At 36.4% G+C, this 72,089-nt stretch overlaps 1 protein-coding gene across 3 annotated transcripts; it reads left to right on the forward strand.

The window, feature by feature from the left end:
- Positions 1 to 35,754: 35,754 nt before the first annotated feature.
- ZFP42 (ZFP42 zinc finger protein) lies at positions 35,755 to 42,416 on the forward strand. 3 transcript variants are annotated; one of them, XM_047857307.1, is made up of 3 exons: positions 35,755 to 35,840; positions 37,634 to 37,709; positions 40,622 to 42,416. In XM_047857307.1, the coding sequence occupies exon 3, from the start codon at positions 40,719 to 40,721 to the stop codon at positions 41,628 to 41,630; it is 912 nt and encodes a 303-aa protein (XP_047713263.1). In that variant the 5' UTR covers positions 35,755 to 35,840; positions 37,634 to 37,709; positions 40,622 to 40,718; the 3' UTR covers positions 41,631 to 42,416. The 3 variants fall into 3 exon arrangements, with proteins under 3 accessions (XP_047713263.1, XP_047713262.1, XP_047713264.1); XM_047857306.1 differs by having other exon boundaries at positions 40,625 to 42,416; XM_047857308.1 differs by lacking the exon at positions 37,634 to 37,709 and having other exon boundaries at positions 35,765 to 35,840; positions 40,625 to 42,416.
- The last annotated feature ends 29,673 nt before the right edge of the window (positions 42,417 to 72,089 follow it).

Here is a 72,089-nt window from a genome sequence, read left to right on the forward strand (position 1 = left end):
TGAACACACAATAAACAAAAGCAACAAACAAAAAGCCCACAAAATTCCATTTCAATAGCCTGCCTTTCATAGACTTTATGGATCTAAGTTTTCAGCTGTCTTCATTGCTCATAACCTTTAATCCTAACATCAATTTCAGTGTTCTATTCAGCTACAGCTTCTGCCTATTGAGAAGCAGCAAAGGTTTTGGAGAGTTTGTGGGAACACAGAAGCTGCCCCATTCATTTTCATTAGTAAACTCAGGAGACACAAATTTCACTAAAATTGCCGAGAGTGCTCCTGCTGTGTCTAGATGATTTATTGTTAGACATCATATTTCTTTTCAAAATATGGTTAAAAGAACTCAAGAAAATCAAGTGATTGTTTTACCTGAAATGTTCTGTAATTTCATCACCTGTGCCCAAAAGCTGCTGACTAGAATCTTGATAGAATAACATTAAGGGGTTTTGCATGGCTGGAGAGAAAGGAAACAAATAGCAAGACCCTTAAGTAGCACAGAGTATAATACAGTTTCTATGAAGGTGACGATGGAGGAGAAAGTGTGCATTTTAAAAGGACAATGTGCCATACCTAAAAAAAACTGGTAATATGGTTGTTACTAAAAACCAAGTTGTAAAATGTTGAAGCAATCTATCACTACTAAGGGGCAAGCATTGTAACTTATAAAAAGCTGTTAAAAATACTGTTAGGTGATGGTGCTAGGCTAAATGGCCCGTCCCTGCCCTTGAGGAGCCTTGAGTAGCTAATTTCCTAGGAACAATATTCAAGACCTTCCACACCTGGCCCAACTTGCCTTTCACGGCTCATAACCTACAATGCCAGACCAGGCAGCCTGTGCCAGCCCATGATCCACACTTGAGGAACAAGGTGTTAGCTCGGTTCCCCCCACCCCGTCCCAGCTGTACTTTAGGATCACCTGGGGAGCCTTCAAAAATTACACCCAGGACTGAGCTCAGACTGATGAAATCAGGATTTCTGAGAGTGAGATTTCCAGGTGATTCTAATGTGTAGGCTGTACTGAGAACCACTCTCTCACATCGAATTATTTACCTTCCCCCAATTAGATATCTTTTCCCCCTTTATTCATATTCTCTCGATCTGCTTTGATAAAGTTTCTACTTTGATTTTGTAGGCTCAATTCAAATTCCACTTTCACGAAACAATTTTTATATTCTTCCAGCTCTCCCTAAAGTCTGGTTAGATTAAGCTAGATCATCTGGGAACTGGAAAACTAAACTGAACTGTACTAGCCTTCTGCAGAACTATCTGTGACACGTCACCATCAGCCTTATTCTTTTTTTTTTCCCACTGAGGTATAATCAACATACAATATTATCAGTCTAAATTGTTCTTAGAAGAAATAACCCTGTCACATTCACCCCTTTTTTAAAAATGTTTATTTGAGAGAGAGAAAGAGAACACATGAGTGGAGGATGGGCAGAGAGAGAGAGAGAGAGAGAGAGAGAGAGAGAACTGAAGCAGGCTCCACTCAGTCAGTGCAGGGCCCGATGAGGGACTTAATCTCACCAACGTGAGATCATGACCTGAGCAGAAGTCAAGAGCAGGATGTTTAACTGACTGAGCCACCCAGGTTCCCCTTTTGATTGCCCTCCTTTTGATTGCCCTCTTACAAACTCTGAAGGTGTTTTCAACGATGTAGAACATATCGTATCACAATTTCCTCTTCGTGGAAAACTTCCAGGAGTAAACTCTCCTAATTCTTGATTATAAATGGAGGGACACTTGTCATGAGCAACAGGGATTCTTTGTATCTTGTGGACACTAGGAAGCACATAAGTGATCAATTTCCCCTTTACAAGTTTGCAACTAGAAAATTTAAAGCCAACTTGTGACCCTCTCATGGAAGATGTGGTCATTATTACTGTACGTGTTTTCATATTATTTCTGGCTTTGTTTTATATTTCCAGTCCATATTTTTTAATTATCTATTTACCTCAAGTTTAATCTATGTTATCTTGTATTTCCTCTACTGATGTATTTTACACCACTTATATAACAATATGGTGAAGAAGTTCAATAAAAAGCAAACTTCCTTTAAGCTGTTCCCAATTATTTGTATCAAAATTAGCCCCTAATCTGTCCCTCCATAGTCCTTTCTTTTTCCCAAGATTGTAACCTTAATTTTATTCTGCTTTGCATCATACAGTTAGTTGCATTTCTTCTAGATTCCAAATATCTTGAGGACGAAGAACATATCTTTTGAGTAAAATCCACGAAATTCATAAACAGAAATTGGTCAATGATTATTTGTCACTGTTATATAACATATAATATGTAATTTAATATATATGAATTATAGATATATATCTACACACACAGACACACACACACACACACACATATGCATTGAGAGAGCCCAAGACCCAAGACCCTTGGACAATGCTTTAGGCCATGTTTGAAGAGGTAGACAGAAATGATGTCATTTTAAGTATTTATAGCAAAGACAAAAGCCACTGGATCATAATCCAAGAACAGCAGTGTAGCACTGAAGGATTTTAAGCAGGGATATAGTAAAATCATATTTGAGAATTTAAAATTGGACTCTGGCTGTTGTGTTAAATAAAAAAGCAAAATAAAGCTTATACTCATTCCGTTATGAGGGAAAGGACAATGGAAGAAGCAAGAGAGCTAAGAAGTTATTGTAACAGTGAGCAGGAAAGCAATACTGGCTTAAGGCAATTTTATATAATGGTACAGCTACACTGAGATACAAAGCTATTTTCATTCATATGCTATATTTATTATATACATGGCTCCATTGTCTCTTGGAAGCACCTTCTCTATGTAAGTAATTAAAATATTTTCAAGTAAAATATTTATCCTTTCACAGTATTGACTATGTTAGCAGTCTTAGAAACTGAAAATGTTTTTTAAAGCTGAACTTCAACTCTTTAAGAAGAAAATATGCTTAACTTCTAAAGCTCCAGGTCTAAAATTAAGGATTAAAATATCCTCAAAATCTCCATCAAAGAGCCCATCTCTAATTGGCCCTCAACTTCTCCTTGCAGCAGTAAAATTCTGCGTCAACACAAATTATGTGCTCTGAGGCAACACGGGACACTGGAGGATATGGGTTCAAGAGTTGAAGGGGTGCAGATGTATGTAAACTGTCTAGCACACATTATATGTAAACTGTCTAAAACACATTGATTATAGATATCAACACAGATTAAAATCATTCAGTGATATCCCTCTGTTATTGGAATATGCTCTAGTAGCTTTTGTCAAGAACTCTGTTTAGAAGCTGATATACATCACCTCAAAACTGTATTACAAATTTATTCTGTAAATTCTATTATTTCCTAACTGCATCCTAAATTACGGTCATGGTTTCTTTGAGGACTATCTGTGGGCATACAGTAACTCTGTGGCAACATAGATAATTAAAGAATACCTAAATAGCTTAAAGAGTCAGAGAGACAGAGAGAGATTGGGGTGCCTAAAGCATCCAGAGGGCATCTCAAATGTTGATTGAGATTTCCCTGCTTCTCTTTTGGCTTGCAGCTTATGGGTTGGGCCCTCAGTGATGTTCAGATATTAAGAGAAATACAGGGAAGTTAACCCTTTTTGGCATAGAGTTGTATGAATTTTGACAGAAGCATTCAGTTGTGCACCCACCACTATATTCAAGACCCAGGGCATTTTATCACCACCAAGATTTCTTCCCCCTACTCCCAGATTCTGGCAACTATGGCCCACCCTTTATTACTTCATCCAGGTTTTACAAAATACTTTTTAGATGACCAACTTTGTAAATATTGCCACCCAGGCCTTTCTAACACCAAAGCTTCGCTCATTCCATTAACACACCTGTCACATTCAACTCTTGACAAATATTGTTCAAATCTTTTGCTGTTGTATATGTTTGTCAGTAGATTTGTTAACAAAGCAGCATTGAGAACTTTTATTCTATGTATGTGTCCTCTTTGCCTACTGAATACTTCTTCAAAGAATTAGCTGCTCCTCTATTAAAATGCTCCTAAAATCTTGTCACTTTTATACAGAAATCTGCTTAGTTTTATGAATCTCAAGCATGACTATTTCAAGCTCCTCTAGCCGTTTGAGCTATAGTTCTTAGGTTCCACACCCAGTATCTACATTCATACCACAAGTACAGAAGAATCATTAGGACATATTGATGCGAAACTCCATGTGAATCAACAAAGAAACAAGCTAACTAAAAACTATCTAAGTTTAAATTCTTATCTGTCTCCTTAAAGAATCTCCCTTATGCAAAGATTAAATTTTGTTTTGTTTTGTTTTGTTTTCAAAATATCCCAGTAAAACAATATAATTGCTTTAGCAATAAGGAGAGAGAGAGAAAAGAGAGAGAGAGAAAAAATGTTTATGTCAGATCAAGGGAGAAGACCACCCACCAAAGTGCTGCCCCCCAGAGGTCCGTGAGTGACATATTCTATATACACAGACAATGAGGCCAATACCTCCTACATGCAGTGAGCACCTTCCCCAGCCAAACATAGGGATTCCCTACTCTACCTCCCTTCTCCTTTCCCATGAGCCACAGCTGGGTTTCTGCTAGGCCTTCTCAGAGGATAGGGGATGAGCAACTAAGCAGGAGCATGTCTAGGTTTTTCTTATGACATCACACAGAGGAAGTTCAAAAGACAGAAAAGAAGAGGAAATAAGAGATATTCCAAAGCAGGGAGCCCTACAAACAAAAACAAAATCCTTTACCATCTTGATTGGTTACACTGAAAGTTCCATCACAGCTCCAACAGAAATTGTTGTTCAGATCCCATATCCATCTCATTCCTCCTCAAGACAGGGAGGACCTTCAAGCTTTGCATGGGAGCCTCTCAGAAACCTCTTCCTTGACTCACTATTCAGTGTGGTGTAAAGAGAGCTTTGAATTGGCTTGATAGAAAAATTACATGTTTGCCCTAAAAAATGAATAATAACTTTTGTTATCTTGGCTTTTATTCTTACTGTATTTCTCACTATGAAAACAAATTTTGTTAGTCATATCCTATTTCGTGAAACCTCAACATCTAATGCATTAGAAGAGGAATCAGGCTGGATAAACAAATGTGTGATAGATATCTAAGAAGTATGTGTCAGAATTCATAAAGAAAAATAAGTGAAAGATATGTCTAGCTAAAAATTTTTAAGTCTCTCTATTCTTTATGAATTCTGGGCCTTATGTTAGCATATGGAGAATTTTTTTCCAATGTTGAGATTAGAAATATTTTCTAGGGGCACCTGGATGGCTCAGTAGGTTAAGCATCCAACTCTTGATTTCAGCTCAGGTCATGATCTCATGGTTCGTGAGACTGAAGCTGTGTCAGGCTCCATGCTGACAGTGTGGAGCCTGCTTTGAATTCTCTCTATCCCTCTATCTCTGCCCACCCCCCTCTCCTGCACATGCACGATTTCTCTCTCACAAAAATAAACTTAACTTTAAAAAAAAGAAAACAATATTTTCTATTCTCATAATTTCCTTTGATATTATTAAGGCTTTGTGATCTATTCATCTCTATAATTCATCTCTAGATTTTATTTTTTTTAATGTTTATTTAAAGAGAGAGTGCATGAGCATGGGAGAGGCAGAGACAGAGAGAGAGCGAATCTCAAGCAGGCTCCATGGTCAGCACAGAGCCTGACATGAGGCTCAATCTCACAACTGTGAGATCATTACCTGACTCAAAATCAAGAGTTGGACACTTAACCGACTGAGACACCCAGGCATCCCTAGATTTTCTTTTTTATGATGAGATATAGGAATCTGTTTTCAATTTTTTGCTTGTTTCAAACAGATATTCAATTGTCCCAATTATAATCTTTCCTTATGGACTGGAAATATAATGTATAAAATTGCCAAAAAAATTATATGAATATGTTTTATTTTGGATTCATTATTGTCTTCTGAAAAGACAATTCTATTTATTAATTCTTACACCAGAGTTACAATATTTTAAAGTATTTTTCTTTGATAGTACATTCTAATGTCAGGTAGAACAATCCCCTTATTCTTTAATGCTTTCTCTTTTTTTTCCTTTAATTTCCATGTTTTCTTTCACACAATTTTAAAATCAACAGGTCAAGTTTGATAATGATTCTGTTTGGTTTTGATTAGTACTTCATTGAATTTAAAAATCAATTCATTGAGTCTTGCCATTCTTGATCACGAATGTATCAATTTATTCACATCTTTTTGTACGTCCTTAAGTCTTGTTTTCTATATTTCTTCATATATTCTCCAACATGTGTGCTAGAGTCGCTCAGATATGTTTGGTAGATTTTTTGCTATTGAGAATGAGATTTTTTTAATGAAAATTCTTAACTGGCCATCACTCATGTAAGACATTGAAGTTGTTCTTTAATCTAGTCAATATACAGCTCTTTTATTAGTTCAATTTGTCAGTTGGTTCCCTAGTTTTCTGTGTAGGCAATCAGATCATATGTAAATTATAAAGACTTTATTTTTCTGTATTTATACTTATTTTATATTCTTTTGGATCACATTACTTTGCTGGATGAATGTAATATTGATTAATAGCATGGTAGAAAGTCTTATTACCTGTAATAAAAAATCTCTAATTTCTAAAAATCAAGTCTTATATTTCCATTAGGTTTCTGCTAGATCTAGTTTTTCAAGTTAAAAAAAAAAGTTCATATGTTTGTCACTTCCAGAAATGGGTATTGATTTTTTTTTTCAAAACAAGCTTTGGTACCTATTGAGATAACCACATGATGTTCTTCCTTTTATATGATAATGGAGTAATATACATTGATAGAATCCTAAATCAGAACCATTCTTGCATTCCTTGGAAAATAATAACTATTATTTCCTAGATAATCTGTATATATCAGGGACCATATAAGCCTTTTTACATGCCTTATTTTATTTAATCCTTATAGCAGCCCTCTGAGAAGGTACAATGGGTAGAACAGTGACCCCCAAAAAGATGTGTCCATGTTCTAACTTCTAGAACATATGAATGTGACCTCTGTTGGGAAAAGAGCTTTTGAGGATGTAAGTAAGTGAAGAATCTCAAAACTGGATCATCTTGGATTGTCCAATGACAGATATCTTTATAAGCAAAAGGCAAAAAGATATTTGACACATAGAGGAGTAGACTGTAAGAAGATGGAGGCAGAGACTGGAATGACGTAGCAACAAGAAACAAATGAAGCCGTGCAGAAGCTAGAGGATGTAGAGAATAGATTCTTCCACAGAGCTCCTGGAAGGCGTGTAGCCTCCAAAACAGGGAGACAGGAAATTTCTGTTGTTTTAAGTCACCCAGTGTATGGAAATTTGTTACAGGATACTAATACAGGTCCTGTAATTGTTACAGGACCACTAATACAGGTTACAAGATACAAGATAGTATCTCCAAAAATATAAGATTTTGGAGTCTGGCTCAAATTAAGGTAAATTAAAGTCAGGGAACTTACTGAAATTAGAAAATTTTTATAACATACTTTAAGACTGGTAGAGAAAGCAAGACAATGGTCTTTAGGTGAGTATTGATGAACAACACGTTTTGATGAGAATCAAGCTGTTTGTCTTAATGAGCAAAGTATTCTACCATAAAAAACTTATTTTTTTAAGTCCAGATAAATTGGTTTAAAGAATTTCCTTAGGCAAACAGTGAAGTTATTTATTGGTTTGCAGATTTATCTTCTTGGGGCAAGAATTTCCTGGAGAAAAGAGTTCACTGATATTGATACATGAAAACCGTTTGGTCTCATATCACATTTAAAATAATAGATATCTAGGGGCACCTGAGTGGTTCAGTTGGTTAAGTGTCCAACTTTGGCTCAGGTCACAATCTCACATTTGGTGAGATTGAGCCCCGCATCAGGTTCTGCTCTGACAGCATCAAGTCTGCTTGAGATTCTCTTTCTCCTTCCCTTTCTGCCCCTCCCCTACTAGTTCTCCCTCTCTCTCTCCCAAAATAAATAAATAGACTTTAAAAAATAAATAAAATACCACATATCTAAACTTGTGAGATGCAGCTAAAAGAACATTTAAAGGCAAACCTATAGACTCAAATATACATATTAGAAAAGAGGGGAAAACTGAAAATAAATTACTTAATTGTCCAAATTAAGAAGTTAAGAACAAGAAAACAATCTAAAGAAAACAAAAGACAAACAATAATATTAAAATCAGAAGTTAATGAAAGAGAAAGTAAAGATATAATTGACAGGAATAATATAGCATACATACATTGGTTCCTTGAGAAGACTAATAAAATAAAACTAAAAAAAATAATCCAGTAAGACTGATTATGGAAGAGAAGCAGAATTACAACAAAAAGTAACAAAAAGCCTAGGACATCACATCAAAATTATTATTTTAGAGGCACCTGGGTGGTTCAGTTGGTTGAGCATAGGATCCTTGATTTTGGCTCATGTCATAATCCCAGGTTCATGGGATCATTCCTGACACCAGGCTCCATGATGAGCACGGAGCCTGCTTGAGATATTCTATCTCTCTCCCTCTAACCTTCTCCTCTACTTGCACTCTCTAAAAAAAATAAAAAATAAAAATAAATTAATTAAAAATTATTATTTTAACCATTTTTTTGAGAGAGGAGAGAGTGTGCACTGGTGCACATGAGTGGGAGAGGGGAAAAGGGAGAGATCATCTTAATCAGGCTCTATGCCTAGTGCAGAGCCAGAAGTGGGTTCCATCTCACCACCATGAGATCAACACCTGAGCCAAAATCAAGAGTGGGATGCTTAACCAACTCAACAACCCAAGCACCCCTAACCATTTTTAAGTGTACAGTCCTGTGGCACTGAGTCTACTCACACTGTTGTACAATCATCACCACCACCCATTTCCAGAACTCTTTCATTTTCCCAAGATGAAACTCTACACAAATTAAACACCAATTCACCATCCCCTGCCCAACTTCTGTCAAACCTCATTCTTTCTGTCCCCATGAACTTGACTAATCTAGGAACCTCCTTTAAGTGGAATTATGCCCACATGTCCCTTTGTATATGGCTTATTACTCTTAACATAATGTCTTCAAGAAACATTCATACTGCAGTATATGTCAAAATGCCCTTCCTTTTTAGGGCTGAATAATATTCCAGTGTGTGTGTGTGTGTGTGTGTGTGTGTGTGTGTGTGTATGTGTGTGTGTGTGTGTGTGTGTGTGTATGTAGACATATACCCTTGTTTATCCATTCATCCCTGTGGACCATTTGAGCTGCTCTTTTGGGCATATACCCAGAAGCAGAACTGCTGAAGCATATAATTCTATATTTAATCTTTTGATGAATCATCATATTATTTTCCACATTAGCTATGCCATTTTCTCACTAACAGTGCACAAGTGTTCCAATTTCTCCACATCCTTGCCAACATTTATTTTTGGTTTTTGTTTTTGGAGTTTTTGTGTTTTTTTTTTAATAGTAGCCATCTTCATGGTGTGAAGTGATATCTCATCACGATTTTGATTTTCATTTTCCTGATCACTACTGATGTTGAGCATCTTTTCATGTGATTTTTGTCCATTTGTATATCTTCTTTGAAGAAATGTCTGTTCAAGTCCTTTTCCTATTTTTTAGTTAGGCAGTTTATTTTTTCACTGTTGAGTTGTAGGAGTTCTTTATATATTCTGGATATCAGTATCAGTTGCAAGGTTTGCAAGGCCTAAAGAGTTTTAAAAGCAAGTTCTATCAACTTTTACATAACAGAACATCCCAATTTTATACAAATTATTTCATAGAATAGAAAAAAAGTTACTCTGAAACTCATTAATAAAAGTTCTATCAGTCAGGGTTCAACCAGAGAAACAGAACTAGTAGGAGATACATATTTAGAAATTTATCGCAAGCAATTGATTTAGGTGACTGTGGGGACTGATAAGGCATGTCTGAAATTCAAAGTCCAAGACATCAGAAAGAAGTGGGTGGAATTCAGGGGCAAGAGCTGAAATTGCCATCTACAGTTGGATTGATACTTTCTGAGGGAAGCCTCAACTCTGCTTTCAAGACCTTGCAATTGACTGAATCAGACTTATGCATGATAATCTAAGATAATTATTCAATAAATATTTTAGGATAATTTGCCTTAGTTAAAGTCAACTGATTATGGATTTTAATTACATCTATAAAATGCCTTCACAGTAACACCATAGTGTTTGATTAAATAACTGGGGACTATCGGCTGGCCAAATTGGTACATAAAACAAACTATCACATAGTTAATATAATCTATACCAAAGCCAGAAAAGAAAAATTCAAAAAATTAATGGACTATTTCAGTCATAAATTGGGATTAAAATCCCCCCAACCACAAAAGAAAACAATATGTGGCAAATCAAATCCAGCAATATGTAAAATGGAAGTATAAACATTTACCTTTATATGATATTTTAAAACTACAAAACATTTGACTCCATATCTCTAAATTTTACTGAATAGAATAATATAATAAGCACCCTTATTGAAGAACAGTATGCTAATTATATTTCTTTTAAAGATATTCCATACTCTTGACAATCCCTTGTTTCATAGCTGAGATCAGTGAAGTATAACACTGTAGGCAGAAAAATGGTAAATATAATATGTTCCCTCTCCATTATCCCTACTTCTTCAAGGTGAGCCCTACAATTATCCAGCACCGGAATAGCTTTACTGCTTCAATTTACTAAATTATACTTTGTTCCCTAATTTACTATGAATTACTAGTTTAATTTATGTAGTAACAATTCTGAAAGAAGAAGTGTTGTGGGGTTTTTTTCCCTAGAATTTAAATGAAACTAGTGCTTTTATGTTACCATTTCTATTAATTTTTTTCCATCATCGCAGTACAAATCCATTTATCCTCTGTAATAATACTCATAAACATAAATATCTGAACTAAAACATTCACCTATAAAATCAGACAAATGGAGAAAATGCTCTAAAAGCAATAATACTTAAAGAGATATTGAATTCAAATAGGGTTTGTCTTTTCAATAGCTAAGTTCATTACTGCCAAAGTGGTATTTCAGTTGAAGAATTAGAGTAAGAAAAATTTAAGCTAAAAAGGTGCAACAATGTCTTAGAAGAGTGCTGAAAAGGAAAATATTCATCCAACAAATATTTAGTGAATGATTTTTTTTTAGGCTTGTATTGAGTACTGGATGTAATAGACAAATAAGGTACAATTTTCTTTTTAAGATTCTCACAAGTCTGGTGGTAAGCTGAAGACCAACATATAAAAACATAAATACACATCTGTGTAATAAATGGTATGAAATAAATTACACAGGATACAATGAGAAGATATAATGATGTGAGAAGAGGAATCCATTAAAAACTTGGAGGAAATTATGTTAAATCTACATTTTGAGGCGGAATACCAGTTACCTCAACCCTTAAGCCAATTACCAAGGTCTGTAGGATGCAATACTGTAACTGATAAGAAGACTATTTTGTTGTCTGGGGGGGTAGGACTGGGCAGAAATACATACTGTATAGGCAAATCAGAAGTAGTTAACATCAGAGTAGCTACCATCTTGGCCCTATAATATTTCCTCAAAATGTAATCTTTGTGTACAGAGTTATGATCCATTGGCTTTTGTGGAAACTTTCCTCCAATACATTCGTTAACATTGTGCCCACCATTGGTTTTAGATTACTGCAATTCTCTAAGAAATGAATGCTGGTCATCTGCATTCTTCCCATAGAAAGAATGAAAATCTCTGGAAACTTGAAATGGTGCATAAGGGATATTACAACTCATTGTCACTTTATGGTATTAACTGGAACTGAAAATGCCCTTTTCATGCAGCCATGATGTGTATAGCATATATTCTTTCAGCAACAGTAACTCAAGATGTAAGTGCTTAAATACCACATGCCCAATATCTTACGAGTTATACTGAGATTTAGTGTTAAATCCCTTTTGAGGCTATTTCCTTGGTATTTTCAACTTCTCTCCTCAATACTGTGACACAAAGTGCAATTTTCTGATGTGATGGTCCCTCCTCTAAATTCATGAACAATATGCTTATCTTTTGTGCTAGAGTTAATGATTTCCCCTTCCAACTATAACATTCTGCATTGTTTATTCTATCGAGAAATGCTTGCAATGACCTCTTCCAGGGCCTCCCTCCATCCTTCCCTGCTCCACAGATTCTGATATTCTGCTGCCTTACAAGAGACTTGACCTGCAATGCCTCATTAGCATCTTGAGTCTCTAGTCCACTACCAGCATCTGGTCCCCGATAGTTTATCTTTGCCATTCTACGACCTGGTAGCTGAACTTCCCCACTGTAGCTTCCCTTAACAGAGCTAAGCTCCTGACAAACCCATAAAGCAATTGATTTTTTTGTTTGTTTTTGTTGCTTAGTCATTCTCTGCTTGAAATAAAGAGATCAAAGATATGCATCTTCCCTTTTCCAAAGCCTAGCAATATCCACCTCAAGAAACTCATTTTAAACACACTTATTACAACATATTTTTACATTTTGTGGTTTTTCACTTCTTTTGTTGCCTTCTGCTAATTAAAAAATTCTAAGTATTGAGATCAAAATCCTTAGAGAAGGAGAAATAAATCAACAGCTGTTTACTTATAAGTCTATATTCGCCAAATGGAGAATAATAGTAATCTCTTTAAGGACCTGGAAGAATAAGGCAATAATTATATTTGTTTTAATTTGGCATGCAAAACAAAATGAAAATGTTGTTTTCATCAAAAATAAAAGAACAATGTTTTAATTAACAAGGGGATATCAATTATTCTAAAAATAAAACATTATTTTCCCATAATTTGTGTTAATAGTTTTTAATAACTTGCTTAGCATAGAAAGTAGGAGAATTATGTGATGGATGCTTTATGGGTACAGCTTTATAATGTCATGATTTTTTGCAGCACTGTAAACCTACAAAAAAACCCACAGTAAATTGTATTGACAAGGTTTTCATGCTTAAGCCTACATTTTATTGTACCATTATCCCCAAACAAATTGAGGCACAATATTTCATTAGACTGGACAGACACATTATTGAACACATAAAAGAATATCAAAGGCCATTCAATAGTTTTAGCAAAGAGGATCAATATTAGGTTTTGTAGGTTTGTGCAAAAAAAAAAGTACTTTTTATATTATAGCTATGTCTTTTATAATGATTTATTTTTTAAATACCCAAAATGAATAGATAATTTATTTTTAGGAGATGCATTTTAAATGTGTCTTTTCATAGGGCTTTAGTATTCGGAGTCATTATGTTTAGTTAGAGGACAGAGGTTCACATTCAATCTTAAGGAATATATCTAAGAACTGGATTCTGAAACAGCTCTGACAACAGTTCTGTTACATCATCTGTTACATGCAGTTCAGTCACAATAAAGCATTCGAGATTGAAATTCCTCCCCAACACTCCCCATTTTCTACCATTAGAGACATTTGTCACAGGAAATCTAAAGGTTTATAGTGCTCTTACAAGAATTAAAAAAGGATAACCCATGTAAACGTTACTCATAACAAAGTATAGAGTAGCTACAATAATGTGAGAACAAGTAATATCACTGGGGATAAAAAGACATTACATAATGTTAAAAGGGCCAATTCATCAAAATGAGGTAACAACACTAAATGTGTGCTGACTAATTATAGAGCTCCAAAATACACAAAGCAAAAGCTTATAGACATGAAAGGAGAATAGACAGACGCACAGGTGCTGCATCAACACTCATCTCAGTAACTGACAGAGCAGATGGAAAATCAGTGAAGATATAGAAGACTTGAACAGCAGCATCTACTAGTTTGTCCTAACTGACCCTTATCAAAGACTCCATCCAACCACAAAATACACATTCTTTTCAAATATACATGGAACATTCACCAAGACAGGCCAATAGATCCTCTCCAAGTTTGGTTGCATATTTAAGCCTGAAATGTTTGATACTAATGTAAAAAGTATTAGTTCACTGAACAATTGTCAGCATCTGATGATGAAAATCATTGAACTCCAATTGGCTCTATGCATCTTGTCCCTTACTACCTAGTTTCCAAGTAGTACATTACAGGAAAGCAAGTCCCAAACATAATTCTGTCAATCCTAAAAATATCTCATACCAAGTAGGTAGAAAAACAGCCATATAGCCTCTTGCCATTCTCAGCTCTTGGGTGCTCTAATAATAACCACACAGAACAAAAGGTTCATTTCAAAATAGATGCAATATTTTACTAACTGGATAAGCAGACTTTGTTGTTTATCAATTTACATAATGGTTACCTGTGAGGGTAGGGTCAAAGGATCAAAGTAAGCCCTAGACCTAAGGGACCACTCTGACAAGATTAGGATGCAGGTCTTATGAGATACTTCTTTATTCAAGGGCACAGATCCTGTTACAATCTTTCTTGCCTACTATACATTTTGAACATTGCTCATGTCACCAATTAAGTATTTTTTTCCTAGATTATGCGGGCTAATTAACAATCTCTCTGGTTTAGATTTACATATAAATATTGAAAACTTAACTGTGTCCATCTCTCAAGCTGATGGAGGCAGTTCAGAGGCTGATCAACCAATCCTAAGGTGTAGATTAATGTTAATTTACAAATATATATATCACTCCACACTAATTATAAATATATTTTGTCATATGATCCAACAGTATATTATAAATCAATATACTAAAAATAGGCTAAAATATTTTAAGTAAAATTACCAAAAAAAAAAATCCCACAATATAACTGGGTGTGGGAGAATGATAACATGAATTTATGATACCAAAAGGAAATCGTGGGATTTTACTTAAACCAACTATGGGGGAAAAAACTAACTGCTTTTTGACAATTTTTTCTATCATCTTTTAATAACTGCTCTTTAACTACCACTCTAGTTTCCCTGAGAACAAAGAACAAATTGTCTGTCTGTAGGTAATAGGACTTACCTTCTTTAGCGTCTATTAAAATGCTGTTTAATAAAGGTAATAATGATTTTTAAATCAACACTTATTTGACAGTAGAATTCAATTATCTGACTTTTAGGATGTAGGAAAAATACTCAGATTGTACCACATATATTTTTTAAAAAGCCTCCTATTAACATAGGACATATTCTTAGCTGCTGTTGGGTTCTATCACTATTTTCTTATTTCAATCATGGACAGTTACATCATTAAATCGCGTTCATTTGACTAAGCTACTGAAAAACTGTTCACCTCCCACATTCCAATTTTAACACCCACTCTTTGCTCTTCATTCTGTATATGCCAGCATTAGTTCATCATTCAACTTCCACAGAGTTTTATGTATTTATAATGTCTGCCAAATTTTTCCAAGAATTTCCCTTAGTGGTAGAGAAAAAACATGGTACCACAGGCTTAATTTCTCTTTGAAGACTATTTTATCTTAAAACTTCATGTGAATTTTGTGTTAAAATATACAATATATCCATGTTAATTTTTTACATAAATGTTAATAATTTAAACTCTGATTGCTTAAATCACATTTATCATATAGCTACACAAAATTCATCTAGATTCTCTATGAGTACCCAACCTAATTTGGAATCAGAAACTTAGCAGTCACAACTAAATCCAAATTTAGGGAACACTGTGAAGAGTGAGAAATGTTTCATGAACTATTTTTTTACTAATAACCTTAAGGGACAATATAGAGGCAGTTACCATATCCATGAGCTCCATTTTTTCCTAATTCTGTTTCAGAATGCCTATCTCATTAGGAATCAGAGGAATATTAGAAGTGAATATTTGCTGCATCAATACAGGCAGTGTAATTCTATATGGAAGCAACCAATGCACTCAGGGATCTTTGAAGTTTTCTTTATTCCTAAATAGCCAAATTGCAGAATCATTTTCCAGGTTTATACCTGGGGAGCCCATGAAGACTGCCTTTGTATTAAATACCGATTGTGAAAAAGTAACCATTTAATGTAGCTTGTTGCCCTTGCAGGACAAATTGCCTTCTTGGAAGACAAAGCAAGACATATCTGGGTGAAGGGAAACAAAGCCTCAGAAGACAACCTAACAGTTGTCCTGGGGGCAGGAACTGGGTGACTAGTGGTCAAGGAGTAGGAAAGACTTCCTTTCCTGACCTTCCTTGTTTTACTGTTTGTATCGTGTATATGTATTATCCTTTTTAGAAAAAAAATTAATAATAATTTTTAATAATTTCAAGGTATCAAAAAATAAGCAAGTGATTTTTCATCATAATTTTAGCCTTGGGGAAAAGCCTTGGAGCTCTGGAGAAGCTCAAAGTCATGCTAAATAAAGCTTGACGACACCTCATAATTGAGCAGCTACATGGTTAGTCCTTACAGTTGCAATAAGAGAGAAGGTGTGCAAATGTGAAGGATATGCTAAAGCATATTGCATATGCTCCCATTTACTGAAAGGGGAAGAAAAAGAATATATGTGTATTTATTCATTTATACATAAAACGACCTTTTGCAACTATGAATGCTTAAGACCTAAAATGGCCCACATTGTATTTATTGCATTGGGTTGTATCCAATAAGTGGAACTAAATTTTGCCTTTCAATTTATTTATATTTATTATAGGATTAATCAAATTTACAAAAAAGGCATCCAATGCTAAATGAATGAATCTAAACTGAGTCTTTCTATGAACACATATCACAATACGTACATATTTGTTTGGGGTAGAAGAAAGGCTGTGGTACCCTAACTTCTAGGGGGTGTCCCACCGTGATCTTTTTTCCCCCTTGTAGAAATGGATTGGATATTATATGAGAATTCTCATCAGAGTGAGTTCTAGAGCCTCCAAACAGAAACTCAACCTTTCAGTATTATCCACCTTTAAACATTAGAAGTAAAGTAAGACAGTGTCCCCTCTTCACACACACACACACACACACACACACACACACACACACACACACCATCAAGTGAGCAAGAACAATCAGTGGGACAGTTTCCCTGTAGTGGTATACTTTACAGGACTAGTTTGTCTATTCTATTCTTTCAGTTGGTGGTAGGGTTGCTATTCCCACAGTTGCTTAGATTAACTGTATGCAACAAAGCCGGTGAAACCAATTATAATGATCTTAAATATAAATAACATACTTGCTGGATCTGTTAACTCCACCTATGTGGCTGTGGGCTTTATGGATTTCAGGCAACCCTAAGACAAGGATGCTAATAAGATAAGGTTGAATTTAGGCTGCCTTCCTGCATTGGTGTTGAGAAAGTGCTATAGCTGAGACTCAGATTCAAAATGTTTACACCTACGCATCTACAACAGCTGTCATTTTTTTATGTGTACAAGGATCGCCTGGATTTTGTTAAAATGCAGTTCTGATCCTATAGGTCAGAAGTAGGATCGGAGATTCTACATTTCTCACAAAGTGATGCTGCTGACTCATGGACCACACTTTAAGTAGCAAGTCTCTGCCTCTCTGAAGACAGAGAATGGCACAGTTTTTTCATATGTTTCAAATTTTGAACATAAGATTTAGAAATTTTGAATATATTGTGTCTTCAGTATCTATTTAAAAAAATGAATAAAAATTATAAAGCAAGCAAAATAATCCCAGTATTCTGCAGCTGAGGAATCAAGCAGCTGAGCAGACCATCAGAAAGATGAGTGGCAGCTTGGCCCTCTTCAGGAACCCCAACTTCCTGACTTTGAGTAGGAAGCTTTTTTATCATGCTCACCCTGAAAATTTCCTCTCCTGTGCTTCAGTTACACAGCTCTTCACAGACCTGCTTGAAGCGTCACTGAGCATGGCTTCATGAAATTTCCTGAACAAAATAATCATTTTTTTCTCTTCTATATGTGATACAGCCAGAAGGCAAAAAAAAAAAAAAAAAAAAGTAAACCTCCAAACACAGATTAAATGACAATTTTGTGAGAATATAATGGGTCCCCTTTGAGGTGGGTATATCAGAAAAACTGGCCCCTCTGAGTGGATGAAGCCCTAAGTAGATGGTAGCCCCTCCCCCCAGATGGGCCTGTCTCTTAGGCTGCATTTGTAAAGAGCACAATTTGACCACCAACAGGGCAACCCAACTAAAATTCTCCCTAGTGGGATTCAGTATACCAACAAGGAAAATCTCACAGAAAGTGGGGAGTAAATTAAAGGGAAGAGTTTGTAGAGAACAGTCTTTTATACCCTTCCTAATTCCCCATGGTGATAAGAGAGACTTAGTCCTGGGAGTTCAGGAAAGCAAATGATACAACATTGATAAAATGTTAAGTTTCATTTCTCATTAGTCTGCTCCTTAATGTCCAGGCTTTATGCCTGGTCAAATGTTTGCCTTGTGTTATGGGCTGAATTGTGTTCCCACTCCCCAATATCTACAATGAATGAATGTGACTATATTCAGAGACAGAGTCTTTCAAGAAGCAATAAGTTAAAATGAGGTCTCTAGAGTGGGCCATAATCCAGTAAAACTCTAAGAAGTGATTAGGACAAAGACATATACAATGGGAAGACCATGTGAAGACACAGGGAGAAGACAGCCATCTACAAGCCAAGGGGAGAAGACTCAGAAGGAAGTGATCCTACTGATATCTTGATCTCAGAATTCTAGCCTCCAAAATTATGAGAAAATTCATTTGTTATTTATAAGCTATTCAGCTTATGGCATCTTGTTATGGGAGCCCTAACAAACTAATATACCTTGTATTGACTAGACTTTGATAATTTATAGGGAAGTCAAAGGTAAAGATTTGTTAGATTACAGGGAAAGGATGCATCAAAATTGTACTTACAAAAAGTCCTCTCTTCTAGTCTCTCTCCTCCCATCTAAAGTGTATACAGATTAAGACAGCAGTGGATTTAAGTAAAAGCTCTCCAAAAAATGGACTCTTAAAGTTGCTCTCCTGACTTGGGGTTATCCATCTTTTTATTCAAAGCCATCAGAATTCACTGACCACAGTCACTGAAGGGACTGAACAATGAAAAAACAAACACTTTACTAAGGAAGTACAAAGCACTATATTGGGACCTGTGTCAAAACATAAGGAAGACTGGGAGATGGAGTGTGAAACTCCATTTCTCCAAATTCCACTTCAGAAAAATCTTTGGCATACAGAGAGTGATCACCTCTCCTTGGTCAATGTTGGGTATTTAGAGGGGAGGGCAACGTTCATTATTCATTTTTTATTCTGTAGCCATTTAAGTCCACTGCTGCCAAGGAACAGAGGCATTGGCTAAATGACTTCTAATTAAAAATATAGGAAAGCTTAAAGTGACTTCATAAAGATGTCATGGCAATATAGTGCATTAGTAAATCACCGTAATTCCCCAGATCTAAGAACATAAGCATAGATCTATTTCTTATTGATTTTTTATTTCAGGATATGAGTCCCCTGCCCACTCCAAAGGTCTATTTGAACACAATTTCAGCTCTTTTCTTCTTTCCCAAATAACATCTGTAGCACTATTTATGTTCTTCCTCAGCAAGGAAAAACCAAATCCCTTCTTATATATAAATATGTACAGGAATCTATTTCAACAACCCTATCCCATACACCCTACACACACACACACACACACACACACACACACACACACACTTTTTCTCTATTTCTCCAAGTCTTTTTCCTTCCTTCTTTCTCCTTTGTGGCTAAAGTTGACCTACTGCATAGAACCAAACCTATCACTTTCTGACTCCTTCACAGGTACTAAAAAGCCTTGAGGAAATTCATGAAGCATCATTAAGCACTGAGTTAAAACTCTCAATAGAAAAAAAGTGTGTTTCATTATAATCAAGTCAGAAAATACATCTGCCCTCCATTTTCTATGTACTGCCAAACATCTGTGCCATGTTAGAAGAGTCACTAGACTCAATGACGTGTGTGTTCATCCAAGTTGCTTATTATGACCATGAGGTGAAAATGAATACCACTTATCCTTGTTGGGTTAACTTGCTCACTTTAAATCGCTGTTCATACACCCCTCACCCTCAGCTTCAATCTTTGCCCTAAGCTCACCCTCCTACTCTATTTTCAGAAACAGCTGTTAAGTCACTTCTTCATTGGATAGATATCATTTCTATTGTACTAGTCCTCAAACATAAATGTGCATATGAATGATCTGTGTATTTTGTCAAAATTTAGATTCTATTTCAGTAGATTTGGAGTAAGACCTAAAAATTTTCATTCCTGACAAGCTCCCAGGTGATGCCAGTGCTGCTGATCTGAGATCATACATCGGCCTAAGATGTTCTTTAGTAAATACTGTAATAAATAACATTGTATGGTGACGGATGATGACTACACTGATCAGAGTAAGGACTGCATAATGTATGGAAATGTTGAATCACTATACTGTACACATGAAACTGATATAGTACTGTATGTTAACTATACTACAATAAAATAAAAGTACAAAACAGAACAACAACAACAACAACAACAAGAAAACACTTAGAAAATACAACTGAAAGGTGAGCAAGGAAAAAAAAAGTCATTGTAACCTTTTATAGGGTTTTTGCAGTTCCAAACATGGGCTCTGGCAGAGAAATTATACCAGCTATGTATGTATCATTTCGGCCAAGTAAGTGTCCAAATGAGTCCATCAAAGAATATTTGTTGAATACCCACTTCAAAGTCCTTAGTAAAATATTTCTATTTTAGCTTTGTAGACATTTCCTAAAGCATTTGCCATTTCAAAATCCAAAAGACTTCTAAGTCTTTTAAAGGAAGTCAGTAGCCCATAAGTCATTAATATTCTCCTCCTTTCTCTTTACCTCCTCATCACCAAGTTTAATATATACACATACATATACATATACATATACATATACATATACATATATGTGTATACCTTAATTTTTGAGAGAGAGAGAGAGAGAGTATGAGTGGTGGAGGGGCAGAGAGAGAGGGAGGGAGACCCAGAATCAGAAACATGCTCCAGCCTCTGAGCTGTCAGCACAGAGCCTGATGTGGGGCTCGAACTCATGGAACCATGAGATCATGACCTGAGCTGAGGTTGGACACTGAACCAACTGAGCCACCCAGGCACCCCACCAAATTATATTAATATAAGATTTATAGGGGCACCTGGGTGACTCAGTGGTTCAGTGTCCAACTCTTGATTTCAGCTCAGGTCATGATCTCAGCGTTTGTGTGTTCAAGCCCCACATTGGGCTCTGCACTGCCAGTGTAGAGCCTCCTTGGGATTCTCTCTCTCTTCCCCTCCCCCATTTGTGTACTCTGCCTCTCAAAATAAACTTTGAAAAAATTACCTTTAAGGTCTGTGCAGATGAAGATAAGGACCAAAGAAGCTTTCCAGTGTCCTCAGGTTGTACTTACCCATTTACTCAACTAATATTTACTAAGCACATACTATGTGCCATGCACTGTTTACTTCGTAACTGAAGAACATAGACAAGCCAAGTTTCTGCAGTTATAGAGCTCATATTCCATAGGGGCAGCAGATAGACAATAAAAACCTAAAAATATATATAATTTCAGATAATAAGTAAATGACTAAAATAAAACAACGTAATAAGACATAGCATGACTGAAAAGTATTGTTTCAGAAAGGATGATTAGAGAACGCCTTTCTGTGGTGATCCCATCACACCCAAGAAATAAAAGATGAGGAGCCAACTACGGAAAGAGCTGAAAGACCATTTTCACAATCTAATTCCTATGATTTATTCTGTAGAGTGTGTCCCTTCAAGTAGTAGTTTTGTGTGCAGAATTCCATGAGTCTCACTGAGTGTGTCTGAAAAGGTGCCTTGCAAATCCAGTTGCTACTCAATTATCTCTGATCTTGCCTACATTTTTTGTTTTTTTACAAGAAAAGATTAATGTCGACCATTCACATGGGGATTGGCTTCTTGAGGATAACAGGAGTGTAGGTACAGATTTTAATGATCCTGGAGCAAACTGCACATGGAATTTTAAGCCCATCATACACTCCAGGAAGGGAGGAAAAACTTCTCTTTAATAAGCATTTATTGAGCACTTATTACATGAGAAAAATGTATTTTTTTAAGTTTATTTATTATCTTGAGAAAGAGAGAGAGAGAGTACAGGAGAGAGGCAGAGAGAGAGGGAGACTCCCAAGAATCCCAAGCAGACTCTGTGTGGTCAGTGCAGAGCCTGAGACGGGACTCAATCTCATGAACTGTGAGATCATGACCTGAGCCGAGATCAAGTCAGACACTGAACCGACAGAGCCACCAGGCACCCTGAAATATGTATTTTTTAATAAAAGAGTGAAATATGAGTACATAGAGATGAATATTATATAGATCCTGTCTCCAAAGAATTTATAAACAAACTATAAAATAAAATGGAAAAAAGTGAGAAACTAGAAGTACAAGTGATAGGAATAATCACTTATAAGAAAGGGTGATTAATTTCTACTAGGAGAATCTGTAAATATTCCAGTAAGAAGTTGGTATTTGACTTTAGCCTTGAAATATGAAACGTGGGGACTATATCAACAGGCAGCATTAAAGGTCCTGGCATTTAGGGGTGCCGGGGTGGCTCAGTTGGTTATGCGTCCAACTTCGGCTCAGGTCATGATCTCACGGCTCGTGAGTTCAAGCCCTGCATCAGGCTCTGTGCTGATAGCTCAGAGCCTGGAGCCTGCTTCAGATTCTATTCTCCCTCTTTCTCTGGTTCTCTTTCTCTCTCCCTCTCTCTCTCAAAAATAAGTAAACATTAAAAAATGGGGCACCTGAATGGCTCAGTTGGTTAAGTGTCCAACTTCAGCTCAGGCCATGATCTCACAGTTTGTGAGTTCAAGCCCCACGTTGGGCTCTGGGCTGACAGCTCAGAGCCTGGAGCTTGCTTCAGATACTGTGTCTCCCTCTCTCTCTGTCCCTCTCCCGCTTACGCTGTCTCTCTCTCTCTCAAAAATAAATAAACATGTAAAAAAAAATTTTAAAACCATGGCACTAGATGAGATAAATCAGTCAATTAAATGGAGGGAACAAGAAAGTCCCAAGGAGTGAGCCCCTTACATAAATGTGAATGGTCTTGAAGATGAGGCACAACAGAGATTTCAACCATGTCACATGATGCGCAGACCCAGTAAGATGAGTAGTGAACACTGACTGTGAATTTAATAATTTGGAGATAACTGGTGATCTCGAAAGGGTGGAGGGAGTGAAGGGGAGTAGAAGATACAGGCTTTAATAAGTCACGGGGATAAAAGGTCCAGCATAGTCAATGGTATTATAATAGGGTATGATGACAGATGGCAGCTACACTTGTGGTGAGCACAGCATAATGTACAGACATGCTGTACACCTAAAACGAATGTAACATTATGTGTCAACTGTATTCAAAAATATTAAAATTAGCTGTTTCAGTACAGAGTAGAAAGGAAAAATTTTTGAAGTAGAGTCAAGAGAAAATATAAGAATTGAAAACAGGCACTACAGATTAATGTTTCTCAAACTTTAATGTCGTTATAAATCATGAAGATCCTTTTAAAATGGAGTTTCTGATTCAACATGTCTAGAGTAGGATCTGAGAGTCGGTATTTCTACCCAGCTCCTTGGTGGCTGATGTTGTTGGCCAATCATAGTTTAAGAAGCAAAAGAAGAAAATCCTTTCAGAAATTTTCTATAAAAGGGAGCAATAATATGGGATGAGTAAGCAAATTAACAGGGGGTGTGTGCAGGGTCAAGGTAATTATTTTTAGAATTCTCATTACCACAGCAAGTGTGTTTGAATGTCCGTGGCATTCTCTCCAGTGTTGAGAGAGAGAAAAAAAAATGAAGATGGAGGAGAAAAGGGATAATTGTTTGAACAATGTCCTTGAGTAGTCAAGAGAAAATAGCATCCAGTGATAAATGAAGGGAAAGCCTTGGAATGAAGCACAGACAGTTCACACATACTACTAAGGAAGGATGCAAGCTTCCTGGGTATAGATGTAGATGAGCTGGACAGTGGAGTGCATAGAGGTTCTCTCCCAATTGTTTTTAATTCTCAGTTCAGTAAAATACTTAGCTGATAGGACTTGGGAAAAGATGTTAGATGTTTGAGGAAAGAGAAAACAGTGTGAAATAATCATAAGATGCAAAGAAGGGTTGAATAGGTGAAGCACAGAGAACTTTTAGGGCAGAGAAACCTGTACTATATGATACTGTAATAATCGATACATGTCATTATACATTTGTCGAAACCCATAGTATACAACACTAAGAGTAAACGTTAATATAAACTATGGATTTGGGGTGATAATAATGTGTCAGTGTAGGTTCATCAACTGTAACAAATGAACCACTCTGTTGGGGGATGTTGGTAATGGAGGAGGCCATGCGTGAGTGGCAGTGGGGGCCAGAAGGGAAATCCCTGTACCTTTGCTCAGTTTTGCTGTGGACCTAAAACTGCTCCAAAAAATAAAGTCTATTATATAAATAAACACATAAATACATAAACATGAGAAAGTAAATTGACCAGAACAGTTGTTCTCAAGCCTGTCCACTTTTGACCACTCAACCCTGTCCTCATTGACCACAATGACCACTTTTGTAACATATTTTTTAGCACCTTTGCTACTACTGTAAAAATAAAGTAATAATTTAACCTAGCTACACACATATTTTTAAATCCACATACTGTCCTCACCATAATACAAAGAAATAAAAGGAAAGTAAGTCATAATAAACTAACAGGTATTTACACGTGTAAATGCTCAGGTCTGAGTACACGGAGACTAACATCACATAAAACACTTACTGCCCTCTAGGGGGCGATACTACCCTTGGTGAAAATAATTATGTTGCTTGACATGACTTCCCGTAAAGCTTTTGTGATTTTGCAGGAGACCCATTAGCAAGGTTGTTTGTTTTCTTCAGCTGCTTGGATGTAAGTTAAGTAGAGAGTAAGTCGAGTTACATCTAACCAGGGTATCACCTTTACTCTTTACTGGGAGAGTAAATGGACTGATCAGGGCGCAGGGCAGCTTAAAGTCCAGGTCCACAATCCCTTTCTGCATTTCCATAATTTAAGAAGATCATGGAAAAAAACAGAATTTGATAATATTGTTCACAACCCATTTGGCAGCAAAATCCATCCTGAATAGACACATAGCTATTTAAAGCCTTTACTGGTCCCACTTCTTTGGGAATAATCATCAATTTCATTGCAGATGGTATTATACAACATGGTATAGGAATTACTATCTTTCTAAAATTAAAAAGAAAAATGTGAACCTGGAAATATATTAGACCTCAGGGGGTTGGATTTATGACCAAATTAATAAATTAATTGAGCCATGTAATCTAAGGTGGACCAGATAAGAATCAAGGGCAAGAGCAGTTGAGGGGCAGTGAAAAGGCAAGAGCCACTGGGTGGCAGATCATCGCACTGGAAATACTAGAAGTGAACTGAGAAGGTTAAAAGTGATGGTCCCAGACTGAGATGCTTTTAAATGAGACTATGAATCCGTACAGTTATAGGTAATGACAAGTTTGAACTCTGAGGTGGTAGAGGTGGGAAGAATCATCCACGTGGATACCAAAATCACTAAGGTAAGCATGGGATACTTGGATTTGACTGCATCAAGGAGTAGTGCCGAGTAATACAGTCTGAGAGCCTAAACGTCTAAAGAACGGGATGGTGCAAGCAAGAAGAGAGAAAAGAAAGGTCTGGAGGGAGCAATGAGGGACAAGGAGAACATTCACCACAAACATTCTCATGGTATGGAGTGACAGGAGTGAAGAAAAAAGAGCCTCACCCTGAGAAGGGTTCAGGGAAAGCCAGGTCCTCTGCTTTGTTAGGGCTAGAAGATAATGGGCATTGGCAATCCAAGAGCAAAGAAGGACTGGGGATTCTGAAAAGGCATCAGATTGGCTTACTTAAGGAAACATACAGAGCCTTGTTACAGGGAGGACCACTGCAGAAGTGTTTGGCCACTTGTAGCAACTGAGGTAAATGGGAATAACTGGCTCAGTATTAACGATATGCATAAACAACAGCAGAATTTTGCAAATGAACCAGCCCTATTCAGCTAAAATGGGGGTTCAGGGGTAAACTTTTTCTGTAAAGGACCAGATAGTAAGTACTTTAGGTTTTGTGTCACAATGACTCAACTCTGCCAGGGTAATACACAAAGTAGCCATATCCAATAGGCAACTGAACTGGCACACTTCTTTTCCAATAACATTTTACTCATGGTTAATGAACTTTTAATTTGATATAATCTTCAATGTCAGAATATATTATTCTTCTTTTGATTTTTTTGTTCAGTAATTTAAAAATGTGAAAACCTTTCTTAGCTCATGACAGGCAGCAGACCACATCTCGACAAGGCACCACAGAGAGAAGACGTCTGAAATTTTACCCCCTCTGTGGAGGGTGTAAAAGAGATGAATAGGTTGCAGCTAGACTAGGGAGGTCCTGAAAAAGCATGCTAATAATAACTTTCACTTTTTTTTTTCCGGTATGCTTAGGACCTACTCAAAATTGTCACAGAGGTAAAAGATATCATCTCATCAGTGTTCAGGAAAATAAGTGGCTGTCAAAGGAATAACTGAATGGAAAGACAAGAGAGTGTCAGTTTAGAAGTCTTGGCACTTACAATGAGGGGACACAAATGCCCAGAGACCCCTTTGTTTGAGAAAGGATAAGCCATTCAATGTCATTAGAAATAATTACAGTGGCAATGCTGAAAGGGTATTAAATATACAATTGACTTTCTCTCTGAACATACTGTAAGGAGGAAGGTATCAAATGAACAAAAACAGCAATTCAATACCCTGAAATGGAACCCAAAGAGGGAAGAGGATTGTCGATAGAAGAAACATATACAAGACACAGAGACAGAAAGGAAAGAATATTTAGGAACATTAAAGAGACTTCACTTACAGGAGTCAGAAGGTAAGAAGAATATGATGCTGGTGAAAAAACAGGGGAGTGGAGGTACACATGGGGAACGTTAGAAAAGGGGATCTAACGGTATGGTCCCTCCAGTTACCAAAGCTAAAATTATCTTCTCTTGGGTTTGAGAATTCCTTTTTATGACAATTCCTTAAAATAGCTTCCTCTCTTGAATTTTATGACTGGCTTTCCTGGGTGAAACCCCAGAAGCTAGGGAAAGGAGAAATCCCATCTTAGAGACTATAAGTGATTCTTACCCAGAAAGGCACATCTGAAACCCATTCCCAGGTTCAAAGGACTCCTGCACTCGGCAAGCAAGACACACTTGTAGAATCCTACGATAGCAGTAATTTCTTGGACCCCTCTGCAGGAAAGAGAAAAATATACCCAGAAACTTCTGCCATTACTCTCCATATTCACCAAAGCAAAAAATCCCAGTTGAAGGGAAGAAAGTTGGCAAGGACTCAAGAAAATCCATTACTTTCTATATTGCCCTTTGCTATTTACCGACTGTACTCCTAAATGGGGCAATTAAAGTTTGGTCCTGGGCTGCCTCTCTTTTCTACCTCCTCCAGGAGAGGGGAGGTTAGTAACCTCCATATGAAAAAATAAATAAATAAATCATGGAGATACGACAGAGTTTGAAGAAATGTATATACACTGGCCCCAGCCTACCACTGAAGCTGAAACCAGAATGAAGCAAAAACCAGGCATGTGATAATCTGGGGCAGAGAATTTCAGACAGAAGACAAGTGCCAAAATCCTGTCAGTGAGTTTGGCATGGTTGTAGAAGAACAAGAAAAGAAGGTTAGGCTTGGGAGAAAAATGAGTACAGTTGACGCAGAGGTGGTGGGTGCCGGCCAGATCACTGGCTGTCTTCTAAAGGAGGAATTTGAATTTTTTTCTGAGGGAGATGGAAAGCCTTGAAGGAAGTGGCATCTCATTTACCTTTTCAAAAGATCACTGTGGTATACCTTATTCTTTCAATGGTGCCTTTTAAATTTCATAATTTCAATCTCATCCAATTTATCTTTTATTTCTTTCTATTCAATACTTTTTGTGTGTTGACTAAGAAATCTTTCTCAACCCCAAATTTAAGAAGATGTTCTTCCATTTCCTTCTCAGAGTTGTATTATTTTACCTTTCACGATTATATCTACAATCCATAATTAAAGCTACAATCTCGGACTTCTTTTTGTGTGTAGTATGAATGAGTGGTGAAGATTCTTTTCTTGCCACGTCGATAGCCACTGGTCTCAAAGTGTTTTTGGAAACACTAGTCTTTTCCTACTGCCACCTTTGTCATGAGTCAGTGTCCTAGTCAATTCAGGCTTCTATACCACAATACCATATGCTTCCACATACCAGATTTATTCCTCATAGTTCTGGAGGCTGGAAGTCAAGATCATGGCATCTGCATGGCTGATTCTGGTGAAAGCCTTTTTTTCCTGAGTTGCAGACTGCCAGCCTCTCATTGTATCTTTACAGTGATTGAAAGAGAATGAACTAGCTCTTACCTCTTCTTGTAAGGGCACCAATTCTATTCATGAGGGCTCTACCTTCATAACCTAATTACCTTTCAAATGCTCTGCCTCCCAGTGCCATCATATTGAGTGTTAGATTTCAGCCTATGAATTTGGGGGAGGACACAGGTCAGTCAGGTCATTCCAGGTGTACAGGTCTGTTTCTGGACTCTGCTCTGATATACTGAAAGTCTTTCCATCATTTTAACAAACTTTATAGAAAATATTTAATGATGCAAGTTAAAAAGATGGATGTAACTAGAAACATAATTCTTACTTTGTTTATTCCTGCTGCACTCTCTTGTGGATAGGAGGGCGAAGTATAACTGGAAAACTGAGGACCTGCACTATTTATTAATATAAATTAGATCACCTACCCAACTTATTTTAAAGCACATTTGAGATTTTTTTTTTTAGTTGAAAAAAAGGATATATTTAAGTTCAAAATTAAAGACAGTCTGGGGGGCACCTAGGGGGCTCAGTTGGATAAGTGTCCAACTTCAGCTCAGGTCAAGATCGTGGGTTCAAGTCCTGCATTGGGCTCTGTTCTGACAGCTCAGAGCCTGGATCCTGCTTCAGATTCTGTGTATCCCTCTCTCTCTCTCTCTCTCTCTCTCTCTCTGCCTTCTCCAGCCCGTACTCTGTCTCTCTCTCTCTCTCTCAAAAATAAATAAATATTAAAAAAAATTTTTTTAAAGATTGTCTGAATCACTGATGTTCATACATTTACCCATTTTGATCTGTTTCTAATGACACATATAAACAAATTATTTAGATCTACATTTTTCAAACCTGTTAAAGTTTGTTTACTTATTTTGAGAGAGACAGAGAGAGAGAGGCAGAGAGAGAGAGAGGAAGAGACAGAATCCCAAGTAGGTTCCGGGCTGTCAGCACAGGCCTGATGCGGGGCTCAATCTCAGGAATCGTGAGATCGCGGTGGGGGGTCAAAACCAAGAGTCAGATGTTTAACTGACTGAGCCACCCAGGAGCCCTTCAAACTGTTTTGACTCTGACAAAATACTGGTAACTACTCATTAATGGGTTCCAACTCACAGTTTGAACAACATGAATTTAGATCTGAAAATTTAAAAAAAAAAAAAGGACTATACATATTGTGTACCTCACAACTAGTAATTTTATTTGTAGATATGTCATCATCTAATTTTATCACTTCAAAAATAATATAAAACAGTAACCACAATGTTCTACAGGTTTTCTATTTAAAGTATATACCCCTCAAAAAGCCTGGAGGAATAATGTGTCACAATGATCTTCTCTTGCATCGATGTGTATTTTACTGGTTTTCCACTTACCACATTACAGATACAAAAGACCTGTAAAGGTATTGTTAAATGGCCGATTATGTTGTATAGAATATATCCCTAAAAGCCACGGTACTTCTACATAGGGATGGCACTGAGTTTCTAAAAGGTTTTCTGAGAGGTATAACTCTTGATTTGTATATTGAAAGAGATATAAATTTGGAATCGGGGTTGGTGGTGAATTTCATGGGAGGAGTGGTATTAGAGACAATATCCTAAGACATACATTGCATTTTTGCTGGGCTGGAACTAGAATTAGATTGTGGAGCTCATGTCTGTCCATTAACCAGATCCTAAATGCAAACTAGCATCTGCAATGAATCCTAGAACAGATTTTTTTTTAAAGATTAGTGGGAAAACTGATGAAATCCAAAGAAAATTTTGTTAATAGTATTGTGACAATGTTGGTTTCTTAACTGTACAAAATACACATTGGTTATGTAAGACATTAACATCAGGGGAAGCTGGGTGAAGGGATATATGAGAACTCTCCATATCATCTTTGCAATTCTTCCATAAATCCAAAAGTACCTCAAAATATACGTTTTTTCAAAGACCATGAAATCTGAGGTTGACTCCAAAAATTTTTTATGGGAAAGAATAAGGCAGGAACTAATTCAAGTTAGAGGAGGCCCTGAAAATTTTCTTCAGGTGAACCCAATTTTAATAGGTTCTTTAGTAGGAAGAGAGGTTATGTGAATAGTCCATTCTTCAGAGGAAAAAAGGATGTTATGAAACTGCCAAATAATAACATTCACAAATCATTGCCAAAGCTCAAAGAGAATATGCAGTCTGAAATATAGCTTGTAGGTCCTGCACTTAAGCCCACGGCTGAATTCTCCCAGAGAAAATGAAACATGACAATATTTGTGTGGTTACAGCTTTTGTCTAAAGAGCATAAAGACTGTTGAAATGTATGACAGTATAATGACAAGTCTCAATCTTGTCAGTGTGAAGTACCAAACAGCTTCCACTTAGATTTAAAACAAAAAACAAAAAAACAAAAAGCACAGAGTCTACCCTCACCTATTTCTCCCACTCCCCACTGCCACCTCTGGGCGAAGTGGGCCAAAAGGGGCAAACTTCCAGTTATAAAACAACTAAGTCATAGAGATGTAACGTATAGCCTGGTGACTCTAATACTAATAATACCATAAATTGTGTATTTGAAAGTTGCTAAGAAAATAATTACCAGAAGTTTTCATCATGAGAAAAAAATCTACTTTGTGGCGATGGATGTTAACTGGATTTTTATGGGGACCATTTCACTACCCATATATGTATATAATCATGTTATACACCTGAAACTAGTATTATGTTTATGTCAATTATATCTCATTTTTTAAAAAAAGTGCAGAGTCAAAATGTGCCTTATTATGCCCTCTTAAAAGTCATCATCTACTAAGATACCACATTCTAGGTAGAAACATCGATTATTGACTGGGTTTTGGGGTTTTTTTGTTTTTTGTTTTTTGTAGAGAAACTCTAAAAATACATTTTAAAAGCTCTTTAAACAACTGACTGAACTTGAAAAAATTGGCTTTAAACTTGATGTCAAGATAGAAAGACTTGGGGTCTAAACTTTGGCCCATAAAGGAATACCTGCACAGCTTTGAAGAAAGCATTTGTCATTACTGACTTATCCACTTCTTTATCCATAAAATGGGTAATAACAATTCATAAGGTTGCTATCAGTACCAAATAAGTATGTAAATAGGCAGTATAAATGACAGAAAATAATAAAGCAAGAAGAGACTTCTTATAAAATGATGGCATCTCTAAAACGCCATAATATAATGTAAAATGCTGTATCTCAAATAATTCAGCACACTTGAGTTCTATTTTTTTGCAGTCTTACTGAGAACTAATTGGCATACATCACTGTATAAGTTTAAGGTGTACAGCATGATGGTTTTTTGCATCATTATGAAATGACCACCACAATAGGTTCAGCTAACATCCATCTTCCCGTCTAGATATAATAAAAGGAAAGAAAGGAAAAAAGGGAAGAAACTTTCTCCATGTGGTGAGAACTCTGAGGATTTACTCTCTTACCTTTCCCATATATCATAGATCAGTGTTATCTATAGTCATCATGTCATATGTCTCATCCCTAGTACTTCTTTACCTTATAAATGGAAGTTGTACCTTTTGACCACCTTCCTCCAATTTCTGTTTTCCCCCACTCTCTGCCTCTGGTAACCACAGCTGTGATCTCTTTTGCTTTTCTCTCTTTCTTTCTTTCTTTCTTTCTTTCTTCTTTTTTAAAATAGTTTACACATAAGTGCTATTGTAGAGTATTTGTCTTTCTCTGACTTAGTTCACTTAACATAATGCCTTCAAGTTCCACTCATGTTGTCACAAATATTAGGGATTCCTTTTTTTTTTTTATGGCTGAGTAATATTCTGTTATATTTATACACCAAAACGTCTTTATCCATTCATCCATCTATAGACACTTAGTTATTTCCATGTCTTGACTTTTGTGAATAATATTGCTATGAACATGGAGGTACAGATATCTTTTTGAGTTAATATTTTCATATCCTTTGGATATATTTCTAGAAGTGGGATTGCTGGACCATATGGTAGTTCTATTTTTAACTTTTCAAAAAACTTCCATATTGCTTTCCTCAGTGGCTGCACCAATTTCTAATCCCACAGGGGTTCTCTTTTCCCCATGTCTACCCAGCATTTGTTATCTCTTGCCTTTTTTGATGAAGTCCATTCTAACAGGTATGACACTTGAGTTCTAATCTGAATTTAGGTGCTTAGTTTACTTACTTGCTTTTTTGGCTCCTCTGAATTATCATTTTTAAATGCAAATAAAATGATAATAATAATAGTAAAGATAATAATTTTATAAACTTGATTTCTAGATACTAAAATGAACAATGCATGTAAAGCATTCAGTTAGTATTAGCTAGATCAAACACAGATTGAAGTTCCAACAATACAACAGTTTACAAGTTTAAGGTTAATACGCATTTACATATGACATGCTTTCTGGTAACAGTCCATTCCCATTACTCTTAGGATGAAGATCTAACTTCTTACCATGGCCTACAAGGCCCAAGAGTTTAGCAATGCACATTCTCTCTTGCTGTCCCTCCTTAAATAGTTATTCCCTCTACTGTTAGAGAAGTTCTGCCTTCCAAACTGCCTTCAGATCATAGCAGTTTTCAGGGAACCTTCCCTGAACTTCCAAATTCCATCACAGCCTCCCATTATGGGCTCCCATAATACCAAATGCTTACCCTTCATGGTCCTAATAATAGCTGCATTTGACATTTACAAACCATGATTATTTAGTTGTCTGCCTTTATTTGAGTTTTTGATATTTATTCACTATGGATTTTTGCACTTTTATTTTTTTTAAATACTGCATTAAAATATTAATTGTAGCCATTTGCAATGATGTGGATAGAGCTAGAGTGTATTACACTAAGTGAAGTAAATCAATCAGAGAAAGAAAAATACCATATGATTTCACTCATATGTGGAATTTAAGAAACAAAACAGATAGATGAACATATGGGAAGGGGGTGGGGAAGGGAAGAAAGGGAAACAAACCACAAGAGACTCTTGATGACAGAGAACACACTAGGTTAATAGAGGGAGGTGGGGGGGGGGGATGGGCTAGATGGGTGATGAGCACTACAGAGGGCACTTGTCCTGGTGAGCACTGGGTGTTATATGTAAGTGATGAATCACTGAATTCTCCTGAAACCAATATTGCAGTTTATGTTAATTAAAATTTAATTTAAAAAAAAGAAAAAGAAAAATTCAAAAATATAATTAAAAAATATAATATCATTAATTCTAGTTACCAAATTTTTTGGCATTCCTTAAATTTTTCTGTGGGGAAACCTGTGAGTTATTTGCCTCACCCTAGTTTCCGGCCCTGCTACTTCAGCCTGCAAACTCCAGAAGGCCAGGGATCCATACCCTCAGGGCCTAGAACAGTGGCCTATCTGGGGAAAAAATACCTTAAATATGTGTTGAGTGGATTAAAGCATACTTACAGTTTTCACAGTATTTATAGTATTTCACATTCTAAAAATACCTTAAATATGTGTTGAGTGAATTAAAGCATATTTATAGTTTTCACATTCTAAGCTTTTTAAGGAAAATATTTGTTTGTAACACAGAAATAAGTAATCAAAATAGAATTTTTAAAAACTAGCCAGGATGTTATTTGTAGAAGAATTACTATGACTAAAATTCCAGCATCCAAAAAATTACTTGTTTCCATGCACCATTCTCTTTGTACCAATTTCAAAAGGCAGCCCACTTTTGTTTCATGGTTTAATTGGTTCCCTAGCTCATTTTGGAGAACTGCCCTTGAGCTGGGTTCATATGACAACAGATGAGTGCCTTCTTTTTGGTTTACTTCTTCAGGAAAGCTGAAACAAAATAGAAGCAAAAATAATTTATGTAGAAGGTGGAGTGTGAAATGTAAATTTAGATTTTCTAAATATGTCGCCTCCAGTTTCCAGACAAAGTCACACTAACACAAACCAAGTGAACAGACAGAATCAGTGGTGAGGAAGGGATTATAAATTAACCTAGTTGATTGTAGGTACTGTCTCAACTGTTAAGGGACTGATAACAAAAGGGTGTGGTCTGGTGAATTTGATAAAAGAAAGGATCTTCAGCTTAGGTATGTGTGCATATCTCTCTTTCTATATATATGTATAACTATCATCATCTTTTACATATAAATTATATTTGAAATAAAAATATAAGTGATATATAATGTATATATAATTTATATGTATATATTCAAATAAAACATGTTTATCTCTTAATATATTATCTATACATATAAATTATAGATACATGATTATATGTCACTTATTTATATTTTTATGTATGTCTATAAATATGATGATACACAGAAAGACAGAGAGATACCTCCGGTGATGAGGGGGACTTTCAAAGACCAATGACATTGCCATATAAAGGCTTGGAAAGAATGGTCTATTAGAATTCTTGAAGTTATTTCTATTGAAACCTAAAAAATTAACATTTTTATCACCAAAAAAAGGGTTGGTGAAAACCAGCTCTGAAAACTTGTCTATAAAGTTTATACAGACCATAGTATGGCGCCACAGAGAACAGGAGAGAAGCAGTTTCTCACAATTTTTGCCTTCAGAAACTCACCTACAAATAATATATAACAAGGTAAGGAGCTAAGGAAGCTTTATGTAACTTCAATCTCAAACGGATGAGGATCTGGTTTGACTACCAGGGGAGATGAGGGAAAAATACCTAGAAAAACAGTTCACATATTTCCCCCATTGGAAATGATCTTTTACTTTCTGACCTCACAACTGATATTCATTCAAAACAAATTAAAAAAAAAAAAATAGGGTGGAGAACTGTTCCCAGATATATATGTGAATTGCAGACAAGCTTCAAGTAAAATTTAAGAGGTTTTTAAACATTGATTTGGGTTTTTGTTTTAATGGTCTGTGTGCTTACACGAACTATTAAACTTCACTAGACCATAGCCAATGGCAAGCGTTGATTGACCGCGGCTTTCAAAGTGAGTTGTGTTACCTTTAAGGATATGAACAGTCACATTAATGCCCGAAAAAGAAAAAAAAGCAGTAATCTGAGGCTGGAGATAGGTGGGGTGGGGAGTAGAGGCTGGGGGAGGGTAAGAGAGTGCAGAGCAAGGTGTGGTGTGCGTTTGGGTAAACTTTTTCTAGTAGGTAAAAACTGCTTCCACCACTGGATTTTCATTTCATTGAAAAATAACTGTATAAATATGATTATACCTAAGTTGATTTGTTCAACAGACACTGAGTGCCTCTACTACAGGCTAAAACTAGGCGACTGGAATTCAAACAGGTTTGCCCACGTGGTGAGGGACCAGGCACTGAGGTGTCCCGGGGCGGGGGGGGGGGGGGGGCAGGTGTAGGCGGCCAATCCTGACCTGGGCGGAGCAAAACCACACGATCTGCCACTCCACTGCTACCTGATGTCCTTACCGAAACAGGTTTGGTAGAGCCTTTTCTAGGAAACTCCAGCCTAAGCAATGCAGAGTTGAAATGTAGGTGTAGCCTAATTTGAATGTGTCCATCAAAAAGAGGGCGGGTATAGTAGGCGGAGCGTAAAGCAGGGAAGATTTCAGCTGCTGTTGGGGGGCGCCAGTAACAGTTTCTTCTTGGTCTTTCTTTTGGAAGGAAATAACAGAGTGCATGGGTAAGTCTTGTTTCATGGATCTCTGCCTTTTTTTTTCAGATATGGGGGAAGGTGTGTGGTATTGAGTTCACCACTTAGAATGTATTTTTAACGTGGGTCCTGTTCAAAAGGTTTTGAAAAACCATGGACAGGAAGGGTTTCATCATCCTAGAACCAGTGGGGACGGACCTTGGCTAGGAGACTTCTAGTGTTTAACTGCCTTGGGCCACCGGCCTCAAACTTCTAACACAGACAAAGGAGGGAAACAAATACACTTTCATGAAAATAGATGCCTGGTTGAAATTTCCTTGAAGTTGCATTTTTTAAATTTTGTTTGAAAAATTCATATATTTCACTGCAACAAATGGCTAGATCTATATTAAAATGTTTATATTAAAATGTTCACATTATTAAATCAAGAGAGTATAGCTGTTTTCCATTTCTTCCCTCCTCTGATTACCTCTGAAAGTGACACTACCATCTACCAGTTACTCCAGCAAAAAACCGAGCACCGCTTGGTCATTATTGTTTTCCCTGTTTGCCTTACTTCCTTTATCCAATCCTCAAGGAAGTTTAGAACGTTCTATCTCTGTTTTCCCTCTCCCGCCATTTCATCTTCACTACCAACACCAGCACTCTTTCTGGACTGCTAAATAGCCTAATGGGTTTTTCTGCTTTCACCCCTGCCTCTCTAAGTCTACTCTCCACATACCTGTTTAACCTCAGCCAGAGCATGCTATTTCCTGGTTTGAAAGAAACCCTGTAATGGTTCCCATGGGTTTGTGAAAGAAATGTAAATGGCTCCCCTGGCTCACAAGATTCTGCAAGGTCCCCCACCTTAGCTCAGACCACTCCGGTCTGTGCCAGCCACAGTCTGTAATAAACATGTCTTCCTTTGTCCTCCAGCATGCAAATCCCTTTGTACTCCCTGCTATAACCTGGAAAGAGCACTCTCCTCCCACCTCTTTCCACTGGCTGATACTTTTTTTTTTTTTCAGGTCTCAGCCTAAGCCTAATGCCCCACCCCCCCCCCCCCCCCACCTTGGATGCTGTTGCAGACATTCTTCCTTAAGATGGCCTCCCCCATTTCCTTTCCTTCTCATACTCTAATCGCTTATACTTCATAGCATTTTACTCAACCTGAAACCATTTTGTTTACTTACATTTTTATTTTACACAATAAAAGCTCCATGAAAACCAGGAACTTTGGATCTTTTTTTACTGTCCTAGGGTGAACACCTAGAACAATGTTTGGTACTAAATATTTGTCAAATGATTGAATAAGTAAATGATGCACTCTTGGAAGCACCTTTATGCCAGTTTGAGAAATATAAAATTATATTATTGTCATACCATTAAGTCTTTAATATCCAGATTCTGTCTTAACACCATGTTTACCGAGTACATTTTCCAAGTAGTTATTTCCACCAACAGAGAATGTACTTGTTATATAAACTGGATTTCCCATAATAAATTAGTAAGTTAGTATTTCAGTTTTTACATCACTCACAAGCTTGAATTTTGTGTAAGAAATGGGAGGATCTGTCAAATAAAATCTAGCTTAGAAAAGTAAGGGCTACATTTGGCTTTGATAAGTTCATAAAGAAAATACTTCTCTCTTTCAATCCCGATCTCCTAATTAGATGTCTTTTTCTAGGTAACATTTGGCATCATTGATAATCAACTTTTTGGAACCTCTACCTTAAGTGTTTTGAAAGTCACAAATAATTTTTTAGTAAATTAATTTTATAGATTTGCTAAATCAGTATCACCAGTATGATTATTAATGCATATATATGAATTCATTTCATTAGACAAATGTTCTAAGCCCTGGGACATAGGAATAAAGCAGAAGAGGACCTTGCCCTCATAGACCTTACAGTCTAATAGGTAAGACAGATCTTAAAGTAATCGGTACCAGAGGCTGATCAGTGTAAAAGAGGAAGTTTTGGGAACCTAACTGAGCCAAAGAATGAAGGGAAACTTGCTTGAGGAAGTGATGTTTAAGCAGAGGTCAGAAATATGGATGAGAAATGAGCTTGTGTGAGTGTGTGTGCGCACTAATAAGGGAAGGAGGAGTGAGGGTGGGCAGGATTAAGAAGGAACAGCATACTACTTAATTGGAGGGAGAGTTTATTATGGCTGAAAATAAAATAGGGGAGCTGAAATTAGCAAGACATAAACTGGGAGAGAAAAGGTGGAATCAAATCAAATTGCACGTATTTTAAATGGCCTCAATGGGGGAGGGGAGTTTTATATTATCCTACTCAAACTTTAGACTGATTGCTAGTGATTTTGTCCAAAGAGGTTATATTCATTAATACAAAAAATAAAAAATCAAGAATAATTTTTAGCTAAGAGAACCAGATTTTGTTAGGCAAATTTTCCTGAATACAGTCTCCTGGTTTATTTCACCTTTTTAAAAGAAGCAATAAATAATAATACTTGTACCATTTAACATTTTATCTATTTATCTATTTATGTATCTATCTATGTATCTATTTATCTATATATACATATGTATATATATAGATAGATATACACACATATATATATATAGCTTGAAAATATTTTTAAATACCTGTGCCTTTCAATTGCTAAGGAAATAATGTTTTAAGTTTCTTAAACATTTGTATATATATATTACATATATTACATATATATTACATATATATACAAATGTTTAAGAAGAAATTCAAATCTCTTCCCTTAGCAATTTATATATATATAAAACATTTATGTATTGTACATAAGTAATTTATTTATAATTTATATTTAATTTTTTTAATGTTTATTTATTTTGAGAGAGGGGAGAAAGATGGAATCCAAAGCAGGCTCCAGGCTCTGAGCTGCTAGCACAGGGCCCAATACGGGGCTTGAACTCACTAGCCCTGAGATCATGACCTAAGCTGAAGTAGAATGCTTTATCTACTGAGCCACTCAGTGACCCTATAATTTATATTTTAAGTCTGTAATTTACATAAAACATTATGCATTGTATATTTATATATATAAATGTTCAAGGAGGCATTTCAAAACTCTTCCCATAGCAATTGAAAAACATGTTTTGTTTTGATGCTGTGTATTTGACAAAAGTAAATAGCATGATTCTTTTGAGGTGGTATTTTTAAATGTAGCTATTTAAAAATATTTTCAAGCTGTTAGTTTTCTGTCCATTACCTTCACATTTACTCCTTTATAAAAAGCATTTTAATTTTTGTCCTACAGCAGGACATCAGGACAATAAAATTAAGAGATCTTCTATAAGGCACACAATTGTAACATTAAGTAAAAGGCTCTTAGAATATATCATATTCATGCTCTAACTTTTATAATATTGCTTTTAGATTTTTGAATTTTTTTAAAATCATTTATTTTGAGAGAGACAGAGAGAGTGAGAAGGGTGGGGAGGGGCAGAGAGAGACAGAATCCCAAGCAGGCTGTCAGCATGGAGCCCATGTGGGCCCCGAACTCATGAACCATGAGATCATGACCTGAGCCAAAATCAAGAGATTTTTCTGAACTGATTGAGCCACCCAGGCACCCCACTTTTAGATTTTTAAGAAAAAGACAGAAAACTATTGAAGGCTAAACTCCGCTTGCCTTTATTTTGGCTTATACTCGTAAAAGATGGCAACGCATGGATTTCATGTGTCTTCTTTCTGAATCTCCATCTTGTGGAGAAGAAACAGAAACTACACATGGGCCAAATCCAGCCTCTGCTTGTTTTGTTGGAATGCATGCTCGTCCTTTATGTATCATCCATGGCTGCTTCCGTATGACAAAATGCAGAGTTGAACAGTTATGACATAGACCATAGGGCCCACAACGCTTAAATCTAGCTCTTTATTAAATTAAAAAAAAAAAAAATGCCACCCTTGGTCTAGAATAGTATCCGGAACATCACAGGATCCACCATATATTTAATGAATACAAAGGTAAATAACACTAGCTCACATAAACATTCAGCATTTGCTCTGTGCCATGATCTGCGCTAAGCACTTTATATGCATTATTTAATTTGAATTTCCCAACAGTGTTATATAAGAAAATAGGCACATCTTACTCCCTCAGTTGCTTCAAGTTTTTAGTCAACTGCTTCTACCTCAGGCAAGCCTGCCTGAGCTCCCTATTTAAAATTGAGAACTCCTACTTTTTTTTTTTTTTTTTTCAACGTTTATTTATTTTTGGGACAGAGAGAGACAGAGCATGAACGGGGGAGGGGCAGAGAGAGAGGGAGGCACAGAATCGGAAACAGGCTCCAGGCTCTGAGCCATCAGCCCAGAGCCTGACGCGGGGCTCGAACTCACAGACCGCGAGATCGTGACCTGGCTGAAGTCGGACGCTCAACCGACTGCGCCACCCAGGCGCCCCGAGAACTCCTACTTTTTACTAGCTCCCTTGCTTATTCTGTAGCACTTTACCTTTTAATGTGTGACATATAATACTTATTTTGTATATTCACGAGACTGTACACTCATGAGGCACAGATTTTTTGTATGTCTACTTACCGATAGATCTCAACCTATGAGCAGCCTAGAGTAGGGCTAGCACATAGTGAGTACCCAGTAAACATTAGATGGTCAGTTGGAGAGGGCAGTAATTTGTGGGGACCCCCACATAAGATCTAGTTATAACCCACATCCTGTGTCACAGCTCATTCTCTTACTTTCTTGGGTTTGTCAGAGAAGAAGCAAATGCAGCCATTTCGCTATTAAAAAGTGAGTTTGAGGCCATTTTTTAAGCTCTGACAGTGGTTCTAAAGTTGGAATATAGTTTATCTAAAGGTTACTATCTCAAAGCAGGTGTTTGCTGAAGGCAGTTTACTCAGATCACTATCACCTGGAAGTGGTTGATATATCCTGGTACAAACCTTCAAGGAAGAAGCAACACGACAATATGGACCAGCAACTGAAGAAAAAGGTAAAGACTTGTGGCTGGAAAGGCTTGGGTAGAAGAGCCTTCAGTGGGGATAAACCAAAGCCATCCAAGCCACGGCCAGCCCAACAAGAACCTTTTGACATGCCATGGGCCTTAGAAGATGAAGGTGTATTCTTTGAAAGTAGCCACCTAGTTGTTGGAGAAGATTCCTTCTCTGACTGTTACATAGAATGCATAATAAGAGGTGAGTTTTCTGAACCCATCCTGGAAGAAGACTCACTGAAGTCCCTTAACTACCAGGAAGAAGAATCAGAACAAGAGCTTTCTCAACAGGTTCTTACTGCAAGCTCGCTTCTGGGGAAATCCTTGAAATGTGTGCAAAAAGGGGCAAAACAAGAACTTTCTCAGCAGACTGGAGAGAATTCACAGCTTGAGTATTCAGAGTATGAGACAGGCAAGAAGCTTTCTGCTGGAGGAATACCCAGCACTGATGTATCAGATCCTAAACAGTTTGCAGAATTTGCTAGAAAGAAGCCCACAAAAAATAAGGATCATGATGCTCCAGAAAGAATTGTTTGTCCTCACAGTGGATGCACAAAAAAGTTAAAGAATAGAGCTTCCCTGAGAAGGCATCTCCTCGTTCATGCTCCCCGAGATCATGTATGTGCAGAATGTGGGAAAGCATTCAATGAGAGTGCAAAACTAAAAAGACATTTTCTGGTTCATACTGGAGAGAGGCCATTTCGGTGTACTTTTGAAGGGTGCGGAAAACGTTTTTCCCTGGACTATAATTTGCGTACCCACGTACGTATCCATACTGGGGAGAAACGTTTTATGTGTCCCTTTGAAAGCTGTCATAAGAGGTTTGTCCAGTCAAATAACCTGAAAGTTCATATGTTAACTCATGCAAAGACCAACAAAAATCCGTGAAAGAGAAGATAGAAAATAATCCTTAAACAAGATGAGCATATTAACAAAATAGTGATTTGGGGACATATGTACCTTATTACTATCTCCCAAAAAGAACTTTTTCAAGCAATTACAACCCTACAGGGTATATATTTTTTTAATGTTACTACAATGCTCCTAAACTTATGGTATCATTTTAGAACACTTTTAGAACATTTTAGAGCATTTGCTAAATGCTCAGTTTCCAACAGTCTATTTCTAATGGGAAGGCCAGTAATTAATTTACTTCAAAAGCATAATCCTTAATACGTTATGAATTGGATTGCTAGATTTTCACAGGCTATAAGTACGAAATTAACTTTTTAAAGTGTGTAGTTGCGAATTGTTTAGCTTTTGCCTTTTAGGAATAAACTTCATGCTACGTGTGATAATCATAGAGAATGAAAATTTTGCTGTAGATTGTCAATAAGTAAATGAGTAGTTAAACATTTTTAAAAGATAAATATTTTTTAATCCTTTCTTATCATTGTATGAAACTATACTGAAATCATGTAGTTAAATTTGAATAGTTATTTGGTAGTATCAATTCATTTGAGTCCATTTTAGGTATTTTAAAAGGAAATAAAACTCCAGAGATGCTAAATCTGGATTAAAAAAAAATCAGAGAAGTGTGCCTTGAAAAGAGATAACCAGGGGCGCTTGAGTGGCTCAGCTGGTTAAGCGTTTGACTTCGGCTCAGGTTACAATCTCAGGGCTCGTGAGTGTGAGCCCCATGTCAGGCTCTGTGCTGACAGCTCAGAGCCTGGAGCCTGCTTGAGATTCTATGTCTCTCTCCTTTTCTGCCCCTCCCCTGCTCATGCTCTGTCTCTGTCTCAAAAATAAATAAACATCAAAAAATTAAAAGAAAAGCAATACCATTTATTTATCTTAGAAATTAACTAAACATTGCAAAGGTTAATATTTAAGTATTGGTGAGGGGTGAGGAGAAAGCTACCCTTCTACATGGTTGGTTAAGATATAAATTGTCACAGCTATTTTGGAGGTTTTTTTTGCAAGTGTGCTTTATAAGTTTTCTAGGGCTGCTATAACAGTACTACCAAATGAGTGACTTAAATAGCAGAAATCACAGTTCTGGAGGCTAGAAATCCAAAATCAAGGTGTTGAAAGAATTAGTTCCTTCTCAGTATATGAAAGAAGGATCTGTACCTGGCTTCGCTTCTTGGCTTTTATAGATGGCTGTCTTCATGTTTATGTGGTTGTTTTCCTTTACATCCATATCTCTTCCCTCTGCATGTCCATGTCCAGATTTCCTCTTACAAAGATACCACTCATTGGACTAGAACCCATCCTAATATGCTCATTTTAACTTGACTACCTCCATGAGGACCCCATCTCTAAAAAAGGCCATATTCTGGGACACTGGGGTTAGGATTTTGAACAAATTTTTGGCAGCACGCAGTGCAAACCGTAATGTGCATTCCCTCAGATTCTGGAATTGTATTCTACAGAAATATCTGCACTAATGTGCAAAGATATTTGTTCAGGGATGTTGAGCAAAGCATATTGATTATAATTTCTATCTTAGATGTCCATTAAAAGGGAACAGGTTGCATAAATCATGATACCTCTATTCAGCAGAACGAGTGCAGATATCCTTAAAGGAACTCTGACTGTAAAAGAAAGGAACTAGGGCCACAGCCAGAGGAAAGCCACAGAGTAGGAGGAGGTTTGTTGTTTTTAAGAGATGGGACAGAATCTGGGGTAATTCATATGCTATGGAAGAAAATTCAGAGAAACTGGTTAAATATTCTGGATAAAGGGAGACATTGTGTTGTCCACAGGCAGCTGGTGAAAATAAAACTATAGTTTCAATATAAGGATTAACTGAATCCCTAACTGGAATAATATGATGGGCAGAACAAAATGCAGGTATCAAACTTGGAATGTATCTCCCTTCCCTACATTAATAATTATAAGTACTCAGATATAGTTAGGATACTAAATTTGAGGTTAAGATTTAAGACCCCATTGTTGGTAATGGTAGGTAATATGTACCATAAATTTAACAGCTTTTCAGGGGAAAAAAAGAAAAGGAAAGTAGATCAACTTTAAAATTAATTTTGATTTGAGAAATGCCAGAATGTAAAATCACATGATACCAAAACAATTAAAGAAAAAATGAAGGACTTATATTTTGGCCTCAGAAGGAGCAAATAGTTACTACGTAATATTGTGGAAACTTTAACTTTTTACTTATAATGTATCTGGTATGGCATTTATACCATCATTTCTATAGGAATATGGGTCCTGAGTTTCTAAGTCAAAAGGAACACTGGATACATAATCCATTTATAAATTTGGAATTTCCTCTAAATCAAACACCTGAGTATAGAATTTAGGATGGGAATTTAGTACTTGATTTGACGAAGATAATGGAGCATTTTGTCTTGTTTTTGCTTTAACATTAATGTGTTTGATTTGTTCCTCTATGGATTTCTACCTCAGAGTTGAATTAGGATGTAGTATCTCCAAAGGGTAAGTAAAAGGCAGGATTAAATAGAGAGCAGTCAAGACTAGATTAAAAAAAAAAAAAAAAAAAAGTCAATGGCAGGGTTTAGGGAGCAAGCTCTTAAGACCTGGGACTCAAAGCATCAAGAGGGATCAAGATTGACTTTCCCTTTGTAGAGGCTGGTCTCCTTCTGTAGATTACTCTTTCTGGAGGTAAAGCATCCAAAGCTCAGTATTTACAACATAAAGCTTAAATGTACAAGAAATACCAATTTGAGAATGGGTTTATGTATCTGGATTTCAAGGCTTAATTAACTTCTGACTTGGGAATAGGATGCTCCTTGACTAGCCTCCTAGCTGTTCATTGTGTTTTCCAAAGAAGATCCCTAAAACTGCTAAGAATGTAAGAGGAAGAAGGCAAGTGGATGAAAAAGGAACAGAAAAGGAAATTAGCTAATGAGGATATGTTCTCTAAAATCTTAATAATGTTAATGTTTTGGAAAAGATATGTACAGATACTTTTCTATATTAGTATTCTAAGAAGAATGAACATAAGATGTGTGAACACATATCCAGAGAAAACTGAAAAAGGAAATCAATCCATCTAGATTTTCAGATGTCTCCAGGCACTAACATGGTATTTGGATTCATGGCTCATATCCTGTGTGTGTGTGTGTGTGTGTGTGTGTGTGTGTGTGCATGCACATGTGTATGTGGCCAAACATTAATAGTCAGAAGGTAACACCAGAGAAATGGCTTTCCACAAAAAATCAAAATCCTAAGGCACTTTTCTTAGTATCTCTAACACATAGGTCATAGTTGGCACTTAATAAATTATGGAATGAGTAAATGTGTAAAAATAGAGCTTGATATGCTTTTTTAAAAAGTTATTATACAGTTCTCAAAATCATACATAATTCAAAAACAGGTAATCACTTGTCTTTACATAAAAACTCCTGGTTACTATGAAATAAAGGTGAACAACTTCACTAGATTAGTATTTGCTCATTGAAACAAACATAATATTTATTAGCCATGCATATATCAACTCTTACTCCCAAAAGGTAATCACCACTGTTAAAAAAAGAGCTTTAAAAATGGCTATATTTGATCATTTTTAGTAATAGTGATAATTATCTTAAATCTCACCTTATTTTCCTGTCTTTGTCTAAAAGAGACAGGAGACTGAGGGTCTGTTCATCTCCTAACATCTTAGATAATGAAGCACTAACCTACATTGAGAATTCTATCTACCAATACTATGATTAATTAAAAATGTGTTAAGACACTTACATTCCTACTTTAAATTAGTTTCTTTTATTCCTGGTAGGTACACAGATCTCTCAAACAGTCATATTTGATTTATTTCATCATGGCTACAGCATATATTGGACACAGAATTTCTATTCTATCTAAAAAAGAATTTTATACAAAAGCAGATTTGTCAGATTCTTTTCTGTGGAACATGCATGTGCAGAAATCCACGTGTGCTTATGTTTTAATTACCTAATGCACTAGCTATGAATAAATTGCATGATTACATCCTACATTGGACACAGAACAGTGCAAGATATATTAAAAAGCCATTATATTTGCAACTCTGAGCAAGAGACTATAATTAAAAGGCAATTGGATGAAATTAGCTTAGAGAGTACAAGAGTTTAAGTAGGATTTGGTAAATGAACATTAATGGTTAACATGTGGTTTTTATTGTCTTTCGCTTCTTTTCTCTGTGACCCCAGGGTTGAATTTCTTAGATGTCAGTGGACCAAACATCTGAAAACACCTGTACAAAGCTATGCTTTACCATGTGGCTAAAGTTATATCCATAAAAGAAGCCAACATAACTTTTGTGACTTTAGTAAATCAAAGGTATTAGGTAAGCTAGAATGATACCCTGGGTATTAATAAACTATTTTTAATGCTCCTAAGATCTCGGGTATGTGTCATAAAAGCGTAGTTCACACTTCCTGCAACTCAAAATGTGGTCATAAAATACACATGTACAAATCAAAGAAGGAATAAAACTTTAAAGAATTTTGATTATCGTGACATTAAATATAAAAAAGTTGTTAAAAGTTATACACAGTATGTGTAATGCCACTTCACCTTTATCTGAGACAACCAATACATCTGCAAACTACGGAAGACTCAGAATGGTACTGATATTTTCATGTGTGGGAGAAGAGGTGGAATCTTTGTGTTTACTTTTCTCTTCCTCCCATGGAAAGTTGGGGAGTCTATTTCCCTTCCCTTTGTGTTTCTGCTGGTCAGTGAATGCACAGTAAGGTGTAAATGATGATGTAACAGCTATGCCAGTTCCAGGCCTAGCTTTTAAAAGGCCTGGTAGCTATGGCCCTGCTCTCTTATAAACTAACTGCCATTTAAGAGGTATAGCTACCCTAAGACCACCATCCTGGGCAAAATCCAAGCCACATGCACAGGCCTATAGGATAAAAAATGGAGAGAAAAAGGCCAAGGAGGAGTGAGGTGCCAGACATATCAGGGAAGAAGCCATCTTGCAGGGTCAGCCAGCCCGTCCCCCCAAGTGATGCCAAATGAACTGCAGGCACACTGTGGGTGGTCCCTTCCCAACTTCCCGACCTACAAAATGATGAACTAAATAAGATGGTTATTTACATGGTGACTATAGCTGATGACACTACTATATAATTGCAATTTGCTAAGAGAGTAGAACTTAAGAGTTATCACTATATATATGTATATATATGAAAAGAACATTATATGTGAAGTGATGGCTATATTAACTAATGATGGGAGGATTCCTTTAACAACCTATATGTATATAAAATCACAATATACACTTTAAATATCTTAAGTTTTATTTGTCAATTATATGTCAATTAAGCTGGAAAAATGATTGTTTTAAGTCACTTGAATTTTGTTTTTGTTCATTATGGTGCAACATATCTAAACACCTGATTTGTTATTTGAATTTTATAGTCTCCACTTTCCATCTGTGCAGGAGTGTTGTGTATGTACATGTGTTTATATATACATACACACATATATACATGGATTTTTACCATATAATTAGTTTATGCCTAAGTTCAAAAGGAATTATTTAATATACTTTCAAATTTATATACTAGATCTATTTTATATACTACTTTATATACTAGATCAAATTTTATACTAGATTTATATACTAGAAAAAAGTCATAACAGGGAGGTAGGTAGTGAGTTCCTTGCTCCTATTTGGTAGGAGATCTAAGGAAACCAAAGCTGCCTTTATTAAAACTAAAACTCAGTTTCTCTAAGGGTTGATGGAGGTAGAGTCTCCCCGTGAGAGAACGTTTCTCTGGACCAATGGTTTGTGTCTTTCTGGGCCAGTCACCTCTCTCAGAGGAACCCCATTAATTACTGCAACTACCACCACTGTCCTTAAAGGGCCATGGTCCGCTTTAACAGTGACCCAAGCATGAGCACATAGCTCTTTCTTTTATTACTCAGTAGTGAAAATGAAATGAGGCTGGATATCTAAAAATTTCATTAGAGAAAAGAATAGAGGGGTGCCTGGGTGGCTCAGTCGGTTAAGCATCCGACTTTGGCTCAGGTCATGATCTCGCGGTCTCTGAGTTTGAGCCCCGCGTTGGGCTCTGTGCTGACCGCTCACAGCCTGGAGCCTGTTTTGGATTCTGTGTCTCCCTCTCTCTCTGACCCTCCCCCATTCATGCTCTGTCTCTCTGTCTCAAAAATAAATAAAACGTTAAAAAAAAAGAATAGAACACAATACAGCTTGCTTTAACTTTCTCAGGTCACAGGCTTAAGAGAAATCCACCTGTTTGGTTAGGATCCAGAGTTAAGAGAAAAGCTCCAGTGATTCTCTTTCTCCTGAGAGCTGGTTTCGGTTTCTGACTGAGGACTTGCTTACTAAACTCAGTGTGTCTAGATGGAGTATTTAAATAGGAGACCCTTAAAGTTATCCTATTTGGGGGTATAGGAATGACACAAGAAAGATAATCTTGTAGAAACTGGTGAAGAACAAATTTTGAATCCTTTATAAAACCATCCTTAAAAGTTAGAATTTTGTCTTATGGTCAATAAAGAAAGCATTGAAGGAAATGAGCAAGTAAGTGACATGATCAAATTTACTTTTTAGAAAAACCATTTGGGATGCAGGGTAAAAGATTGATTGGGGAGTAGGAAAACAGGCAGCTGTTGGCAATAATCCACAGGAGATATGACATGTCTTATTGGACTTTATATTTCCAATACAGGCATAGAACACAATAAATGATTAATAGATGTTTGAATAAATGCTTGACTTGACATAACCAAAAGGATTTCCAAGCAGTAGTAAAAATGGAAAAGTGAAAGACGCACTAAGCTTAACATCACTGACACACAACAATCAAGGCAAATAATCTAATTAAAAAATGAGCATAGGGATTGAATAGACATTTCTTCAAAGAAGTTGTATAAATGGCCAATAAGCACACATAAAGATACTTAACCTCAGTTGCTAGGCAAATGCAAATCAAAACCACCATCATACCACTTCACACTCACTAGAATGGCTATAAAGAACAAACAAGTATTGTTTGCGGAGAAATCTAAATCTTCATTCACTGTTGGGTGGAAATGTAAAATGGTGCAGACTCTTTGGAAAACACTTTAGCAATTCCTCAAAATGTCAAGCATGGGGGTATCTGGGTGGCTCTGTGGGTTGAGCATCCCACTGGCTCAGGTCACGATCTCATGGTTCATGAGGCCGAGCCCCATTGTTGGGCTTTCTGCTGACAGCTCAGAGCCTGGAGCCTGCTTCGGATTCTATATATGTCTCCCTCTCTCTGCCCCTCCCTCGCTCACATTCTCTCATTCTCATTCTCTCTCTCTCTCTCTCTCTCTCTCTCTCTTTCAAAAAATAAGTAAGCTTTAAAAAAACAAAAGTCAAGCATGATTATTATATGACCCAACAATTTCACTCCTAGAGAGGTGTAAAAATCTGTTCACACAAAAATTTGTATACCAATGCTCGTAACAGCATGATTCACAATAGCCAAAAAAAAAAAAAAAAAAAAAAAAAAAAAAAAAAAAAAAAAATGGAAAAAGCCAAATGCCCTCCAACTGATAAATGGATAAACAAAATTTGGTGTATCCATACAATGGAATGTTATGTCATCCACAAAAAGGAACAAAGTACTAATATATGTTACAACGTGGATAAGCCTTGAAGACATGGTAAGTTAAAGACGCCAGACAGAAATCCCTATGTTATATGATTCCATTTACCTGAAATGCACAGAACAGACAAACACATAGAAACTGAAAGTACATTAGCAGTTGCTAGGGGCTAGGACATGGAGAGAACAAGTGATGACTACTAATGGATCCTTTTGGGGGATGATAAAAAAGGTTTTAAAATTGGTACTGATGTTTGTAGAACTCTGTGAATGTACTAAAAAACACGTGACTATATACTTTGAAAGGATGAATTTTATGGTATATGAATTATATCTCAATAAAACTTATTTTAGTAATCACTTATGCAAACTCATGTTGTCTTATTAGCTATTTTACAGTCATGTGCATTGCAAGTAATAACTAGGCACATCGAACACTCAGGTAGTTAGCCAGGGTTAAGAACACAGACACCAAAAGCAGGCAAAGTGAGTGGAAACTCAGTTCCATCACATAGAAACTGTGTGACTTTGGGCAAATCACATAACTTCTCTGAACTTTTAGTCGTCTGTAAAATAGGAATACAACCTATCAGAGATATTGTGAAAGTTAAATGAGACAACAGACAAAAATGCACAGAGCTAAAGTGCCTAAGAAATGAATGTTAGATATTATTCTGTGTATTATTAATATGACCTCTAGTGGGTGTACTGTGCCAAGACCATGGTCCTGCCCCTTAAGGTTCTTAAAATCTTACAGCACATTGTAGGTGATTGATGTAAATTATCACTTTTATGTTTCCTTAATGAACATTATACATTTTTTTGAAAAGTGTGTTAAAGATGAAAATATTTATGGTCAGCATCTTGCAGTTTCATTTGTCTACTAAAACTAAACCCCTTGTGATTTATGCATTTGAAGGTTTTCCAAGGGCAGCTTTAAACTGGGTAGGTCTGGGGATGCCTGGATGACTCAGTTGGTTAAGCAACTGACTCCTGATCTCACCTCAGGTCATGATTTCACAGGTCACGAGCCCCATTGCAGGCACTGTTAGTGTGGAGCCTGCTTGGGATTCTCTCTCCCTCTCTCTGTCCCTCCCCCGCTCACATGTGCACTCTCTCAAAATAAATAAACTTAAAATAAATAAATAAATAAATAAATAAATAAATAAATAAATAAAGTGGGTAGGTCTGATATTTGCAAAGCCCAGTTCGCCTTCTCTCCCTTATACCAGCCAGCCTCCACAGACATTTTTCTGTTATTAAATGTACAAGGCAATTCAGAGACCATTCTCCCAGTAGCACAGCTTCCCAGTGGCTCCCCAGGCAAAGCCACAAGAGCGTTATAGAATTTCGTCAGCAAGAAGAATTGATGGCATCCTTCTTGGTCTAGGTTTTCCCAGAAAAAGTTTTCCTTACAAGTGTTAGCGCTCCTTTATTGCCAGATATTTCTGGGTAAAGTGAAAATAACATAAAAAGAATATTCATAATTTTATGAATTCTTACCAAGTTCTTGATTTTTAGTTTCTGAGATAACAGGTGTGGGTGGGGCTCAGTGAATGTTCCCCTGTCCTAATCTGCATTAGTGGAGACCTTCAAGATGACCCTTCTGAATTACAGATGTAATTCAGGTCCATCGGTAGGTGCTTTGTGGTGGTAGGAGGACCTCTAGACCGGATATAATACTTGAGGCCACTGGGTATATCTCTTACAAGCAGGGTCTGAGACCCATGAAATATACTGAGTACTACAACTAGTGACATGTGAATGACATGATAGCAAGATGCAAATTCAAAAAGTTCTAAAATATAATTCTAAGACCCTTTTTAGTTCTGAAAGACTGTTCTAATTTAATAATGTTGACATGATAAATGACTCATTTCAAGATAATATAGTAAAAGGTAAGAAAGATAAATTACTGTTTAATTACTATTATTGCTATTATTACTATTGCTAATGACTTAGGAACACTATTACTAAAGCCATGTGTTGGCTTTTGAGGAAATTTCAGGTGTCTGGTTTGGTTTAATAAAAAAAGATACATTCACATTTGTAAAGTGCTTTGAAAATGAAAAGCGCAGAGTGGGCATAAAATGGCATGTTGTATGAGCATTAAATGGCATGTAAAATGGACCTGAACGTGTCTGCCAAAATCCATAGGTTGAAGCCTGAACCTCTAGTACCTCAGAATAGGAGATAAAGCATGTACAATATGGTTAAGTTAAAATGAGGTGGTTAGGATGGGCTCTAATTCAATCTGACTAGTGTCTTTATAAGAAGAAATTTGGACACACAAAAGAGACACCAGGGATGTGTGCCCACCAAGGAAAGGCCATGTGAGGATACAGCAAGAAGACAGCGACCTGCAAGCCAAGAGAGACCTCAGAAAAACACAAACCTGCTGACACCTTGATCTTGCAGCCCTCCAAAAGTGTGAGAAAACAAATGCCTATTGTTTAAGGTACCTAGTCTGTGGCATTTTATTATAGCAGCTCAAAGAGATTACAAAGGGCACTTTGTGGATTTGCAGTCAGAGGAAAGAGTGGGAGGCATGAAGCAGCATGACATAGGCAGAGAATAAACTCTGGGAGCGAACTGCAGAACAGACTGGAGGAGTGCACAGCACCCTTATGCTAGAAGGATCTTTGTGTTTTGCTTGATGATCTCACAGGTCATGAGTTCGAGTTCTGCATCAGGTGAGCACAAGCCCTGCTTTGGGTAAGCTCAAGCCCTACTTCAAGGTGAACATTAGCCCTGCTTCTTTCTCTCTCTCTCTCTGCCCCTTGTGATTCTCTCTCTCTCTCTCTCTCTCTCTCTCTCTCTCTCTCTCTCTTCCCCTCACTCACTTGCCCTCTCTTTGTCTCTCTCAAAAAACAAAAAAAAATTATAAAAAAAAAATGGAGTTTACTCAGAACAATACATTCAGATCAGCTGATATCTAACACTGTCATGTCACCTGTGGATGTGAACATATGTGAAGCAGGGGAGAAGAAAAGACTGGATAAGGCAGGTCTGTTTGGAGGAGATATTGAAAGTCTGGTAAAAGGGAGCTACTTTAGGGATAAAGAGGATGAGTAAGGTAATACGTAGGTGAAATTACTAGACCAAGGTAATGCATGGGAGGAGGAAGAAACTAGAATGGTCTTGAGGTTTCCAGCTTAGGAGAGTGGGTAGGTTGTGATTCCAAGAAGGGAAATAGAAGCTAGAAATGCAGCAGGAGGAGAAAGGAGAGAATATGTGATATATGTTCAGTGGAAGATGAGACTCATTGTGTGTGGTGGGACAAAAACAAAAATCACTGTGAAAAGTGAACCTGATCGAATTTGACTAGGGAAACTTAAGAGTTTTACGGAGTTTGCATTCTACATATTGATTGATTTCTTAAGATAGTTTAACCCTTTATTGCAAAAGAAGTAAATAAATCAGAGAGGATAAACAGTATTTTAAAAGGTTAGATGTCAGATAGTTTCATTACATTCTCAACCCTCCAGATTGACTCATAAGTGTATGACAAAATCAAAATATATAAAATCAAATTCAAAACAGATAAAAGCCATTTTCTAACAGTCAAGTATTTATTTGCACAGAGGATAGATATATATGATCAAAATGTCCAGCCAAATCTTTAAAATAATCAAGCATTCAAAGACCTGCTATCTAGAAAATTCTCTAGTCAAAGAAATAACCGTAGTTGTAAAATAGCTGACAAGCCATTTATTAAAACAGCAGGCAACTAATGCTTCTCCTTGTTTCAAGGTTACATTATAAATCAACTTAGAGGGGCAAAAACCTTGTAGGAGACCTGTAGGAGGATGAGCAGAACAATTTAAACTATAAAAAAAAGTCCGAAAGTGCATATCTTACTTACAGAAAGAATGAGGTTTAAAAGGATGATAATTAACAGAAATTGACACAGCTGGCATCCAGCAAGTTTCAATTGCAAAGATCATATAAATTGATTTATAATGTTCCCATGTGACTAATGAAAGTAGATTGGTGACCATATTGTTCTAAATGATTGCATTAGAGAACATTATTACTTTAGAGAAGCCCACATTAATAATAAAATCATTATCACCAAGGAATAAATAAAATCATACTTTTCAAAATCAATGTGTTAGATTTTAACACTCACATTATGTTATTATTAATCGTCTTTCAAAATGATTAAAAAGAAAAAACTTTTAAAGAAGCATCAGTTCTGCTCATTTTATTTTTCCCATGGAAGAAAGGGGGATTCAAAAACCTTCCTGATGTCAGCACTTAGAAAGGTTAATTATTCATACAGAACAATGAGGAGGAAGCACTAGATTTAATTGGACACATGCTTCTCACATTTAAAGAGAGGGGAGTAGATAATGATGTCCCTTTTGTGTCCTTCCAAAGAAATATGGGGAATTGATAATGTCTCACATAAGTCTTAAAGGAAGAAAAAGCATGCATTTTCATAAATCACTCACTCATTAAGAAAGCTCAGAAAAAATGTAGTCTCAATAAAAATGTAAACCTTACACAGAGCTTACTTAGATAGGGTCAAATTTTAATATCTTACTTTGGAAATAAGTAAATTTGACATCACTAACCTCTAGAGACTAGTAGGCCATTCTTACATGTAAAGTTTTATCTAAATACAGGAACTTCCTGATCAAGGAAACAATAAAAAAGAATGAACAAACAAACAAAAAACTGGACCACAGAGCATTCCATCAATGAATTCTGGTCCAAGTTTATATGGAAATGGTGACAATAATATTCTCTTGCGCAAAGCAAATAAACTACACCGTGAAGTGCATGAAGAGACAGAAACTAAATCTTTTATCTCTGTATTCCCTGTGCCTAGTGTAGTATCTAGCATGTAGGCAGGGACTAACTATATGTTGAAAAAATGAACTTTGGAAAGGTCAATTCTAGGACATGTACTGACAAGAAGTAACAAGCATTCTTAGAGCAAAAACCTTTCACTCATCAAATTATTTTCTTTAATGCAAATCCCTATTTGACGTACTAGATGTAGAAAAATGTATAGATCATGAAGTCACCTGCATTCCACTTACCCCCTCCCAGACATTATCCATCCTCACCCAAAAGGTCACTCTACTGACCTCCAACACCACTGTTACTGGTGATGGCATCTGGTAAGTTTCTGGTTTAAGGCTGTTATAAATAATACTGCTATGAATATTCTTATGTCTTTTGGAGAAAAAAAAATGTTCTCATTTCTTCTGAATATAATTAGAAGCGGAAGTGTTCATTCTTTGGATATATGATGAACTTTAAAAGATATTTGCAGTTCTCAAAACAAGAGAGAAAATTCCTCTAAAGAGTTTTCTTAAGTGATGGGTAGGAGTCCTTTATCAGATGTGTGTGTCATGACACACAAGTTACTCCTTCTCAGTCTCCTTTGCTCAGTCCCTTACCCCAGGACCCAGGCTTTCCCATTCTCTTCTTGACCTACTCTCTTTCGGTGATCTCATCTTATCTTAGGCCTTTAAATATCTTCTATAGGTAGTGTAATCCCTCAAATTTATACTGCCTACTCATCACCTCCACTTAAATGTCTTCTGTGAATCTCAAAATCAACATGTCCTTATCTTTCCACCTCAAATTCCCCTCCTTCCACTATCTTCTTATCTTGTGTTTCTCTAGCATGATCAGACGACTCTTTGTCTGCACCGACCTCCTTATTCCACAATGAATGCATAAGTATGTTTCCACTTCAGGGCCTTTGTACCTGCTGTTGCCTATTCTGCTTGGACGACTCTTTCAGATATCCACCCACCTGGCTACCTCACCCCATTACCTGCGGCAAGTCTTTTCTCCAGTGGAAACTTCTCAGCAAGATCGTATCTGATTACTTTGTTTTCTGCCATATTTTTAAATCTCCCATTCTGCCTTATTTTTCTTCAAAGCACTCATCACTCCTTCTACTTTTTTATCTGTTTATTGTCTATCTCTCTCCTCTGAAATGTAAACTCTCTAAGGGCAGGAATGTTTCTTCATTTTTGTAAAAGGCGAAAGATTTATGCGATCTGAAGAGAAACCAGAGTTGTTTCTTCATTTTTGTATACTCCATGAGTTCAGTAACTTTGTTTTGTTCTTGTTGTATTCCAAACACCAATAAGAGACTCTGGTGCACAGCAGGCATACAATAATTATATGCCAAATAAAGAAATGAACTTACTGAAATTGTATTTGGCAATCTGTTAGTTAATTAATAGCCTGAAATTAGATAGAATATTACAAATAAAGTCTTACAAGCAGTTCCTAAAAAGAAACTATAATCTTCTATATTATGTATTATCTTGTACATGTGATACCTTCTCATAGATAACACAGAATAGCTTAGAACAATTGTTTCATTTATAGACTTTCATTATCTTTGGGTTTTTATGTGCTACAACCTTTCTCGGTATCTTGCTTGTGCCAAAATAGGCAGTGAAGAACTTTACCTACTATAAAAAGATCAACCTGTAATTCATTCTATATTTTACTCTCTCTCCATATATTAGTAAACTCTAGTATGAGATATACAATGCATTTTCTATGACCTAAGAATGTTAAAATTTTAAGGAGAAGAATAAAGGAATATTTCATTCAGTACAAAACAAAACAAAGGTACCAATAAGAGTGGCATATACAGGATTGAAGGGTTATGTGCATAAGCTTCACTTTAAGTTCTAATTCTTCCATCTTCTAATATTGAATAAAGAAAAACAGCTATCAGTCACAGTACCTCATTCTTAAAATTATTTCCAGTAAACTTTATATCAATTCATAGGTTATATAAAAGTCCGTAAACAGTTACCTTCTATTTATTACAATTTTTAATTTTGGAAGTAATATATGATTATCACACATTGGAAAAAAGAACAGAGAAAAGAGTTAGCCTCAGCACTACCACCCTACTTCTTTCTTCATGTGTCACCACTGATAAGTATGTAGTATGTTCCCTCTCCTTCTATGCGTTTGCATTTGTGTGTATGTGTGTATACCTAAGTTTGTAATCCATATTTAGAGCGTGCATGTTATGACCTTATTTTCCTTAAGAAAATCTTGCTATCATGTATCTAGATATATTTGCATTTAAAAAAATGGGGTGATATACATACTATATGACATTTTACTAGTAGTGCTATATTCTAGAGAGTTTCTCTGTACATAAACATCTACCCATTATTTTTAATGGCTGCATGGTATTCCTTAATATGAATGCATTGTGTTTTATTTAACCATTTGCTAGTGAAGAATATTTAAACTGTTTACAACATCTTGTTAGCAGAAATAGTACAGTGAACCCTGGCATATGACTAGTGCATAAGTTGGCACGTTTCTCTAGGTCAGTGGTTCTCTCACTGTGGTCTGGAGTCCCCTAATGTGTTATTTGCCTTTGTCCTTATGTCAATATTTACACTTTTGAGGTAAAAGCAATAATGAATAAACCAGTTTGCACTTTAGAACAAGTCCAGGCACTGGCACCAAACTGTACTAGAGTCATTATATTTTTCTCTATCAGGCATCAAAAACACTGGCACTTTTATAATGAAAAAATAATTTATAACAGACCATCTCTTAGCCATAATTATACTCAATAGTTCTGAATTCATATACAAATTCTGTTAACTCTCATGCAAATTAAAATTATTTTGACATGTATCTCCTTCACTAATATTCCTAAATTATACTCACAGATAAGTACATTCCAAGTCATCTAAGTGAGTTGATTTGGGCTCTGTGGTAGACAGCCTCCAATGTGGCTGCCAAAAATTCTTCCCAACCCTTTAAGCACAGGCCACTTCTCAGATCTACAGATTTTATTTCCCTCCATTTGTTTTTGTTTGTTGAGAGACAGAGCGCAAGCAGGGAAGGGGCACAGAGACAGAAAATCCAAAACAGGCTCCAGGCTCTGAACTGTCAGCATAGCCCAACATGGGGCTCAAACTCATGGACCATGAGATCATACCTGAGCCAAAGTCAGACACTTAACCCACTGAGCCACGCAGGCACCCCTATTTCCCTACATTTGAATGTGGGCTGTATTGCCATTTGTTCTAACAACAGAATACCATGGAAGAGATAGATATTCTAGGACTTGTGAGCCTAGGCTTTGAGAGAACTGGCAGCTTCTGTTGTCCCTTCTTGGAATCAGCTTCTAATTACAAAGCAGCTCACGCTAAACTACTGAATGAAGAGAAAGCCCTGAGAAGTTGAGCATCCATCATGGATGTTCCAGTCACAGTTGAGCTTCCTGTTGAAGGCAACAGAATGAATACCTTCAGACTATGCACTGTGGAGCAGAAAAAAATGCCCAGCTGAACTCAGTTCACACTAAAGATTATTTTAAAAATCATAAATTGTTGTTTTAGGTCACTGAGTCCATGCTTTTTAATTACTCAGAAACTGAAAACTAACTTTATCAAAGTGATCAATGAATAATTGACCACTCAACCACTATATTTGGATATCTAACACTAAACTGCATAAAGTTTATTTCAACGTTTATTTATTTATTTATTTTATTTTTTTAAGAGAGAGAGAGAGAGAGAAAGAGATGGAGCACGAGCTGGAAAGAGGCAGAGAGAGAGGGAGACACAGAATTTGAAGCAGGCTCCAGGCTCTGAGCTGTCAGCACACAGCCCGACATGGGGCTCAAACCCATGAACCATGAGACCATGATCTGAGCCGAAGTCGGATGCTTAACCAACTGAGCGACCCAGGTGTCCCTAAAGTTTATTTGAGAAGAAGGTATGTTTTGGTTAATATTTTATTTTGATATAATTATAATCTCAAAGAAAATTTGTAAGAACAGGACAAGGGACTCCCACACACCCTTTACATTTTATCATCTTTGCCCTATCATTCTCTGTCTCTCTTCATTTTTGTGTCTCCTTCTGTCATTCTTCCTTATGTTTAAAAGTAAGTTAGAAATATCATATCCCTTTACCCTTGAATATATCAGTGAGTATTTCTAAGAGCAAGGATATTTACGTACAATAAACAGCACAATTACCAAATTTAACCTTATTAAACTATTACCTGATAGGTAATCTCTATTTCAAATTCTGTCAATTTTCCCAGTAATGTCCTTTATGAATACTACCTCCTCTCTCCCCTGGGTTGAAGAGCCAATCCAAGGTCATGTATTTATTACATGACAATTGTCATAACCTTTTCGTTTCCTTTAATATAGAAGAGTTTCTTAGCTTTCTTTGTGTTTCTTGACTTTGACATTTTTGAAGAGTACAAGCCAGTTATTTTGTAGAATGACTCCCAAATTGGTTTTGTCTGTTGTTTCCTTATGATTAGACTCAGGTTATACATTTTAGGCAGAAATATAACCATAGTGATTTTGGGGCCTTCACTGTGCATTATATCAAAAGGCACATGATGTTGGTTTGTTCTAAGGCCAGGTTCACTTTGAACAAAATGAACCAGGTTCACTTTGTCAAGGTGGTGTCTGCTATGTTTCTCTACTATGAAGTTACTGTCTTCCCTTGTAATTTGTAGGGAAATACTTGGAGACTCTGCCTATATCCTGTTCTTATCAGTTTTCTGTAAAATGTTTACTTAAAATTCAGTGGAAATGTACTTCACAAAATGAGTTTTAAGGTTCTATTGAATGAAATGTATTTTTAAAAAACATACTGATATATTCAAAAATTAAAAGATCAAAGTTACCTAACCCTACTAAAAAGGGCATTTAATTTTATAGCATATTTTCCAATCCACTTAACAAAAAACAAAAAAGCAAAAGAAATGTTAGTATATATAATACATATAGTTTAATCTGAATCTACAGTGAAATTTAAAAGCTGTTATATTGTGATTAAAAGAAAATGCAGATTTTGTATTTAATTAACATTTATTGAAAGCCTATTACCTGCTAAGCATTGTGATGCAAACTCCCATTCACATTCAGCATCTTATTTTATTTTTTTATTTTTATTTTTTATTTTTTTTAGCATCTTATTTTATTATCACAATTCTATAGGTTAGTTGCATTATGCCTTTTTTTTTCACATATGAGAACCTTTAAGAGGTTTTATTTGCTTAGCAAATAATTACTACCTTCTGCCAGGTTCTATATTAAGCACTGAGAATACAATATGGAACAAGGTAGAAACGGCTGTCTTACAATCTAGGCAAAACAGACGAGTAAACAGCCAATTATAACAAGCTGTGCCCAATGTTTAATAAACAGTATGACTGAGGTCTGAGGGGTGTTCTATGAGAGGCACATAAAGCAGACTCAGGTGTTACAATAGCCGGTGGGCGGAATTTATGATTAGGCTGAGAAATGAGAGATGAGTGGGAGCTAGGTATGGAAGTGCAGACTGGTAGTGGTGGAGGGATGGCCCAAATATTCCCTAGAATATTTTCAAAGGTCCTGTGGCTAGACAGACATTTTCATTACACCTGGAACTTCGAGAGCCAGGCAGATGGCAAGCAAAGCTGCTGGCGGAGGTAAACAGTCTAAGTGAAGTAAGGTGCCTTGAAGGCTTCACTCTCTACCCGCCACTTGATTAACATTGCTCAAAGATTGCTCCTACCACTTCGAGAAGGTTTTGACATAGTTTACATTGATTTTAGTTTATTCATTTCGGGATCAAAGGATGGCAAAGTTTCTGCTGCATCCAGGATGGTATGAATCATTAAAACACTGAAACAAACCACTCATATCGGAACATTCTGGTCCTGGCCAGAAGTCACTAACCTAGCTGAAACATCAAATACCATGGTAATGTGGCTGTTAATACAGGCAGGGATTAGATAATAAGAAAAACTTCTTAGTTCTGCAGCATATTGAACAGTTTATTTGTAAATCAAATGAAGCAAATAAGCTGCTTTAAAAGAAGAACTGATCCTGAAATCACTCTTATAGATGTTCATAATACTCCATAAATTATAAATTAAGATAAACAAGGGCTCTATATTACAAAGTTAAATTATTTTCTAATTTATGACAGAAAACTGAATACTCTACCTTTTTATTTAGAAAAGCCTGGTAATTGCTCTCACATTCTACCATAGGACACACATCATATTGGTCACATTGGTTGAGCACTTACTATGTGTAGTCAATGAATTCTAAATTAAAAAAATTTTTCTTAACGTTTATTTATTATTGAAAGACAAAGAGAGACAGAGCATGAGCATGGGAGGGGCAGAGAAAGGGGGGAAGACACAGAATCCAAAGCAGGCTCCAGGCTCTGAGCTGTCAGCACAGAGCCCGATGCGGGGGTCGAACTCACAAACCAGGAGATCACCACCTGACCTGAAGTCAGATGCTTAACCAACTGAGCCACCCAGGCGCCCCATGAATTCTAAATTTTTTTTACATCTTTACATATACTAAATCAAATATCAAAATTGCCCCAAATCTCCCTTACAGAATTGATATATGGTATTTGTATTGTCTTACATTCTTAAAAACCATTATGTATACTGAACAACAACCAGCCTCAAGGGTTCTGGAAGAGGGATTTTGGACCTATATCATTAATATGCCAATTAATAATTAATTACACAAAATAATTGATTTTGTGTATCCATTAAAATATCTGAATATTCCAAACATCAGTATAAAGAAATTGTAGAATATCAAGTAAGATTCAATTATCACATGTTTTAGAAAGAATCATGTTGGGGGCTGCTGGGTGGTTCAGTCAGTTAAGCATCTGATTTTTTATTTTGTCTCAGGTCATGATCTCATGGTTAGTTGGTTCATGGCATTGAGCCCCACCTTGGGTTCTTTGCTGACAGTGCAAACCTGCCTGGGGTTGTCTGTCTCCCTCTCTCTCTGTCCCTCTGCTGTTCGTGCACTCTCTCTCTCTCTCTCTCTCTCTCTCTCTCTCTCTCTCTCTCAAAAATAAATGAACTTTAAAAAAATCTTTTTAAAAAAGGTGTACTATTTTTAAAAAAATAAAGAATTACGCTGTTCCTATCCAACTCTGCCTAATATCCAGGTGGCTGCCCTCTGATGCCAGCAGTATCTATGGATTATGGTTTAGAATTTAGTATACCTAGAATGTCAAACACTGAACTGAACCTGTCACTGTCAAGGACATGACTGGGGATCCAGTTTGTATCTTCTGTCGTCAGTTTAATAAGTTATGTAACAGTGAGCAAATTACCAAGCATCCCAAACCCTAATTTTATATTCTGTAATACTGTGACAATAATTTATGACTAGGGTTATTTCGAGAATTGAATAATTAGATAATGTGCGTCTTTACGCCTCACCTCTTATTAAGCATGTAGTAGATGGTAGCTATTATTAAGCCAAATAATTATACATAGGGATAATTATTTTTCTATCAAAGCAGACAATATGGACTAGATAAATGTCTCCATAAAGGCTAAATATGCTGAAATATATAAGACACATACCTAACATTAAAAACTTCTCCTGGTGGGGCACCTGGGAGGCTCAGTCGGCTCAGCACCTGACCCTTGGTTTCAGCTCAGGTCCTGATCTCACAGGTTGTGGCATCAAGCCCTGCGACCAGCACTGTGTTACAGCTTCCCTTCCCCCGCTCATGCTTTCTCTTTTTCTCAAAGATAAACATTTTTTTATTTACTTATCTTGAGAGAGACAAAGACAGCATGAGTGGGGGAGGGGCAGAGAGCCCCAAGAATTGAGTTTCTTTTTTTTTCTTTCTTTTCTTCTTTTTTTTCTAATTGCTCAGTATTATTTGCTGAAAAGATTAGCTTTTCCCTTTACCTTGACACTTCTATCAAAAATCAAGTGAATGTGTGTCTATTTCTGAAGTCTATCCTATTCCATTCATTTCTGTATTATTCTTACACAGGCACACCACTATCTTGATTACTCTAGCTTTATAGTAAAATCTTGACTTCAGGTAATCTAAGACTTAACTTTGTTTTTATTCAAAATTATTTTTCTTATTCTATGTCCTTTGCACTTGCATGAATATTTTAGGACCAACTTTTCAACTTCTAAAAAATAACCTATTGGTGTACTGATCCAGATTCCAATGAACCCCATAAATCATTTTGGGGAATATTTACCTCTTACCAAAGATGTTTTCGATAAGATGCCAAAGTACATTTAAAAAATTGAAAACTGCACTTCACCAAAATTCAAAAGGCATTAAATCTAAAAGAAGCCATAGACTAAGAAAGAATATATGCAAAATATATCTGATAAAGAACTTGTATCCAAAATACATAAAGAAATCTTACAACTCAATAATAAAATAATCGACCTAATTAAAAACTGGCCAAAAGATCTGGATAGAAAATTCATCACAAATATATATGAATGGCAAAAAAATGCATAAAAATATACACATTTTTAGTTATTGGGAAAATGTAAAGTAAAATCAGAATGAGATACCAACACAAATCCACTACAAGACAATTTAAAAAGACTCACAGTGGGGCACCTGGGGGGCTCAGTCAGTTAAGTGTCCAACTTGGGCTCAGGTCATGACCTCACGGTTTGTGGGTTCAAGCCCCACGTCGGGCTCTGTGTGGTCAGCTCAGAGTCTGGATCCTACTTCTGATTCTGTGTCTCCCTCTCTCTCTGCCTTTCCCCCACTTACGCTGTCTGTCTCTCAAAAATAAACATTAAAAAAATAATAATAAAATAATAAAAAGACTGATAGTATCAACCATTATAAAGAGTATGAAGCAACTGGAACTCTCAAAAACTGTTAATGGGAATGCAAAATGATGCAACCACTGTGGAAACTAGGCAGTTTCTTTAAAAGTTTACCACCTACTCTGGGCACCTGGGTGGCTCAGTCGGTTAAGCACCTGACTTCAGCTCAGGTCATGATCTCACAGTTCATGGGTTCGAGCCCCAAGTCAGGCTCTGTGCTGACATCCCAGGGCCTGGAACTTGCTTCAGATTCTGTGTCTCCCTCTCTCTCTGCCCCTTCCCTGCTCACACTCTGTCTCTCAACAATAAATAAATGTTAAAAAAATTAAAAAATTAAAAAAGTTTACCACCTATTCATATAAGACTCACTCCTAGGTACTTAACCAAATGAAATGAAAAATATGTCCACCTAAAGACTTGCACTGGAATCTTCACAGCAGCTTTATTCAAAATCAACACAAACTGGAAACAACCCAAATGTCCATCAACTGGTGAGTGGATAAACAAAGCGTGGTATCTTTATGCAATGACATATTTCTGGGCAATCAAAAGAAATGAGTGACTTATGCACTTAACAACATAAACAAAACTCAAAAGCATTTGCTAAGTGAAAGAAGCCATATGCAAAAGGGCACATACTATATATAATTTTATATTCCATAAAAATAAAACAGATTGCAGAAAAGGCAAATCTATAGTGAAAAAAATCAGATCAGCGGTTGCCAGACAACTGCCAGCAGACAGTGGGGATTGTGATAGGAGGACTAACTGAAAGGGATATGAGGAAGGTTTGGGGGTTGATGGAACTATTCTCTTTTGTGATTCTTATTATTCCATGACCGTTTGCATTTGTCAAAACTCACCAAATCACAATAATCAAGCAAACTTTGATGGAAGCTGGACCAATCTGAACAGAGGAAGTTGGTAGTCAGAAGTGGTCAGATTATTTACTTTGGAAGTGGAGTCACAGGATTTCCTAACAGCTTGGATATGAAATATGAGAAAAAGAAAGAATGGGAGAAATGAACTTCCAATGACAGAAGATATTCTTTCTCAAGTCTTACACTACGCTCACACTGAGAAAACCCAGTTGGCAGCGGTACAATGAAGTAAAGAGGCTAGACTTGGAGTCAGATATTGCTCTGGCCTGTAGGGGGCCCTATAAATTACTTAACCTTTCTCAGCTTTCTTTTTCTCATTTGTAAAATGGGGTTAATTCAATGTGGGACACCTGGGTGTCTCAGTTGGTTAAGCATCTGACTCTTGATCTCAGATCAGGTCTTGATCTCATGAGTTTAATCATCATGTTGGACTCCACACTGGGCGTGAAGCCTACTTTAAAGAAAAAGCAATAATAAAATAAATTATGAAATGAGTTAACACATATGACATGTTTAGAAAAGGGCTGATACACAATAAGCCCTCAATCAGCATCTACTCGTCCTTCTCAAAATCAGATTCAAGAAACACTGACTTAAAGGAGCGCCCAATTTTTTTGCCCCTAAAAGGGATATTTAGTCAGTTTAAAACTCTGTTTTGGGGAAACAGCTCTCTATGCTTGAGCAACTACTGTATCATCTCACCTTGAACATTAGTCTGCAAGCTCCTGATCCAGATCTAGCCTACCTTCAACAGCCATGGCACAAACTGGCACCCGGTAAATACTGTCTTTCTCTCTCATTTACTGTAACAGTCTCCAATAACCATAAGCAAGCCGGAGGACTTTTTTTAGAACAGTTTTAGATTTAGAGAAAAGTGGAGAAATAGTAGAAATACCCATATACTCTAGATGGTTACCCTTATTTTTTAAAGTTTATTTATTTTGGGGGGGAGGTGGAAAGGGGGAGGGACAAGGAGGGGAGACAGAAGATCCAAAGCAGCCCTGCACTGACAGCAGAAAGCCCAATGCAGGGCTCGAACTCCTGAACCCTGAGATCATGACCTGAGCTAAAGTCAGATGCCCAACCGAGTCACCCAGGTTCCCCCAGTTACCCCTTATTATTAACATCTTACATCAGTAGGGTACATTTATAACAATTTTTGAACTAATATTGATACATAATTTACTCAGATTTTCTTAATTTTTACCTAATATCCTTTCTCTATTCTAGGAACACACCCAACAAATCACATTACATTTAGTCCTTAGTTCCCCTTTGGTGTCTCCCTAGGTTTCCTTAACTGTGACGAATTTCCCACAGTTCCCTTGCTTTTGATGACTTTTGACTATGATAATTCTTAAGGATACTGATTTTGTATTTTGTAGGATACTCCTCTGTTGGAATTCTTCTGTTTTTCATGGTTAGGTTGGGGAAATATGTTTTGGAAAGGAAGACCACAAAAGTAAAGTACTGTTGTCATTACTTCATTATGTATTATTATCACAGTTGAGGTTGGCCTTCATTGCTTAGCTGAGGTGGTGTTTTCAGGTTTCTTTACTGTAAAGTTACCTTTTTCCATGTTGCAATTTTTGGAGGGAAGTCAGCATATGTGGCCCATATTTAAGAAATGGAGAGCTGTGCTCCCTCTCCATCCACAGCATTTTTAAAACTGAAGATTTTAGGCATTTGAAAACAACTAACCATTCTGCTGTTTTACCTACTTTCATTTCATTGGTTCCTCCTGAAGTTAGATGATGTTATAAATTCATGGCCCCAACCCAGAAATTCAGATTCAATACACTGAGGGTGGAGCCCAGGATCTAACAAATGCCCCTAGGTGATTCAGATGCATATACTCCAGCCATCCACTTTGAAAAGCTCTACTCTAATCACCTGCTAATCATAATTATTCTGAACTAAAGACCTCTTTACCTACTTGAGAGCTATTTTTCCCTTGGTTAAAGGTTTTTGTCATTAGTTTCCTGTCAGAGTTGGAAGAGAATCTCTCTGCCCTTGTCTGCCTGCTTAACATTCAAACTAGTTGAACTAATTTGGCAACCACATAATTATTATTCATTGCCCATGAGGAAGTTCAAATGCAGCATTCAGCTCTGTGTCTCTTATTCCTCCCTACCTATCATACAAATCAGCGTGTAAACTATTGAGAATGCACTTCAAATAAGTCCTACAACTCCTCTAAAAATAGCGAGGTGAAGGCTATTGTCAAAAATTCTTCTAGGGGCGCCTGGGTGGCTCAGTGGGTTAAGTGTCCAACTTCAGCTCAGGTCATAATCTCACGGTTCGTGAGTTCGACCCTGACATTGGTCTGTGTGCTGAACTCTTGCTCAGAGCCTGGAGGCTGCTTCAGATTCTGTGTCCCCTCTCTCTGCTCCTCCCCCACTTTGTGCTCTGTCTCACTCTGTCTCTCAAAAGTAAATAAATGTAAAAAAAAATTTTTTAATAAAAAAAAGAATTATTCTAAAGATGTGAAAGAAGAGAGAGAGAGAAAGGAAGAAAAAAGAAAAAGGAAGGAAGAAAATAATGAAAGATATATTCAATGAGGACAGTAGTTTCTTCAGAGAAGAATATTGTAGAACCTGATATTGAGAATTCAAAGAACTTACTTCCTGACTGGCCTTTCTCTCTAACTAGCTGTGTGACCTTGGGTAATACAGTTAGTTTTTTTACTTCTATTTCTCATCTGTAAAGTATAAACAGTAATACCTGTCTTACTGTATTGAGTCTGAGTTTAAGATAAAATGGAATAGTGTATGAGGACCTGAGAATTAAAGATCTTGCCACAAAGTTATGAAGTTTCTTTGTAAAACAGAATTTATTTACAAACATACTTATGGGATCAAAGAATTCAACTTTTAATGTTTACTATCATAATTATTGCATGCCCACATCTAGATTAAGGAAACAAGGTTCAAGAAATAAGTGCCTCTGATCTCCCAGTACATAATGGAACAGGTCAAGATATACAATACACAAAACTATACACACTTAAAACCTAAAATAATTTCCACAGACTCTGGAATGTGCACATTAAATTATATTTTAGTTGCTTAAAATAATTATTTTTGCATTTTAAAAAATCTATAAATATGGCATTTCTGAAAATTTAACTTTGGCCTTTTTGAAATGGAGGCCCAACAGCCATTTCATTAGAGAAGCTGTAAAATTATAAAGGCTTTAGTCTCTGAAAATGGTTGTAGATCCTGGCTCTGCCACTTACTGGCTGGGTTATCTTGGGCAAGTTTCTCAACTCTTCAGTTTTCTTATCAGTAAAATAAGGATAATAACAGTACCTACAAGGCAGGTTATTTGTAAGTGATCAGAGTCAACATGTGTAAAATTCTTTAAAATACTGGTACATGTGATATTATTATTTATTACCATCAGTTTTAGAGGATTAAGATTTATGGAAACCAATGATATTAATTTTAAATTAAAAATAAAAGGAGGGGCACCTAGGTGGCTCAGTCTGTTAAGCATCTGACTTCAGCTCAGGTCATGATCTCATGGCTTGTGAGTTCAAGCCCCATGTCAGGCTCTGTGCTGACAGCTGAGAACCTGGAGCCTGCTTCGGATTCTGGGTCTCCCTCTCTCTCTGCCCCTCCCAGCTCACACTCTGTCTCTGTCCCTCTCTCTCTATCTCTCTCTCTCTCAAAAATAAATAAACATTAAAGAAATACTTTAAAAACACCAGAAATATTGGCCAATAGTTTGCTTCTACTTTATGTAACTAAAAATTATTTGGATTTAATCAAAATGGTAAATTTAAAGCAAAACACCAGTATCTACTTCCTCAAGCCTCGCACCAGATAGAAAATGGACAGAAAGAGAATTGACTGAATTACCAACGGATAGTAGCTGGCCCCAATTACTTCTGTTTATTAATTAATAAAAATTTGAACAATGAAATTTAAGATGTTCCTATCATTGAAAAATTTAGTTAGAATCTAGCTATACAATTCTACATTTTTTTTTATTTTATTTCAATCTAAGTTAATATATAGCATAATAATGATTTATAGAATTTACTGATTCATTGCTTACATATAACACCCAGTACTCATCCCAACAAGTGTCCTTAATGCCCATCACCCATTTAGCCCAACCCCCCCACCCAACACCCTGACAGCAATCCCCAGTCTGTTCTCTGTATATAAGAGTCTCTTATGGTTTGTTTCCCTCTCTGTTTTTATCTTATTTTTGCTTCCCTTCCCCTATGTTCATCTTTTGTGTTTCTTAAATTCTACATATGAGTGAAATCATATGACATTTGTCTTTCTCTGACTGACTTATTTCGCTCAGCATAATACACTCTAGTTCCATCCACATTGTTGCAAATGGCAAGATTTCATTCTTTTTGATCGCCGAGGAACATTCCATCGTATGTATATACCACATCTTCTTTATCCATTCACAAGTCAATGGACATTCAGGCTCTTTCCATACTTTGGCTACTGTTGATAGTGCTGCTATAAACACTGGGGTGCATGTGTCCCTTCAAATCAGCATTTTTGCATTCTTTGGATAAATACCTAGTAGTGCAATTGCTGGTTCATAGAGCAGTTCTATTTTTTAATTTTCTGATGAACCTACATACTGTTTTCCACAGTGGCCACACCAGTTTGCACTCCTACCAACAGTGCAAAAGAGTTCCTCTTTCTCAGCATCCTCGCCAATATCTGTTTCCTGAGTTGTTAATTTTAGCCATTCTGACAGGTGTGAGGTGATATCTCATTGTGGTTGTGATTTCTATCTCCCTGATGATAGTGATGTTGAACATCTTTTCATGTTGAACATCTTTTAGCCATCTGGATGTCTTCTTTGGAAAAGTGTTCATGTCTTTGCCCATTTCTTCACTGGATTATGTGTTTTCTGGGTGTTGAGTTTGGTAAATTCTCTACAGATTTTGGATACTAACCCGTTATCTGATACATCATTTGCAAGTATATTCTCTCATTCCATCAGTTACCTTTAAGTTTTGTTGATTATTTCCTTCACTGTGCAGATGCTTTTTATCTTGATGAGGTCCCAATATCCATTTCTGCTTTTGTTTCCCTTGCTTCAGGAGTCATATCTAGTAAGAAGTTGCTGCAGCTGAGGTCAAAGAGGCTGCTGCCTGTTTCCTCCTCTAGGATTTTGATGGTTTCCTGTCTCACATTTAGGTCTTTCATCCATGTTGAGTTTATTTTTGTGTTTCAGGAAAGCAAGTGGTCCGGGTTCATTTTACTGCATGTTGCCGTCCAGTTTTCTCAGCACCATTTGCTGAAGAGACTGCCTTTTTTCCACTGGATATTATTTCCTTCTTTGTCAAAGATTAGTTGGCCATATATTTGGGGGTCCATTTCTGGGTTGTCTATTCTGTTCCATTGATCCATGTGTCTGTTTTTGTGCCAGTACCATACTGTCTTGAGGATTACAGCTTTGTAATATACCTTTAAGTACAGAATTGTGAGACCTCCAGCTTTTGTTTTCTTTTTCAAGATTGCTTTGGCTATTTGGGGTCTTTTCTGGTTCCATACAAATTTTGGGATTGTTTGTTCTAGCTCTGTGGAAAAAGCTGGTGGTTCTTGACAGGGATTGCACTGAATATGTAGACTGCTTTGGGTAATATCAACATTCTAACAATATTTGTTCTTCCAATCCATGAGCATGGGATGTTTTCCCATTTCTTTGTGTCTTCTTCAATTTTTTTCATAATCTTTCTATAGTTTTCAGTGTATAGATCTTTTACCTCTTTGGTTAAGTCTATTCCTAAGTATTTTACGGTTTTCAGTGCAGTCTACATTTTCATTTCAACTGACACAGGAGGCCTTCTTCTCAATCATGATATATTATCTTATTGACTAGTATTTAAAATTGTAAATCAGTTATCAAAATCCATATTTTGAAGATTAATTTCAGCTTCAGACCCCTTCACAATGATTTCTGGAATATTCTGTGGAGAAATGAGTTCTTCCTTTCTATCTTCCGATGTATATGGGGTACCTGTAATTTCAGTGATAGTGAGCTTTATTAACATCATTAGCATAGTTTTATATGGCACCTACAACAAAGCACTTTGTCTTGTTTGTTTTTGTACATCCTCACTCTACCAAGCATACAGGATAAAGGTATTCATCCATGGGAATACAAGTAGATGCCAACACTGGACTACAACCCAAATGTCCTGACACTATTTCAACTATGCTTTTCCCCACACTTTTCACTTATATATATGTCACAACTGTTCTGAAATTCCAAGTTTTGAAAATCCAACAAGAAACAAATTAGTTGAATAATAAGGAAAAAAAGACACTTTTTCATTTGATCAGATTTTTTATACATGACTACACAGTCATAATACAAATGAGATAATCATACCCTCCATTTTCAAAAATCAAATGTTACATTTCACAATATAAGTAAGTCCTAACCTAGGATTCATTAACAAGGGAAGTATTTGGTTCTTCTATGGGTAATATATCACCTTTTTATGTGTATACAGTTTTGCTATTAAATATATGGAGGCAAATATACAATTATGGCAAGGTTACAGGATACATGGTTAATATTCTTTCCTCTATAGCAGCAATGAACACGTGGTATATGAAATTAAAAACACAATATCATTTATACCAGCACCTAAAAGAATGAAATACTTAGGTATAAATCTATATACCTAATCTATATATAATCTATATTGTATTATACAATTATATTGTATACAATATAATCTATAAATACATATACAAAATATGTATAAGATCTATATGAGGAAAAATATAAAATTGTGATGAATAAACATAAAAGAACTAAATAAATGGAGAGATATACCATGTGCATGAGTAGGAAGATTCATCACCAAGATTATCAGTTCTTCCCAATTTGATCTACAGATTCAGTGCAATCCGGATGAAAATCCCAGCAAGCTATTTCATAGGTATTGACAAACCAATTCTAAATATTATATGGAAAGGCAAAAGACCCAAATAGCCAACACAATAATGAATGAGAACAAAGTTGGAAGACTGATACCACCCAACTATAATACTTATTATAAAGCTAGAATAATCAAGACAGAATGGTATTTGTGAAAGAATAGACAAATAAGTCAATGGAATAGAATAAAGAGCCCAGAAATACAGTCTCATAAATACAGTCAACTGGTCTTTGAGAAAGGAGCCAAGGCAATACAGTAGAACAAAGACAGTCTTTTTAACAAATGGTATTGGAACAACTGGACATCCACACATAAAAAAAGTGAATTCAGACACAGACCCCACATGCTTCACAAAAAGAAATTCAAAATAGGTTACAGACCTAAATGTAAAAGGCAAAACTATAAAACTCCTAGAAGGCAACACAGAAAATTGAAATGACCTTGGATATGGCAATGACTTTTTATATCCAATATCAAAGGAATAATCCATGAAAGAAATAATTGATAAACTAAATTTCATTAAAATTAAAAACTTCTGCTCTGAAAAAGACAATGACAACAGAATGGGAAGACAAACTTGGAGAAAATATTTGCAAAGGTATATCTGATAATGGACTGTTACATAAAATATAAAAGAACTCTGAAAACTCAACAATAAGAAAATAGCCCAATTAAAAAATAGGACAAAGACCTTAAGAGACACTTCACCAAAGAAGATGCACAGATGGCAAATAAGCATATATAAAATTTTCCACATCATAGGTCATCAGGGAAATGAAAATTAAAATAATATACCACTATACACACAATTATAATAGCCAAAATCTACAACACCAAATGTTGACAACGATGTGAGGCAACAAGAACTATCATTTATTGTTGTTTCAATGCAAAATAGTACAATCACTTTAGAAGACAGTTTGATAGTTTCTTACATACTCTAAACATGCTCTTACTGATTGACCCAGCAATTATGCTCTTCAGTATTTGCTGAAAAGAGTTTGGCACAGTTGGTTAAGTGTCTGGCTCTTGATTTCTTCTCAAGTCATGATCTCACCATTCATGAAATCTAGCCTCCTTGGGCTCTGCAGTGACAGCAAGGAGCCTGCTTAGGACTCTCTTTCTCCTCCTTTCTCTCTGTCCCTCCCTGCTCATGCTCTCTCTCTTGCTCTCGCTCTCTCTCTCTCTCTCTCTCTCTCTCAAAATAAATAAATACATAAACATTAAAAAAGAAAAAAGGAATGAGCTATCAAGCCATGAAAAGACATGGAGAAACTTTTAGGTAACTTTTGCTAACTGAAAGAAGCCAATCTGGCTATATACTATATGATTCCAACCAAATGACATTTTGGAGGAGACAACTATGGAGAAGAGTAAAAAGATCAG

This window comes from Prionailurus viverrinus, chromosome B1 (assembly GCF_022837055.1).
Source record: "Prionailurus viverrinus isolate Anna chromosome B1, UM_Priviv_1.0, whole genome shotgun sequence".
Taxonomy (NCBI): Eukaryota; Metazoa; Chordata; class Mammalia; order Carnivora; family Felidae; genus Prionailurus; species Prionailurus viverrinus.

What these genes read in the sequence shown, in the direction of transcription:
- ZFP42 (XM_047857307.1), top strand. Translation starts at nt 40,719, where the DNA reads ATGGACCAGCAACTGAAGAAAAAGGTAAAGACTTGTGGCTGGAAAGGC.